Here is a 72,089-nt window from a genome sequence, read left to right on the forward strand (position 1 = left end):
AGGTTTTGGGAGGGTGAGGGAGTTTTTGAATAGAATGAGATGGCAACAGGTGTGTATGTCAGTCAGTCAAAGAAAGCTTTATTTCGACCATAGGCCATAAAAGCATAAGAGCAGTGCAAAACAATTTGACAAAATACAGTACAGTGTAATATTTCATTTCATCATAAAAAAACTATATACAATGTTTCTGCAGTTTAAAATTGCAACGTTTCAAATAGGCAAGCTTTGACTTCCTTCTAAAGTTAACGCCCCCGTGCCTACTCAAAATCCTTTAGCGGGAGATAGTGCAATGCTAAATAGAATATATCATTTCATCATTAAGCATAATACAAGGTTATTGCAGGATAAAGTGCAATGTGCAATATAAGAGAATTAAAAAAAAATATATAACTTCTACATTAAGTAAGGAAAGGGGGAACAGAGACAAGTATTATAGCGAATGGTCATTATAATCAAATATTAAAACACATATTTGTTACTAAGAAAACTTTGTAGATATAAAAAGTATTGTTAATAAGTTCTGGGTTTAAAATAAAAACAGCTAAAATGTTTACATTATAAGACACCTCATAGGAGAATTAATTGCAGTGGGGGTAAACATACAGTTCAGTGAGTGCATACCACTTAGCATCTGGTAGGTACATAAAGTGGCGTCAGTCTAATCATTGGTTGACTAAGAATTTCCTCTAAGAATTTTCTTGATGATAGCTCTACGAGTGCACCACATGGAGTATAGAAACCTCGAGATGGAAAACACAATAGGGATGACGGTTTCATACTTAAGGAGCCAGTCAGTCAGTCAATTAGTCTTTATTCGATTCACATCATAAAAGACATAATAAACATATTAAAAAGACAATTCATATATAAAAGAATACAAATTACAATACACAATAAAACTTCTAAAATCTTGGGGCATAAAAAATGTAAATTGATAAAAAAGGTAATCACAACATGGTAAAACATAATGTGAGACACGCCATTTGATATCATAATCCAGATAAAATACTTATTGGTAGCGGCAAGGTCTTAAGACACAAATCAAGATTTAAGTTTCCGTGCCCTAAGAACCCATGCCCAACTAATAAATTTGGCAACGCCTATTACTATGGGTTTTGATGTGTCGGTTTTCAGGATCCTTCCAGCGACCTGTGCAGAACGAGTGCTCATTAATCTGCAAACAGGTCGAAGCCAAACACGACGAGGGAGTAAGTAGGTTGGGCAACAAAAGAGAAAATGATCCAAGGATTCAGTCATATCTACACAAAAGGGGCACTTGTCACTACCAAGAGGACTCCAGCTTTTGGTGAGGCCTCGCAGTGGTAGGGCACCCACTCTAAACTGGTGATACAATTTGCGATCAAAGTGCTTCAAAATGGTATCCCAGTAGCTTTCATAGACAGACTCATCCTTTAGAAATAAAAATGAAGCAGTCATTGAAGACCCTATAAAGGAAACATATCTCTTATTCTTAATAATTCGATAAAGGCAAAACGGTCGCCCTGATACTCCTTGATTTATCAGCGGCGTTTGATACCGTGTCCCATAAACTGTTAATTCACATGCTTGCCGCAAAAGGAATACAAGGTAAAGCCCTAAATTGGCTGGAGTCCTTTCTATCAAACAGATCCCAGTACATCTGTTTAGGTAACTTTACCTCTACCCCTCGAAAGATTAAATATGGAGTGCCCCGAGGGGCAGCATTGAGTCCAACATTGTTCAATGTATACGTCTCCTCATTGGCGTCGATTGACAAGAAATGGGGCATTAATATCTGCTCCTACGCTGACGATACTCAGCTGATGGTAACCCTAAATGGGGAAAATGACGCCAAAAGTAGACTGCAAAACTGCCTGTCAGAGCTATCCAATTGGATGCATGGACATTATTTAAAACTAAATGCTGACAAGTCAGAAATTCTCCTCTTCGGTGGGACTAAACAGCTCTGGGATAACACCTGGTGGCCAATTTCCTTAGGTTCTCCACCCAATCCCACATCGTCCGCAAGAAACTTAGGAATTCAGATGGACACCACTCTATCGATGAAATGCCATGTCACCTCAATATGTGGCAAAGGATTTGCCATACTAAAAAGGTTGAAACGGGTCTTCCCCTGGATACCACTGGAATGCAGACAGATCCTAGTCCAGTCGCTACTAGTTAGCAGGCTGGACTATGGCAATTCTCTATTTGTGGGTATGTTGGACTACTTATTTAGAAAACTACAACTGGTCCAGAATGCTGCTGCTAAAGCTGTTTGCAATAAGAGAAAGTATGATTCAGCCACAAGCTGCCTGAGAGCCTTTACTGGCTGCCTATGAGGCAAAGAGCCACGTTCAAAATGCTATGCATCGCCCATAAAACAATATACAATACTGGCCCTTTCATTCTACGGAATAGAATTAAGTTCTATGCTCCAGCACGGAACTTACGTTCACAAGCCTCAGCCAAAGCAGCCACCACACGGATCAAGCTATCCAGGATGGGCGGACGTGCCTTTTCACACATTGCTGCTAAATGTTGGAATGATCTGCCCATCAACCTCCGACTCACGAACTCCTACCCCATCTTTAAGAAAAAACTAAAAACTGCATTATTCCCCATATCAGAATAATCAACAAGTCCCAGGAAACTGCCTTAGGTTTTACTGTTCAATATTGCAGCGCCGTGATATCCTGGTAGGATGAATGTTGCGCTTTACAAGTACACTTAACAATAACAATAACAATAATAAAATCCCAATAGGCTTCCTTTAGTGCATTTTTCGATGGAAATGCCGCAGTGTCCGGGTGGGTCCATAAGTCACCAAACCCAAGATCTATCAACAGGGATTTAATACCAGACAACCAAGGAATCCTATGCGAACCCACCAGCCCTTTAGCCTCCAAAAGGGCATTAGCATAGGTTGATAATTCAGGTGTGGTCCACAAGCGGCGCCAAAACGCCAGGGGTCTATACCCTGCCAAGTCCTCAATAGGCTGGATTCCCAGATCATATAGTAGGGGGATCCGCGGAGTGGATTGTGGAAGACCAATGGCTGACCGGAGAAATTTGTTCTGGGCTGTCGTCAGCCTAGATAGGTTACTGAAACCCCAAATCTCAGCGCCGTATAAGATGGCAGGCAGAATCTTAGAGCCATAGATCTTCATTAGGGGAGCCATGGGTTTGGTGAGTGAATGTTTCTGCTCTTTCAGCAGGGCTCCACCTAGTTGGGCATGTTTAAGGGCGAGAAGATCCAGCTGATGAGACCAGCTGCATGTCTCGCTAAAAGTAACCCCCAAATAAGAAAACACGGCCGTTTGATCCAGACTGACTCCATCCAGACACACCTGCGCCTTAATATGTCGAGATCCTCGGAAAACCATAAACTTGGTTTTCCCAACGTTAATTTCCAACTCATGTTCGCGACAAAAGATCTCAAAGCGAGACAGGGCTAACTGCAAGCCCTGTCTCGTCTTCGAGATCAGAAGAGTATCGTCAGCGAACATGAGAAGGGGGATCTTCACACCAGCCAAGGAAGGGGCATCAGTAGGGGTATTATCAAAATAATTTATAACCCTGTTAATGAATAAAGAAAACAATGTTGGAGCGAGCACGCACCCCTGGCGGACACCTTTAGACACTTTAAATTTGTCCGTCACCTCCCCTGGTTTGCCCCAGCGAACACGGGCATACGTATTTTCGTGAATAGTAACCAGGAGGGATACCAACTCTTTAGGCATGCCTATCCCCAAAAGCGCTTCCCATAACTTGTCCCTCGGCACAAGGTCAAACGCGGACCTTAGATCCACGAAGGCCGCATAAAGCTTACCTCCCCCCAAAACGACTTCCTTCCAATAGAGGAGTACAACCCTGAAAACTTGGTCCAGGGTCCCTATATGTGCACGAAACCCCGCCTGGAGGGGAGACAGTACATCAAAGTCAGACATCCAGGTTTGAATGCGACCCAGTACAAGGCGGGCTATAATTTTTTGTACTGCGTCAATAAGACTAATGGGTCTATAGTTGCCCGGGGCAGAGCGATCGCCTTTCTTATAGATCGGCAATATCTCTGCCCCGAGCCACGAGTCTGGGACAGCAGCACCACCCGCCAAAGCATTAGCCAACAGGGTTAGGTACGGGATCCAAACATCCTGCTCCTGAATAAATAGGTCAGCAGGGATACAATCTGGACCCGGGGCCTTACCATTCTTGATAGATCTTAACACTAACTTCACTTCACCAGGGGAAAATTCTAAAAGATTACCCTCTCCAGATGGACAGGAGAATTGGTTAGCCATCCTATCACCAACCTTAAATTGCTCCTCAAAGTACGCAACCCACTGTTGCGGCTCCACTTGGTTAGTGGGGCGAATACGCCTCTGTGCAGTGTCTAATCCCCATGTTCCTGCACAATTGTAGTAACCATCGCAACCTTATCTTTCCATAGGCAGGGCAAAAGAAAAGAACGTGCATTTCAGTTTCCTCAGCTCGGTCACAACCTGGACACTCTAATGTGTGGGAGCCCTGCCACTTGTTAGTGAATGATCGAAGCGGGAGCACCCTGTGTCTGAATTGAAGATGAAGTTTCTTTGCTAGGAGCGGTTGGATGTAGTCTAGGGGCGCTTCAAGCCTATATTGTTGCTTTAGTTCCAGGAACTTAAAGTTTAGACTGCCCTGCTTGGTCCCCTGCCATAACTGAACCAGTTTAAATTCTCTGTAAGACTCAAGTAGTGCCTTCCTAGATGTCATAGAGCATAGGTGTCTGGGCCGGTCACTCCTCCACGCACTGCGCACACTCCCCGTGGGTGTGCCCTAGCTGCGTCGTTCCCGCCGCTGCTCGCAGCTGTGCCCCTGACTACGAGGCGTGGTCTCAGCTTCTGGATCGCAGCGCCGCTTCCTGCTGCCTGTGTGACCTTTTGCTCGTTGCTCCTGCCTCTGCACTTTCGTCTGTCCCCCCTGTGTTGGGGCTGCTTTCCCCTGCTTTGCCCAGCCTTTCTATCTCTTTGTCAGTCTCTTGCCCAGTCCGCCGTTTTTCCCGCCGTTTTTCCCGCTGTGCCCCCGCCACCTCCCCGCTCCCCGCCCAGCTGCCCCTCCCTCGCTCCGCCCCCCCCCTCCTCTTATGGCAGAGTGGCGAACGCGCAGCGTGCTCGCGCAGCGGGTGCGCCGAATGAGCGCCGAAGGTGCGCCAAAGGTAAGCCCTTCTGTGCCCGTCCGCGCCTGGACCGCACCCAGTGCCAAGACCTCTGGCCCCCGCAGACCCCAGCCCACCCGCCGGAGGTACGACACCGCCACCCTCAACGCACTCAACACCGGCCGAATCCCGGGATGCTACCGAGCCACCCCGAGACGAACCCATGGACCCTTCAGCTGTCACGCCTGCAAGTTCTCCTGCATCCGGACCTGCCCCGCACCAGCACCCGCCAAGCCGACCACCAGCAGCAACCACCTCAAGTGCATCCTACTCAACACCCGCTCCGTCCACAGAGACACCATCGAACTCTGGAACCTCCTCGACACCACAGCTCCTGACGTCGCCTTCCTCACGGAAACCTGGATGAACGACTCCTCAGCGCCCGACATCGCCATCGCCATCCCAGACAGCTACAAGATCACCCGAAGAGACCGAGGCAACCAGACCGGAGGAGGCATCGCCATCATCTACAGGGACACCATCAACTTCACGACCAACACCGACGACACCCTGACAACCGCCGAACACCTGCACTTCCAGATCCACACGGACCCCAAAACCACCCTCAGAGGCACCCTCATCTACCGACCCCCGGGACCACGCACACAATTCAGCGAAGACATCGCCGACTTCATCAGCCCGCACGCCCTCCCCTCCGCGGACTACATCCTCCTGGGGGACATCAACTTCCACCTGGAGAACAACAACGACCGCAACACCGCCACCCTGCTTGACAACCTCGCCAACCTCGGACTCAAGCAGCTGGTGACCACCCCCACCCACCTCGCCGGACACACGCTCGACGCTGTCTTCTCATCCAGCAAGGACATCGTCTTCAGCCACGCCACCGGACTCCACTGGACGGACCACAGTTGCATCCACTTCACCTTCAGAAGATCCACGATCCACCACCACCAGCAACAGGTTGCTCGTAGAAACTGGAACAAGATCACAGCAGACCAGCTCGCCGCTTCCCTGAGCCAGCACCCTCCCGCCAGCTCAGCGAACCCCAGCCAGGCCGCCGACAACCTCACGAAGTGGATCAGCAACTGCGCAGATGACCCCGCCTAGCAGACCCGGCAGCAAGAAGGCTCCATGGTTCACCAACGAACTCAAGAGCTCCAAGAAGAACTGCCGAGCCCTCGAGAAAGCCTGGAGAAGGGAGCCAACACCGGACAACATGACCAACCTCAAGCTCGCCACCCGGAAGCACCATCAACTGATCCACGCCACCAAGAAAACAGCATTCAAGGACCGGCTGGACAACAACGCACACAACTGCAAGGAACTTTTCAACATCGTGAAAGAGCTCTCCAACCCCAACGCCGGAAACAACGACATCACCCCGTCGCAAGACCTCTGCAACTCCCTCGCCTCCTACTTCCACAACAAGATCGCGGACATACACAACAGCTTCAGCCCACAAACAACGCTCCCAACGACCGCACCAACGCCCCCCACCACCACCCTCAGCGCCTGGACCCAGATCAACACAGAAGACACCATCTGCACGATGAACTCTATCCACTCCGGATCTCCGACCGACCCCTGCCCCCACCACGTCTTCAACAAGGCCGACGCTGTCATCGCACCCCACCTGCGGGACATCATCAACACCTCCTTCGACACCGCCACCTTCCCTGAGAGCTGGAAACACGCCGAACTCAGCGCTCTACTAAAGAAACCAACAGCGGACCCCACCGAACTCAAGAATTACCGCCCCATCTCGCTCCTCCCGTTCCCAGCCAAAGTCATCGAGAAGACCGTCAACAAGCAGCTGGCCGCCTTCCTCGAGACGAATGGATCCCTCGACCCCTCACAGTCTGGCTTCCGAGCCAACCATAGCACCGAGACCGCCCTCATCGCTGCCACCGATGACATCCGAGCCCTGCTGGACAACGGTGAGACAGCGGCCCTCATCCTCCTAGACCTCTCCGCGGCGTTCGACACTGTTTGCCACCGCACCCTAGTGCAGCGCCTCAGCAACATCGGAATCCAGGAGAAGGCACTGGAATGGATCATCTCCTTCCTCGCTGGAAGGACACAGAGAGTTCGCCTACCACCGTTCAGATCTGCAGCCACGGAAGTCATCTGCGGCGTTCCCCAGGGCTCCTCGCTCAGCCCCACCCTCTTCAACGTCTACATGAGCCCCCTTGCGGCCATCGCACGCCAACACAACCTCAACATCATCTCCTACGCCGACGACACCCAGATGATCCTCTCCCTGACCAACGACCCAGCCGCCGCCAGAACCAACCTCCACGAAGGGATGAAAGACGTAGCCGAGTGGATGACGACCAGCCGCCTGAAACTGAACTCAGACAAGACGGAAGTCCTCATCTTGGGCTCCTCGCCCTCCGCCTGGGACGACTCATGGTGGCCCCCCGCCCTGGGCACCGCACCCAAACCGACAGACCACGCACGCAACCTGGGCTTCATCCTGGACTCCTCCCTCTCCATTACCAGACATGTCAACGCCGTCTCCGCGTTCTGCTTTAACATCCTGCGCATGCTACGGAAGATCTTCCGGTGTATCCCCACCGAGACTAGGAAGGCGGTCACCCAGGCCCTCGTCACCAGCCGACTGGACTACGGCAACGCCCTCTACGCCGGAACCACTGCCAAGCTCCAGAAGAGACTCCAGCGGATCCAGAACGCCTCAGCCAGACTCATCCTCGACATCCCCCGATGCAACCACATCTCCGGACATCTGAGAGACCTGCACTGGCTCCCCGTCAACAAGAGAATCACCTTCGGTCTCCTCACCCACGCACACAAAGCCCTACACGACCAAGGCCCGAGCTACCTCAACAACCGCCTCAACTTCTACGCTCCCAAAAGCCACCTTCGATCAACCAACCACGCCTTCGCCGCCGTCCCCCGCATCCGAAGAGCGACAACAGGAGGAAGGTCCTTCTCCTACCTGCCCGCCAAGACCTGGAACACCCTCCCGACCAACCTTCGCCTGACCCAAGACCACCTCTCCTTCAGGAAGAAACTCAAGAACTGGCTGTTCGAGCAGTAGCGGCACCTCACCCCCCCCCCCCCAAGCGCCTTGAGACCCTCCGGGTGAGTAGCGCGCTCTATAAATGCCTTGATTGATTGATTGATTGATCTCTTCTGGGGATGTCCACATGTTTGCCCTCCCTAGAGACTGGCAGATGTTTCTGATGTAAGCTAGCCAGGGGAGTTTTCCTGCACCATGGAGCCTCATAACGTCTTTTAACTCCTCCTTATATTCCGCTAATTCTGGAGTACTCCAGAGGCGTTGCCAATAAAGAAGGGGTCTAGAGAAAACTACATCTGATATAGGGCTAATCCCTAGGTCCATCCTAGGAGGTATTAGTGGAGCGCTAGTGGGAAGACCCAGCAATTGCCTGAGAAATGAGTTATCTGCCATTGAGAGAGAAGCAACTGGGAGGTGGCCCCATAGCTCTGCACCCTACAGAGCCGAGCCCCTAGCCTGACTCCTATAAATTTCTGCAACCCGTCCTATTACTTTGTGTGAGCAGTTCTTGAAAATTTTTGTATTGGACTGGGTTAGTTTTAGGTTAGCTTTCTTTATTTGTGTCCCCCATTGCATTTTTTCAGTGAGGGTGATTCCTAGATAGTCAAAAATGGACACCCTAGGGCCCTTCCATTTAATCGGGGATTTGGACAGTTCATAGTGTTAGCATTAAAAACCATATATTTAGTTTTTTGGAGATTGATCTCCAATCCCCGATTATTGCAGAAAGTGCTGAATACATCAAGCACCCTCTGCATGCCCATGGGAGATTTGGAGAGTAAAAGCGTATCATCCGCAAACATAAGAGCTGGAATTTTGCGGTTTGCTAGCCTGGGTGCGTCAATGTCTTTCCCCTCCAACAGAGAATCAATCAGGCCATTTATAAAAAGAGAGAAGAGTGTCAGTGCCAGGACACATCCCTGACGGACCCCTTTGTCCACAGGGAAGGGGGTGGAAAGTTCACAATTTTTTCCATATTTTATACGCGCATAGTTGTCTTGGTAAAGGCGTCTCAGCTGGTGGCAGAGATACTCTGGAGCTCCCAGGTCAAGAGGTATCCTCCACAGTTGATCCCGCTGAACTGAGTCAAAGGCGTATTTAAGATCCACAATTTGATTTTGGTTGCTTTGGTTGGGGAGGAAGTGGTGGATAGTTACTAAGGGGCAGATTCATGTTGCACTTGCGCCACTTTTGGGCCGCCGTTGCGTCACTTTTGTGACGCAGCAGCGGCGGCAATCCTGCGCCATGGTGCGGGGTATTTACAACGTGACGCATCTGGGAGATGCGTCACGTTGTAAAGCCCTGCGCCACATGTAGGCGTTCCTGCGCAGGTGGGGGCGTTCCGGCGCAGGAACACCTCCTAAAAGTGGCTGAGTGAAATCTACAAGATTTCACTCAGTCACTTTTGAGCCCATGCTGCGTCAAAACCCTGCGCCTGCTTGAAGCAGGCGTAAGGATTGACGCAGCATTGTGCAGATAGGGCCCCCCAGAACATTGCTGGAGCTGCGTCGCGCTTGCGACGCAACTCCAGCAATGCGCCACTTTTACGACACAGATGCGTCACGCATCTGTGCCGTTTTTGCCCCATGGTGCGCCGCATTATAAATGCGGCGCATCCATGGTGGCGCAGCTGTGGCGCATAATAATTGGCGCATCCCTGCTGATATGCAGGGATGCGCCAGTTAACATAAATCTGCCCCTAAATGTATTGTGAGGCCCATTTGATGCTCAATATGTATAGCATAGAGCCAGGTTTGGTATTTTAATTTGTGCACCTGTTTAATAAAAGTGGCCTTTTCCACACTATCTGTAGTTGATAGTCTAGGAGACACCATCCTGGGCGATGAGGGTTTTGGGGGGTGGACAGAATGCTCTACCCTCTGGGAATTTTCAATCGGATGGTAAGGTCTGGGGGCGAGGGGCACAGTAATTTACTTAAAGGGTGTGGTGGCGGGGTTAGGTAGGTTTTTAGGGCTAGGCATATTAGTAGTTAGCTGCCATTTTAGTTAGGTACATGTCGGTTGGCAAGGAGCAGTGTGAGTTTTTTCCCCACCCTCCCTCCTTAATATTAGCCTTGATGAGGTAGGTGCACAAAAGGAAGGGGGGGTAATTTTGGTTTTGTCGCTGATGATGAGCAGGTGTGTTGCGGTTCATACACAAGGTTACGAATTTACTTACGAAACATTGGTCATGATGAGACCCAGTGAGGTTTTGGGGGAGCTGAGGGGAGTTTATATTTGGAATGTGATGGCAGCGGGGTTGTATACACGACAGAGGGATGCAGGGAGTTTTTGAGTGATAAATTGTGATTGGGATTTTGGTTGGTTTTAGTTTGTGAAGGGTTGTTTAGGGGAAGGGGGGAGGTTGTTGGCTAGTTACTAGTGATGCTTAATATATATGGCATAGAGCCAGGTTTCGTATTTTAATTTGTACACCTGTTTCTTTAAAGTGGCCTTTTCCACACTATTATGTAGTCGTCGTTCTTGGGGGCACGATCCTGCCCGATATTGTACGAGATCCTCGGATTCAGCCAGATCAAAACAAAAGCCCATTTAATTTTCGATTTAGAAAGGTTAGACTGCATTATTAATGTATCTCATTCTACCGGCTCAGCTCTCTGACGGCCCAAATCTGTGCGGATGTGACGACGGAGTTATTTTAGAACATTCAGCTACAGTGGTCAGCTGTGGAGCACCGCCCCTGCCTGTAGAATTTAGTTTTAATTAGTGGGATACAAAAAGCCAGATGGCAAAGCAGGTGCCACAATACATTTTGCACAAACCTAACGGTCCTTGAAAGTCATATAAATGCATAGTAGCGGCTTTGATTATAAACCCAGGTCTTTTCCATAACACCACTTGTAATGCATTTACAAAAAATATCGTTACTTCACAAACACTAGACTGTGAATAGGATGGGGTGGTGGTGGTTATGGGAGAACTAATCAATACATGACTTTGTTTCCAAGTTTTTCTTCAATTCAGTTATACAGCTCCTGCTGTGGTTTATCATGCAAGGCCAACCAATCGAAAACCTATTGGCTTAAACTCTAATACCCGCCCCTTACACATGAGTCCAGTTTGGAAGCGACATTGTTAGCCATTACAACAGTAATGGCAGGTCTCAGTTGTTTACTGAAGCGAGCATGCAGATTTCTTGGAAAAGGCAACACAGTCGAAGCCAAAATAGCCCTTTCAGTCAACCCCTGATTTTGTATCCGGCGACACGTCCCGAGGTCCCATGAATCAGAGGCGCCGCTGAGCACCAAAATTCGACATTTTCGAAGGGAAACATAAAAGTGTTCAGTATGTTGGAATCTCAATTGCAGTTTTATAGCTTTCTGCGAAGGAAAAATAAATTTACCAGACGGCTAACACAATATTCTATTGTTTGTCTTTTATCATAAAGCAATTTTAGATGTCCCTCAACGCAACGGCTCTGGGCTATGGATTAGTGAACGTGCCGCACATAACAAAGCGGGGTGAGTCGTTTATGCAATGTTTTCATCACATTTCTGCCAAGGAGGAACTGAATTTCCAGTTCCTCATTTACACTAAAACACATTTCATGTAAACACAGGCTTTTTAGCTACCCCGAAATATGTGAGTGGCATTTTCATTAAAAATGTGTGATGCGTTTGGTATTTAATTTGCTGAGTCGGACTGAATATTCCTGCAGTATGAGTCAAACTCCAGTTTCACATTCAATGCAATTTATGAATGTGTTTATTATTCCGGAGTACTCCTATCAGCAGCTCTACTATTGTCTCAGTATCTTGTTTTGGGCACCTAAAAAGATTTAGGAGGAAGAGAGAGGTACGAGGAGGCAGATGCAAGGCAGGGAGAGATGGAGGCATGCAAGAGTGCAGGCTGCGTGTGATACGCTCATATACTGTTATTATTCTAATTTACTGTTCTACTCAGTGGGATGCATCTGGAGGTTCTGGAGTGTTTCCAGTGTAGCAATCAGTAGGATGTGACTCGGTATAATGGATATGTTTCTTGTCCTGGGTGCCTTTTATGAGAATTAACTTAGTTGTACTTAGATCTATGGAACCGTGTCTGGTTGCTTAGTAGACTAATGAAAATGAAATGAAATTTTGTACTTGTATAGCACACTGCTGCCCCAGCGATGGGGCGTCCTGGCACTTGTACTCATACCACTGTGGAACCCTTCCTGGCTTTCCCTGTGAAATGTCCACTCCTGGGGACCCCCAAAGTGAAGCCAGGCATCCCCAGCGCTGTTGGGGCTGTTGTGGAGATTAAGCAAGCTATTGCCCAGAGTTGCAGAGTGGGGCCCATGATTAGAGTAGGCACCGAGGCGAGAATTATCAGGTCCAAGGAAATTGAGCCCAAGACCCGCCGAGGCAGGAATTGAACCCTGGTCCCGGGCCAGATCTCTGCATCAGGGTCTGCCGCTCTAACCATTGAGCCACACTTCTCCACAATGTGCCCACTATAGGGGCCTGTGTTTGACCTCATGGTCACAAGTTCAAATCCTGGTGGGTCCATTCAGCCTTTCATTCTTATGAGGTCAAAAAAATGAGTACCATTGACTTGGATAACAATACACATCTGTTATTCAGCGACAAGATGCCCATGGGTGAACGTGCATATACAAATACACGTTATGAACTGGTCTTAGCGTTTCTTCTTCACACCACATTTTGGACCCTATTCAACATTTAAATCAATCGACTATTACGAGCTCAAGGAACTGCTTGTAACAAGAGATAAAGCCCTATTTTAACCTAAGAATGCTCTTAAACTGGTGCAGACACGAGTGAGTGTCAAATATTGATTTTCTACAAGGTTGTTGATGTTTCAAGGGAAAGGCACCTTCTGGCTGGGATCCACTTACCCTTGTTGGCTTGCGGGTACCTAATTTTTTCGCGTCCTACCTGCCTTCTCTTCCCAGGATACACGTAATTTAAGTCGCAAGTGAATTTATCAAACTCTTAAAAAATATATACATATTAATAATTCGATATTATAAACACATAGAGCAGTATTTAACCTATTGAGGATATTCAGCTTTGGTGGCAATATAATTTCTATTCTCTACTCAACTGTTATAACATCAACCAGACATGAAACTGAGAATTATAGGGAAAAAAGCATACATTCTAATCCAGTTTATTAATCATGGTTTCTGTTCAACATGTACTGTAACCTCTTCCCTTTTTACATCAGCCAGGCAACCCAGATACTAAATGGAGAGAATGGCTGCGTATATTAGAGAACTATTTAGTAGCTATTGATGCCACTTAGTATGATACTCCATGGAAAACGGCAATACCCTTCAGTCATCGTCAATGGTGTTTGATAACCTACCACTAGCTGAAGCACCACAAGCACAATTCTGCATGTGGGATGTTTATACAGAGTCCAAAGAAAGAATGAGAAAACAATTTTCAGATGAACTGAGCTGACTTTTAGAGACATTCTTTTTTCAGAAGAAAGCAGAGAAGTGATGAAAAGTGTTGAGGAATACATAGCTGTTTGCCCATAATAGCTTTTGCATGTATTTTTAAAAATCCGTAGATGTTTATATGAGGGATCAGTTTGTTTTCAATTGTTTCTAAAAAAGAAAACAAACACAAAGACATCTTCTCACATGCAGAAATCCACTCTGAATGAAACAATTGATATTGCAAAAAGTATTGAGATCAATGGTTTCAAAGCATTATCTCTCGGTGAAGGGTTGGCTCTAGTAAGTTGTGTTAGTGATGGAGGGGCTGTGTGTGTGTTGAATGATAAGCACAAAACACAAACATATGGAAGTAGAAAAGAGTAACCAATTGTTACAGATGTGGATCCAGTAGGTATCGTGAGAGCAGTTCCACATGCCCGGCTACGGGCAAGAAGTGTGATAATTGTGGTAAAACTGGTCATTTCAAGTCAGTATATAGACCTAACAAAAGCAACACAAAAAAAGCAAAGTAGAGATCGATGAGTGTAAGGACAGGTTGAACAGTGTTGTTTTAACTGTTGATCGTGGCTTAAATATCTAAGAATCTGTTAAAAAGATCAAATGACTCATATGTGATGCAAGTAATGAAAGAATAACACTTAAAGTTTTGGCTGATTCTGGTTCGCCAATAACCACTATAGCTGACAAAACATATTTTAGAGATCTGCTGAAAGGTCAAAAATTGCAATACACTGACATTAATACAAAAGCCATTGGAGACCATGACATTGCAATGCTTGGTTTCTTTATAAGTCCTGTTAAATGCCTAGGAAGAAAGATTGAGACAAGGTTTATGTACTAGTTAAAGGGTGTGAATATTGCCATTATTTCTCTAATGAATATAATTTATGTACCTGAATGTCCACAATAGTAATAAGTGGGCCTTTCTAGGAGTAGAGGACTAATGGCATTCTTACTCGTTTTTCATGTACACTAGTCATAGCCTTATGTATTCCAAGAGAAATAAGTGGCTCATTCAAGAATAAAATACATAAAACATATGAAAACATGTAAGGTAATTACAAAATTGTAAAACTATACTAAAATTAAACTTTCTCTTTTAACTACACTGCCCAACTTTCTTTATCCATTTCCTTCCACTTTTCATCTTTCTCTTCTCCCTTCCTCCATCTCTCAGACACCGTCTTTCTTTTTTTCTTTCCTATCATTGTTCCTGTCCTTTCTCTTTCTCTTTTTCTTCCTCCTCTTTCTATTACTCTTTCTATTTAACTTTAACTTCCTGTTCTCCATCCCACCTTGACTGCTTTTAATAAGTTCTGCTTCACTCATTTGCACCTGAGCTGCAATCACAGAGTCTGTATAGAGAAGCTCACATCCAGAACAATGAAACCACATGAAAGAGACTCTAGTGATGATCAGGATACACAGAACACCCTCATTATGCTAAAAGGGACATCTTATTCTAGGGAAACCATTGAACATAGAAAGCCTACAATGTACTAAGGAGGGCCTCTAATAGAAGGGCCACCATAACGCATAAAAAGATCGCAATATTCCAAAGAATTGCACTTTATGGCAGGATCACTGTAATGCCTAGAATGATTCCTAATATTCCAAGGAAGATGTAATATATCTGTGGGCCGTCACAATGGCCAGAAAGCCCAGAATATTCCTAAGAAATCCACAGTATGTTATGGTCAGCATCTATGGTGTCCTAGCAGACTCTGGGCTTCCATATGATAAACATTCATTGTGTCAGTGGGGGGATGAATTGCAAACAGATGCCTGCACCCCTCCCTCACTGCACCTCTGTCAACCTGCAAACATCTCACACCTATGTCTCTCTGCTTCACTCTGTGACTACACCTTTCTCAACCTCCACCACATTTGGCTCATTCCTCATCCAGACTGCCCCCTGCTTCCTCATACCTTTAATTAATTACACCTCCATCAGCTCCCACGTTACCCTTCCAAAAAATCTCCAAGCCTGTACCTCTCTCTCTGTGCTCACCTCTCCCTTTGTTACATCCTCCTGTCCATACATCCCCCTGTGCATAATTCTCCCTGCCTATACTGCTGCCTTCTCTTAGCTTTACCTGCCTGCACATGTGTGAACCAGCATGCACCACATCCCAGTTCCCCACACCTCTATGCCTGTACCTTTCTCAGCGCATGCATATTCTTGCCAGCACCACTCCCAGCCTGCACTCAATGCCACACCTATCTCTGTAGGCATCTGTCCCAGCCCACACTTTTCATCCCTGTACCTTTCACTGACCTCCGATTTCACTTCGCCTGTTCATGCATACACATTTCACTTCTACCTTCCCCTACTTCTTCCAGTGTGTTGTGGAGAGTAAACATCATAATTATAGTTAAGACCTAGGATCATGTTTCCATAGAAATGTCTTTTTTGTGTTGCTTATAACTGTGGCACATTTTTCACAAATCTCCACGAAACTTTCCAAAAAAGTGCTCCTTTTTGACCAATTTGGGCACAGAAATTTTCAGGGTGAACCATCAAGCGGAGGCCAAGAAAAAAGGCGGGTTCCAAATAGCGTTTTCCCAATTAATTTTTCCATAGGAACTTTATGGGCGATCTTACTGACCTTGTCAGCTAATTTCTACCTTTGCCGCACAGCTCTGCCTGGTAGCTGTTGCCCCCTGGCCATTCCAGGTCCTGTGTTCGAGGCCCTGATCTCTGGTGGTCCAGTGAGAAGCATGTGTGCTCTGCTGCTGCTCTCTGCCCTCTGTCTTTCTGCTTTCTGCCTTTTTGCTCCTTTCTCTTTTTTCCCACTTCCTTTTTATCTTTTTTTGCTTTTCTTATTTATTCATGCATTCCTTCACTTTATCTTATTTCTCGTCTTTTGTGCCTTTTTTCCCTTTCCATGCCCTTGCCCGTCCCCCGCAGCCCCGCCCCTCCAGCGCCATTTTCCCTCTTCCCGCCTCCCAGCTGTCTAGGCCGTCCCAAACACTACTTAATGGTGGCTGCGAGCAGCGGGTGCATTGTTGGCATGCAAAAAGGCAAGCCTGTCTGCGCCTGTCCGTGCCTGGAATGCTCTGGTACTCGGACCATCCACTGCTACGACCCCAGCACCCACCACACCCTACACACCGGACGTTCCATCGCCTGCTACCCGTGTCACTGGATAACACCCAAGGCCCATTCCCCTGCCACAACTGCAACTGTGCCAGCCTCTGCACACCAGACCTACTAACCGCATGACCCCCAAGAACATGACCCAACCCCCTTAGATGCATCCTACTCAACACCTGCTGCCTCAAAAGACACAGCACGGAGATCTGGGACCTGCTCAACTCCATCCCCCCGATGTGGCTTCAGAAATGTGGATGAACCCCACCTCAGCCCAGCCCCAGACATTGCAATTGCCATCCCTGACGGCTACGAAATCATTCACAAGGACTGTGTCAACCGACCAGGAGGAGGCATAGCCATTGTACATAAAAACAATGACCACTCACCCGACATGGAGCACTTCCAATTCGAGATCCAGACCAACCCGAATGCCACCTTCTGCAGATCCCTAATCTACAGACTTCTTGGACCCCCTCCTTCAGTGAAGCTATAGCTGACTTCTCCGCTCACCACACTCTCGCATCAACGGACTATATCATCCTCGGTGACCTCAATTTCCACATGGACAACCTGGACAAACAAAACACCTCCTCCCTCCTGGAGAACCTCGCCACCATTGAACTCAAACAATTGGCCACAACGCCAACCCACTAAGCAAGACACACGCTCGACCCCACCTTCTCCGCAAGCAACAACATTTCCATCAGTCACACCTCCGAGCCACACTGGACCAACCACTACTGCGTCCACTTCTACTTCACCAAACCCACCGTACGCTACCATGCCCACCACAATCCTCCTAGCAGCTGGAACATTGTCTCCGAAGACTAGCTCATTACCTCCCTCAGCAAAACCCCACCATCAACATCCACGGACACCAACACCTCAGCACCCAACCACCACCACTCGATTTTCAACTGTGTCAACACACTGGCTTCCTTCAGAAAACCCACAGGCAAGCAGCCCTCCAAGAAAGCCAGCTGGTTCTCCCCGCCCTCTAAGAGTCCAGGTTCACCTGCAGACAGCTAGAGAATAGATGGAGCAGCAGCAAAATCATGGCAGACCACGCAGCCTTCAAATCCGCCTTCACAGCACACCACCACCTCATCAGAACAACAAAGAAAGCAGCCATCCAGGAACGCATCAACACCAATGCACACAAAAGCAAAGAACTCTTTGCAATGGTCAAAGAATTCGCCAAACCCAGAGACAGCAGACATCCCCCCTCTCAAGACCTATGTGACAACCTCGCCACCTTCTTCCACTGCAAGATCAAGGAGATTTACGACAGCTTCGCAACCCAAGACCCACCCACCCCAACCACAACCACCACACCAAATGGTTCCAGACCCCAGCAGACCTTGCCCAATTTGACCACCCTCACCTCTGATGACACCCTCAAGATCATGAAGAGCATCCACACTGGAGCCCCCTTGGATCCCTGACCTCACCACATCTTCAATAGAGCCAGCACCTTCATCGCACCTGAGCTCTGCAGCACCATGTTCTGCTCCATCGAGTCTGCCACCTTACTGGAAGACTGCAAGCATGCAGAGATCAACCACCTTCTGAAGAAACCCTCAACCAACCTGACGGACCTCAAGAACTACAGACCCATCTCTCTGCTGCCCTTTCCAGACCAAAGTGATCGAGACAGCCCTCAACGCCAAACTCTCCAAGTTCATCAAAACAAACCACATCCTGGACCTCTCCCAATTGGGCATCAGAAGCAACCACAGCACAGAGACTGCTCTCCTCGCCGCAACAGACAACATCTGCACCCTCCTCAACCGGGACGAACTACTGCCCTCAACCTCCTGGACCTCTCAGCTGCCTTCGACATGTCTCCAACCACTCCCTCAGCGCAAGACTCCACAACACCGGCATCTGTGACAGAGCTCTAGAATGGATCCGCTCCTTTCTCACTAGCCAAACACATAGAGTCAGACTTCCACCGTTCAACTCAGAACCCACAGAGATCAGCTGCGGAGTGCCTCAGGGATCATCTGTGAGCCCCACCCTCTTCAACATCTACATGGCCCCGATTGTAGCCATCATCAGAAGCCATGGACTCAACATCCTCTCCTACGCCGATGACACCCAGCTGATTCTCTCCCTCAGAGACAAACCCACAGCCGCCAAGAGCAACTTCCACAATGGGATGAAGGCAGTCGCAACCTGGATGAAGGACAGCTGCCTCAAGCTTTACTCAGACAAGACCGAAGTCCTCCTCCTGGGCTCCACCCCCTCCATCTGGGATGACTCATGGTGCTCGGAACCCCGCCACACCCACAGACCATGCACGAAACCTCAGCATCATCCTGGACAACTTGCTATCAATGAACCACCAAATTAACGCTGTTTCATCCTCCTGCTTCCACAAGCTCTGCCTGCTTCATAAGATCTTCAAGTGGATCCTCATCGAGTCCAGAAAAATGGTCACCCAGGCGCTCGTCAGCAGCAGATTCGACTACGGCAATGTACTCTACACTGGCACCACCCAGAAACTCCAAAATTAACTGCAGAACAACCAGGATTCCTCCACCAGACTCATCCTATGCTACAGCCACATCACCAGCCACCTGAGAGACCTTCACCTGCTATCTATCAACAAAAGAATTACATTCAAACTCCTCATGCACACCTACAAAGCCCTCCACAATTCCGATCCTGCATACCTCAATCACCGCCTCTCCTTCTACACTCTCACCATACATCTCCGCTCTTCCCAATGGGCCCTGTCCACCATTCCACGGATCCGCAAAATCATGGCTGGAGGAAGATCCTTCTCCTACCTTGCTGAAAAGACCTGGAACTCCCTGCCTCTGCACCTCATGCAATCACCATCGCTGCCACAATTCAGGACGGACCTCAAGATCTAGCTCTTCGACTGAACCGCAGAGCCACCCCTCCTCCCCCACTCAGCACCTTGAGACCTTCACAGGTGAGTAGTCGTGCTTTATAAGAAATCTGATTGATTGATCAATTGATTTAACTTTAAGAACATCCCAAACCGCTGAACGGCTTTACACCAAATTTGCCAGAAAGCTAGATCTTGATCCACAAAGAGTGCTTTTTGTGACTTGGTGTAAATCCGTTCAGTAGTATCTGAGCAATTAATGCTCAAATGCGTTGTATATTTCACACCGCAGAGGCTCCGCAAACCAGAGTTCCCCTGCTGAGATGTGATTGGCTACCATCCCATCAACCAGGAAGTGGCGGCAGCCATCTTAAGACTCAAGACTCAGTACTGAATCCTAAACAAATGCAAAAAAAGATATAGGGGTAGGGTAGGGATACCCTGACCCCATAGGCCAGTGGTGGAGTCCCAGAGGCACCCCAACTGGAGCTAAAACCATAAAAAAAAATGTTTGCCACAAATTCATGGAGGATCCGTGAATAAGCACTAAAATGTAAAAAACGGTAGGCCCCCACATGGTTATAAAAAGACCCCCCAATATGGACAGGCTCCAAGGGGGAGGTGCATAAAAGATTTTAGGGAGTGGGACTCATGACCCACTTCTACAAGCATGTAAAGGCCCCAAAGATCCCATCCCTTGGGGCCGATATCTTTGTAACATGGATGGGGTGCGAGGGCCCCTCTCACCAAGCCTCTAAAAGGCCCCGGGGCCCCTTCCCCTGGAGCTGAAATGTGCTTAAATGGGGAGGGAGCCACATGCCACCACCCCATGCCTTTAAATGACCAGGGACCCCATGGCGCAGGGACAATTGTTTTAAAAACACAATAGTTTCCCTACTTGCACTGATGCGGACAGGGAAACATTTGTTTGCTCCCGCCAGGCTCCCAGCAGGCGGGAGCAGATATTAATTCTCTGCCTGCAGGAATGCAGAAGGCAAGTTTGCTCCCATCCAGCAGGAGATTTAAACATGCTGCTACCTGCTGGGAGCAGACTTTTGTTTCACATACTACTACCCGAAGGGAGCAAGCAAAGAGAGCTGCTTCCTCCAGGCCACAGGAATGCTGGCTCCTACACTATACAGGGAGCTGGCTGGGGCGGCAGAGGCCCCTAGGGCTTCCCCTTCAGCCTCCAACTTGAGGTTTGTATACATATACATTCACAAAAAAAACTAAAGGTTACAGGGACGTTATACTTAGGCTCAGATTTCACCTATACAAAACCATTAAAATTCAGCAGTTAAAGCTACCTGAGCTAACTATAACTTAAACCCCCACAATGCACTGCTTATGACCTCACATATTACATAATTCATGACATGGTCAACGCCATCACCGATGACATCTCAAATGACATCATCCAGTGACTGTGAGTGTTTTCTAAATGTTTATGAGTGCTAAACAAATATACTAAGGTACTATAGAAGGTACATTACCATACTATGGGCCTTATGTAGGTGGCCTGGCATTTACCACTTCATAAATACCGAATCATACCGATTCGGTATTTATGAAGTGGTAAATGCAATGTAGGTAATGAGTCGGTAAATATTACCGATTCGGAAAAATTCGGTAATTACTGAATCGGTATTTACCGATTCGGTAATGAGGCATACCTTCCCATTGATGGGAAGGTATGCCTCATTACCGAATCGGTAAATACCGATTCGGTAATGGGGGAGCACATGCAAGGGTGGCAGGGTGTCACATTGACACCCTGTTGCACCCCTGATTCGGCCATGTGTGCACATGTGGCGCACATACATGACCTAAGGGCATGTATGTCTGCCACATTGCACACTTAAACGTGCACAAAAATGCTTTTTTTCACCTATTCCTCATTTACCACCAACCTTTAGTTGGTGGTAAATAACGAATCCCCACACCCACCACACACTCCCCCTACATCTCATTTCATGATTCGGTATTTACCGAATCGGTAAAATTACCAAATCGGTAATATTACCGATTCGGTAAATTTACCGATTCGGTAAATACCGAATCATGAAATTCTCCCCCTACATCTCAAAAGCCAAAATACCGGTCGGTAACGGTATAATTACCGAAAATCGGCCGTTACCGACCGGTATTTGGCTTCCTACATGAGGCCCTATGTGTACTACTAATGAGTGATACTATTTCTAACATATAATATGTGAGTGGCTATGACTGCGTGTATCCATGTGTGACTGGATGTCTGAATGGCTGAATGGTTGTATGAGTAGGTGTGTGAGTGGCAGCATGGGTGAACACGTGGGTGTATCAGTACCTGTGTGGATGAATAAGTGGGTGTGTGAGTAAGTGTATGGATGTGGGAGTGACTGTGTGGCTGGTTGTATGGGTGGGTGAGTGGGTGTGTAAGTGGCTCTATGTATAGGTGTGTGGGTGTGTGAGTGTATTGATGAGTGAGTGGGTGTATACATGGCTGTATGAGTGAGTGAGTGGCTGTATGGGTCTGTGAATGGATATGTGAGAGGCTGTATCGGCAACTAAGCTGCTATGTGAGTGGCTGTATGGGTGAGTTACTGTTTGTGTAAGTGGCAGTATAGGTGACTGAGTGGCTGTTTGAGTGGGTGTCTGGTTAACTGATTGGTTGTCTGAGTTGCTGTAGTGGAGAGTTAATGTCTATGTGAGTGGCTTATTTGGCTGAGTGAGTGGCTATGTTGAGAGGCTGTATGGGTGAGTTACTGGGTGTGTCCGTGGGTGTATGGGAAGTGAGTGACTGCATGAGTAGTTGCACGAGTGAGTGGGTGTGTGAGTGGCTCTATGGATCAATGAGTGGGTGTGTGAGTGGTTGTATCGATGTGAGAGTGATCCTGTGGATGATGTTGTCAGTGATGTCACTGACCATGTCATGAGTGATGTAATATGTATAGTCATAAGCAGTGCATTGTGGGGGCGTAAGTTATAGTTAGATCAGGTAACAATTAGGTCTCAGGGAAGGAGGCCCAATAATATATATTTTTTTGCTCCAGGGGATGGGGTCCTCAGGGCCTAAAGTACAGCGGATGTATGACGTTACAACACATACTATTACAACACATACCTTTACAACGCATTTTTTACAACGCAAAATCCATTACAACGCGTTCCATTACATCGCAGGACACTACAACGCATTTTTAGAAACTACCTTTACAACGCATTCCATTACAACGCATACTACCTTTACAACGCATACCATTACAATGCATTATATTAAATTGCATTTAAGGTAAGTATTAGATAGTATAGGGGTAAACATTACTTTTCTAACTCCAGGGGGTGCAACAGTAGGGTAAGTGTTGGATAGTATAGGGGTAAAAATTACTATTCTAACTCCAGGGGGTGCAACAGTAGGGAAAGTGTTGGATAGTATAGGGGTAAAAATTACTATTCTAACTCCAGGGGGTGCAACAGTAGGGTAAGTGTTGGATAGTATAGGGGTAAAAATTACTATTCTAACTCCAGGGGGTGCAACAGTAGGGTAAGTGTTGGATAGTATAGTGGTAAAAATTACTATTCTAACTCCAGGGGGTGCAACAGTAGGGAAAGTGTTGGATAGTATAGGGGTAAAAATTACTATTCTAACTCCAGGGGGTGCAACAGTAGGGTAAGTGTTGGATAGTATAGGGGTAAAAATTACTATTCTAACTCCAGGGGGTGCAACAGTAGGGTAAGTGTTGGATAGTATAGGGGTAAAAATTACTATTCTAACTCCAGGGGGTGCAACAGTAGGGTAAGTGTTGGATAGTATAGGGGTAAAAATTACTATTCTAACTCCAGGGGGTGCAACAGTAGGGAAAGTGTTGGATAGTATAGGGGTAAAAATTACTATTCTAACTCCAGGGGGTGCAACAGTAGGGTAAGTGTTGGATAGTATAGGGGTAAAAATTACTATTCTAACTCCAGGGGGTGCAACAGTAGGGTAAGTGTTGGATAGTATAGGGGTAAAAATTACTATTCTAACTCCAGGGGGTGCAACAGTAGGGTAAGTGTTGGATAGTATAGGGGTAAAAATTACTATTCTAACTCCAGGGGGTGCAACAGTAGGGAAAGTGTTGGATAGTATAGGGGTAAAAATTACTATTCTAACTCCAGGGGGTGCAACAGTAGGGTAAGTGTTGGATAGTATAGGGGTAAAAATTACTATTCTAACTCCAGGGGGTGCAACAGTAGGGAAAGTGTTGGATAGTATAGGGGTAAAAATTACTATTCTAACTCCAGGGGGTGCAACAGTAGGGTAAGTGTTGGATAGTATAGGGGTAACAATTACTATTCTAACTCCAGGGGGTGCAACAGTAGGGTAAGTGTTGGATAGTATAGGGGTAAAAATTACTATTCTAACTCCAGGGGGTGCAACAGTAGGGTAAGTGTTGGATAGTATAGGGGTAAAAATTACTATTCTAACTCCAGGGGGTGCAACAGTAGGGTAAGTGTTGGATAGTATAGGGGTAAAAATTACTATTCTAACTCCAGGGGGTGCAACAGTAGAGTAAGTGTTGGATAGTATAGGGGTAAAAATTACTATTCTAACTCCAGGGGGTGCAACAGTAGGGTAAGTGTTGGATAGTGTAGTGTAATATTATGCGTTGTAATGGTATGCGTTGTAAAGGTAGTATGCGTTGTAATGGAATGCGTTGTAAAGGTAGTTTTTAAAAATGCGTTGTAGTGTCCTGCGATGTAATGGAATGCGTTGTAATGGATTTTGCGTTGTAAAAAATGCGTTGTAAGTGTAGTGCGTTGTAAAAGTTGCGTTGTAAAGGTTGTTCCCCGTGTGGTATTGGTATGCTGCTGGGGGTTTGGTCACAGGGTCTGATGGCAGGCCATGCCCTTTGTCGAACCCCACGCCACGTGCAACTAAAGACTGGGCACAGTGTGGAGTTGGCTGTCTGCGGAGGTTGGCAACCTTCGGGGGTGTTGGCTGCCTCTGGTTGGACTGGTTACGAGACCTGGCTGCAGGCCAGGCCCTGTTGCCAACACCCTGCTGTGGACGGCCAAAGGCCATGCACAGGGTGTGGTTGACTCTCTGTTGGGGAACTGGCTGCGGTCACGGTGGACCCCCTGTGGCTCCCAAAATGTTGGTTTGTGAATGCCCAATGGTTGCTGGTTCCTCAAGTGGGCACGGGGGTACCCACCTATATTTAAGCAGGCCCGAGGGATGGTGTTCCTGGGGGCTTAGAAGGCTCGGGATGGGGCCCCATGGCTCGGTAAGGGGAGGCCGCAAGGCCTTCCTCCCCCTTAAAATTCCATGCAGCCTTGGGTAATAGGGTCCCCAGGGCCCAATGAAGGTTAAGAGAGGGGTGAAGTGTGGCCCCCTCCCCTCCCCTTTTTAAGTGCATTGGGCGCTAGGGGATCGGGTCCCTGGGGCCAATTGCGGCACTGGGAGGAGAACTGCACACCCCCTTAGATTTTGTCACCAGGGATAGTGTCCCTCGGACCCAAACAGGCTTGGGGAAGGGGGTAGAATGCCCTCTCCCCTGTTTAATTGAATTTGGCCCCAAGGATGGAGTCCCTGGGGCCTTTAGGGCTTGTGGAGGTGAGGTTATGTGGCCTCCCTTCCCTTATTAAAGGAACTAGGGATGGGGGTCTGTAGGAGAGTAGGATCTGCACTTATGTTGCCCCCACTTTTTTTCTGATGTTAACACTGGTTTCTGGCTATAGTCTGGTTGGGTCCCTGCTAATCAGGGCCCCAGTCTCTCTGTTCTCTCTAAACAACTTGGAGCGCGTATTACATGCACTAGTGATTGGATACTGTGGTACCTTATGAGCCCCTAGTATATGGTACCTTAGGTACCAAGGGCATAGGTACTTCACAGGCCTACCAGGGGCTGAAGCATGTATTATGCCACCCCTGGGAAGCAGACTAAATCTGACATCACAGGCCTGCTACTGCACCCTGGGTGAGGTAGTGTTAGCACTCCTCACTGAGGTATAGGTTCCTATATCTCACCATACACACACATATAAACCTATCAGTCACCCCTAAGGCAGGCCCTATCAATCCTGAGGGCAGAGTTTACAATGTGAGGGGGTGCCTCTGCATGAGCAGGACCCCTCTGCAGCTGGCAGGGTCTATTCCCTGTGGCTGTTTGTGGATGCAGTTAAACCATATACTCTTAAGTGCATTATAACCTCCCGGTAAATGCTAACTTTGGATTGACTGCATCAAAACATGTTGTGTTTGGTGTCAAACAACTTGGAATCATACCCCCACACCAGTAACTGGTGTGGGAGTATGATCCCACCCTTCTAGAGGGGACGACATGTACCTACTGTGGTAACACGGTAGAAATCTGAAAGATCCCTGGCATCACAAAATGGATGCCACCAGCACAGACACTGGGCTGACCTCCTGCTGCTGACTGAAACTCGCAGTGGAGTAGGCCCAACAATAGGCATCCTGTCACAGGGAGGTGTCACCACCTTCCAGACAGGATTTAGTGTATTGGGGCTGGGTGGATGCACTCCTAGAGTGCTTTGAAGTCCTCCACTGGGGGAGCAGTAGGCTCCTCTGTGCATATGCCAGCTCAAACCAGTTCAGGGGCTACCTGTCCCTGCTCTGGAGCGAAACTGGACAAAGGGAAGTGGGTGTAACCACCCCCTACCCTACTCCCAGAGGAGTGGTCATAGAGCTAGTCCCTCCCTGTCTCTTAGTATAAGATAGGGAACCCTTGCCATTGCAAGTTAGATATCCCTGGATGATGCTTTACAAGAAGAATCCTGGTCCTTCAATGTTCCACTACCTTTGGAAGACGGAAGAATCTCCCTTGGAGTCAAGGAGTGGCAGGCACCAAAACTTTGAATCAACGGTCGCAAACTTTCCCGCTCCCACTGGAGCCCGAAGTCCCTGCAGCCCCAGAAGCAGATCTCCTGACTTCTTGACGGCCATTGTGAGTCCCCAGCAGAGCTGAGGCGATTGGACCCCACGAGTGACGATGAACAGCAATACCCGGGTACCGTACACTATTGTCGAGTGCAACCACTTCTCGACATTCTACGAACTTGTGCTTTGGATCATTTGTGGCCCAAGCCTCCAGCAGGCTGTGCACCAATAATCAGAGGCCTACCCCATCCCGAGTGACCGTGGGCTCCTGTGAAGCATTTCCTCACGAGGCGTCTTTGCGATCCCTTGCCCATTGGCTTGTGGGTCCCCTGAAGACTTTATTATCAAACCAAAGGACTCCCTGGTTTCTCCAGGCCTGTCCTCACTTACCTTCGCTGGGTGAGTCCCTCAGACCTTGCTGGTCTGCACCATTGTCTAAATTCATTTTCCACAAGACTTGCTGTTGCCAAGGCTTGTTAACTTCAATCTGGTTGCCGACACTGCGGTCAGCTGCAAACATTGTGGGCCACTCCGAATCCAGCTGCTGGTCATTGTCGATCCCTCCTGGTCCTCGTGAGCGAAGAGTCAAAACACCCTTGATGGCCTGAAATCACCCGACATCCATGGGTATCCATCTTCCTGGCCCCGGGTCACTGGCAAGTGACTGTGAACACTGTCCCTTCTGCTTTCAGGTCATCTTCATCTTGAATCCAGCCTTGGATTCCACCGGACACTTCTTCAGTCTTTGCAAGCAGCAAATCTTCTTTGACTTCCATAGAAAACAGCGACGCGACCCAACACCAAATGACACCTATGCACCCGGCTTCCCTGGGTGAGGTAACTTATGCACTCCAGTGCCCTGGTGTGTGTTGGCCCTCAAATTACTTACCTTGTAAGTGGCTTGCTTGTAGACTTCCTCGAAGTACCCTAAACCTTTAAAAATCCAACCACGACTTGCTCCATTGAAATCAATAGGGAACCCGTGGCTGTGTTCTCACACTGCACGCGCCTCCCGTGGGTCTGGTACTTACCTGATTTTGCTGCATTAGTGAATCCCCAGGGATTTTACAGGCCCTAGGCCTGGTCCCCTTGCAAGTCGACTTTCCTAAACTTCTTTTTTAGAATATGGTCTGGTACGCCCCTAGGGCCCCAGCCATATTTGTGCGTAACTTATTGTGAAACGTTGATATTTTAATGTGTTCCTGACTTCTAATCTCATAAAAAGATTAGTAGAGTGTGTCTATAAATAAATACATATATATTTGATATATATACCTGTGTGGTGTCCTTTCATTTGGTAATTCAAGAGATTATAAGGTAAAACAAGCTGCTTTACATTCCTCAGAGACTTAGCCTGAAGGCTGCTCTTCACAGCTACCACTAGGATAGCTTTCTTTAAAAGGTTGTCTTAAACCTATCTACCATAAGAGTCGAATTGGACTGGTGCAAGGTGGCCACTATAACTAGTGACCAGCATATGCCAGGCCAACTTCTCACAGGGTCCCTGGTGCCAATTAAGGTTTGGGGAGCAGGTTGCATGTTATCCTCCCATTAATATATATGTGTTGGCTCCGTGGGTTGGGGTTCTTGGGGCGTGAAGGGCAAACCAATGCTGCACATGCCAAAGGCCATGTGCGGAGTGGTGTTGGAATCCTGTTATTTGTCCACAGGGCCTGACGGCAGGCCAAGCCCCATTGCCAACTCCCCGCAGCACAATGATGCCATCAATATTATCATTTTATATATCATCAGTGATGACATAAATGATGCCATAGATCATGGGTACTCACAAACTTTGCGCAAAAATACCGGTAAAACACGGGGGTCAAAGGGAAAATTTAAAGACCTGCACGGAAAGAATCCCCTAGTATCTATATCTGAAAACAACAAGAAATCCGTGGGTCTACGAACGCCGTACTAATTGTCCAGAGCCACAAATCCAGATGCTATAAAAAAAAACAAAAGTCCTCATAAAGAGGACAGAGTCCCATCACCCACCGAAGTGGCATGCTTCATCATCTGGGGCCTCCTCTTAACCACAACCTGGTGTGGTTAAGGAGCTACAACTCCTGGATGAATAAGGAAGGAGGAGCTCGCGGATGTTTTCTGCATCTTAACAACCTGATGAGGCCTAGTAAAACAGAGACTAAAGCTGCCCTAAGTGTGGTGAAATAACGTGAAAAGTGCAGTGTATGTGAAAGATCAGTTAAAATTGGCTATCTAACGAAAAATATGTTTATTAAATGTCATTAGATGTCAAAGACTAAAAAAAGTGGTCGACATGTTTCAGCCATTAGCGATCAAGAATTATGATCATGGCTTTAAACAGGACCAAATGTTACTACTGCAACATTAACTTACAACAGGTAAAAACAAAATAAACCTGAATAGAAGCAACACGATACCTCCGGCAGGTATAACCACTCAACTGATGGTAAGTGGAACTGCAGGGGTTCTTTACGAAGTGCCTGTGCAAAACACAAAGGAAAAACACAAGAACAGCATATTAATATAGCAAGGGGGTAGGGGGTAGAACAATTAGTGACTATCAGCAGTTGGTGCCAACAGGTCTACCACTGATCAGCTTACCCGTCATAGATCGGGAATATACGTCTACACTCCTGGTGACAACTCAGGGGTGAGGCAGCGCTCTGTTAAAACAAGAATAAAAAACATCCTGGTATAGTAGTAGTAGATTAGCTTTATTCGATTTTTGTTACATAAAATCATAAAACGAACACTTCATATATATACATATCAATACAAATCATTACAATAAATAACATTTAATTAAAACAGTATTAAATCAATTCAGACGAGTTCGCTAATCTCCAAGTTCCGTTTTCTAAGAACACTTTTTAAAATACCGGACATAACCATAGTACAGGTAGCATTTCCCAATTGCTGCAGACTAAGGAACGCAGAACGGCATTGACGACAAGCACCTTGCTTCAAGTACTGTTTGATCCACCTATTACGCTCACTCCCATATAATTTACAAAACAATACTACATGGAAGGTGGATTGTGCAGAAATACTATCACAAGGGCAAGGAGCCAGGGCTCTAGACCAGTCATTTTTGGTTGGATATGTAACTAACCGATGAAATAGGTTAAACCTAAATCTTGCCAAAATGAATCGGTCGAAGCCCAGATTACACATGGTTAGATATGGCTGGATTGTGTAGGTGGTCAGTGACAATTGATGTTCACTCACTGTTTTCTTTGTTATTTCTCCTACACACCTGAGAAGTTCAAAATGGGCCATACATAACCTCTTTAATTCTGTTTTGGAAATATTCAAAATTGAAGCTGGGATGCTAAAAAACTCCGGCCTTTGGATATCAGTAAATATTTTCCTGATATACTCAAGCCAGGGTATACTCTTGGCGTTATCTAGGCCCATGACATCTTTTATTATTTCCTGATTTAAACCAAGGGCCACTGAGACCCATACTCTGCGCCAGAGTAGGACAGGTTGCAGTTTAATCAGGTCAGATATATAATCCATCCCCAATTCCTGGTGGCAATTAAAGACTGAGGTGCCTTTCGGTAGAGCTAATAAGTATCTGAAAAAATTATTTTCTTCAACTTGTATCGCCGATGTATCCTGGTACCCCCAGATCCCTGCCCCATATAGCGCAACACTTCTGCATTTAGATTTATAAATCTTTAGCATGATCTCAGGGGGTCTTTTGCCAAGCTTAGCGGCGAAGTTCTTTAATGCTCCTATGGTGCGTTTAAAGGATAGGGGCCTATTCTTGACCTCAGGCCCCCAGGAGCCGGAACCCTCAATTATAACCCCGAGGTATGGAAAAGTTTTAGTATGCTCTATTACAAGACCCGACGCTCTAAGATTTTTACAGCTTGGACGAGCCTTACCACACTGCATCACATTTGATTTTTTGGCATTTATCATAAGGCCCCTTTCTTCCATAAATTCAAAGATATTTTGTAAGGGCTTTCTTTGCTCCGACCTTCGTTCTCGCCATTAGTACCGCGTCGTCCGCGTACAGAAGCGATACAATTGTCTTGTTGCCGTACTTTGGGGAGTCCATTTTACAAGCGCCCAATTCCTCCTCAAGTTTATTCGTATAAAGGGTAAAAAGAAAGGGGGCCAATACACACCCTTGTCTTACCCCTTTTTCTATCCTGAAGGGGCCAGTGCACTCCCCTCTCAGCCCAAATCTAACTTTGGCCATTGCCCCTGAATAAAGTTGCCTTAGAAAGAGTATAATGGCAGGATCGACTTCCATTTCCTCAAGAATTTGCCACATCTTGGCATGTATCACGTAATCAAAGGCGGCAGAGAGGTCAACAAAAATGGCGTATAATTGTCCTTCCTTAGCCCGAGTGTATTTGGCTTGTAACAAAACAAAATTTAGGACCTGCTCTACGGTGCCCATCCCTTCACGAAAGCCATACTGTACAGGGCTCAAAATATCAAAATATCATGTTCCTCGGCCCACAGTTGCACCCTCCCCACCATTTTCATGAGGGAGTCTAATAAAGAAATAGGTCTATAATTAGATGGGCAGTCCCTGCCCCCCTTTTTGTATATCGGTATTATGACCATCCTGGTATAGAAACAGATATCATAGATGGTAAAGTGGTGGAGAAGTGTGGCTCAATGATTAGAGCAGCAGACCCTGATGCAGAGGTCTAGCCAGGGACCAGGGATCAATTCCCCGCCTTGGCAGGTCTTGGGCTCAAAAATTCCATGCACCTGATAATTCTTGCCTCGGTGCCATTCCAATCATGGAGTCCCACTCTGCAACTCTGGGCAATAGCTTGCTTAATCTCCACAACGGCCCCCACAACGCTAAGGATGCCTGGCCTCCACCTTGGGGGTGCCCAGGAGTGGACGCCACACAGGGAAAGCCAGGATGGGTTCCACAGCGGTATTCGTACAAGCGCCTTGAGACCCTTGCGGGTGAGTAGTGCGCTATACAAGTATCAATTTACATTTACATCTGTAGACCAATGTAACTCAAAATAGAGCTACTGTGTGTGTGCATCAAACAACCTTCAACACTAGTGATGCGCCTAGAGTGAAAAGGCCTGCAAAGGAGCTCGCAAACAACTCCAAATGTAACTCGCTCTAGAGAAATAATAAAACCAAGAGAGGAAATCCCTGTGCATGGGCTGTACACACTAGACCATCAAAAAATACGCAATGCATATGAAGCACGGAGAGCACCCGTCGTAATCATGCTAAACTGTGCGCTAAGCATATCGTGCTAAAGCGAACTCGAGACTATATGTAAACATAGATTCTCCTCATCGAGGCATATAGAGTGCGAATCAAGCCCCAAGAATAATATAATGAGGCTTGCTAAAGACTAGACATAGTAATCTCTGAAAGGGAGGGAGCTAAGCTTGGAGCGTGTTATGCCTAACAGGAACACGCAACAGTTTATGATGAACTCTGCTCCAAGTTTTCCAGCCAACATGCAATGTTCAAGGCGAATCAAACGCAAACGGTGCAAACGCCGGCAAGGTACAAGCTGGAAAATGAGCATTGCAAATTCTCACGAGAAAGACGCGCTGCATCTACTGTGTAGTTGGTACAAATGCACCCACATCTTAACTACACACAGGCAAAACCATAACTATACAACGGCTCGCTGTACGCACACTCGTCTCAAACAGTCTGATACAGTGAGAGCCTACCTGGCCGTCGCTACACCAGGCAGTCTTCCTGATTTGTGGAAATTTAGCTTGCAAACTGAACATTATCTGCGCCATCTTGCCTCTCCCCAGCGCCACGTTCAGCGAATGCACGGCTGCCATTTTAAGCACCCCACTCTCTCCCCGCTCATTCTCGATCGCCAGCGCTTTCCCCTGGCGCTGCGAGCATCCCCCGTGCGCCGGCCGCCCCCGCTCTCTCATACACGGGCCATAAACCCTCGCATTCTGCGCGACCCTGCCATGGAACCACATCCCACACCTGACCGACATCCCATACATGGTCATGCCTCTCTTTGATAAACCCCCCCTTCCTCTGTGCCCCATTGTCCGAACCGATCCCAGGCCATCACCTAGCCCTGCGGATGCAGTTTATTGCTCCTACTGTAAGGGAAACACCCCACATCAAAGGGATTACGGTGGATCAAAAGCCCCTACCCCCTGAGACCCGGCCGGTTGCACACACCCCCGGGAATTGGCGGAATATCCAGCTGCGTGATAGCCATCTCCTACTGTGGGTGGGGTGGGGACTTCTACTGTAGATATGTGTGGGAACGAGCTTGAAGTGGGGGTTCCAAGGAATGTCTTCCCGTACATCAAAGCCTCAACAAGAATGTACCATATGTAATAAAGCAATAAACCTGTGTATAAGAGACCAGGTCTCAGAGATGCAGTTAGAGCACCTCGTGACGATACCTTGCTGTCTGATCTGATGTGTTCTGCTCCGACGGAATAAAAACTTTGTTTCCTGCCTTCCAGTCTCCGGCGCCTGCCTCTTTCATTGGTAAATTATCGAGTGGTATGAGAGGCGATTACCGCCGGGCAATACTTGAGAGGTTATCGACTGAAACTGCCGCTACCATTTAACAATTGGCGTCCCAAACGTGGGGCCCATCAGCGACACGTGGATCCAGTGGGAGAGGTCCCGACGACAGAGTGAACGACTGCAACGATCGGGAGAGCTCCTGCCCAATAGACCCTCGTCTGGCAGCCGATCATCCGAACTTCACTGGTTCCGAGCAGACCTCTCTCGAGTGATCTACGGTCCTGACTGGGAACCATCAGGAGTGCCGCGGCAAATACGGAGAGTAGAGGACAATCGGGCGCTGGAGGCGGAAGACGAGAAACTGTCCACGCGGTCCGGGTAAGGTCGTGATACACGACAAATTGCGAAATAATTGATTGATTGTTTGAAGCTTTGGAATACTAGTATTGCTCATTGATTGTGCTCATTGATTGTTCTCTTTGAGATATTCGCTGTCTACAAATGGGGAGGAGTAGAAATACTCTCTCTCTCCCTTTGCAGATAGTGAAGGGTAGGTAACGCAGACTTTTGTCCCCGTTGAAACCCGTCGTGCCTATCTTTATCTCCCCACTGATTGATTGTCCGAACATTGATTGTTTTGAAGAATAGTGCTCTTTGAGATATTCTCTGTTTGCAAATAACGTAGAATAGAAATATTCTGTCTAGTCTTTGCAAATAGTGAAGGGTAGGTAACGCAGAATTTTGTCCCCGTTGTAACCCGTCGTGCCTATCTTTATCTCCCCATTCATTGATTGATTGATTGTCCGAACACTAGTTGTTCGATATTGGTTCTTTGGAGGTATTCTCTGCTTACAAATAACGAGGAATAGAGATATTCTGTCTAGTCTTTGCAAACAGTGAAAAGATAGGTAGTGCTGACTTTTGTCCCCATTGAAACCCGTCATGCCTATCTTCTCCCCACTGATTGGTAGTTGGTTCTGCCCGGACCGCTTATTAGAGGTGGACCATCCGGCCCCACTGGAAGGCACCCCTAATAAGGACATGTTCACTAAATATGGACTAGTCGCCGTAGCTTATACCAAGCTATGGCATAAATATACAAAGAAGGACCCCGAGAGTCAGTGGCCACTGATGGGATCCTTCGACGACCATAAGATAGAAGTGCTAGAAATAGCTCTGCGTAGCAATAAGACGACACCTACTATGCTTGACAGTATCGGCATGTGGCACAAAGAAGCAACGCAACGGAAAAAGAGGGAAGAAGTAAAAGCAGAAAAGGAATTACGAAAAGCAGCTCACCTTGCCGCTAGAAAGTTAGAAGAAGAAATAAAGGAGAGAAGGGAAACTAAACTAAGACAGGAGCCCGAAACATCAGGCCAGTACGCTGTTAGGACCCCTTCTTTGCTCTACCCTGAGTTATCCTCTAAACAGCGAACGAATGATGAATTACTATTAGGTCCCCCGATCATTTACATGCCCCCTCCATACGCACCCTCCCAATCAATAGTGCAACACCCACAACCCCCAAACACGAACGAAAGCAGTACAGGGGCCTCGGTCCTCACGGCCTCCGCGCCGGCCGAGCCTCCTGTACTGAACACAACGTCGGCAATAACGTTGGATGACCCTGAGATGAGAAAGAAAGATTCCACCAGAATGAATCGACTAACGAAGGATGAACGAGCAGGAATCGACAAAATAGTAAAGACTCTAGTGGAGCGTAAGGAAAGTGAGGAGTATATAACAGACGTATATAACTCGTATGCAGACAGCCGCAGACGACACTTTGTCGTACGACTTTGTTATCATGCCCTAAATGCATATGAGGATAGGTACCGCGATAAAGGTCCCGAAGGCTTAACGACCCTATATAGGAAGGTAGACATTGGGGAAGAAGGAGAGGGCGATGTAACGAACCTCTTCACTCGTACACTCGAGGTCTATCGACACCTTAGAGAACACAGGCAGACCACCAAAGCAGAAACCCCCATAGCGACTAAACCCCAAGAAGGAAGGGCTGATACCATGATGCCCATCAAAGAGGCTGCCCCCTACTGGGTCCCCCCACGAGGTCAGGGAACACATGACGACATCAACCACCAAGATGCGAAGGGAAGGGTTGTATATAATTGGGTCTACCAGCCATGGGACCGACAAGATATTTTGACCTTTAGAAAAACTCTACCCGACTTGAGAAAGAACCCGACTGCCTTCTACACTGAACTGGGTACAGCCTTAGGTTCTACGATAATGACTTTAGCAGATATCGACTTGTTCTTTGGGCTATGTCTGCCGGCTGATGTGTGGAAACAAATCCGGAAAGTTGACCACGCTGAGCCGTTCGGATATACCTGGGTACAACTCGATACCATAGATAAACAGCGAGAACCGGGACAGAAACCCCCGAAAGCCATATTAGAGCTCCCAGACAAGATTGTACTTAAGTTGAAGACTCTAATCCCGGAAAGAAAGGTAGATTGGTCAATAGTGACGGCTTGTCGCCAGAAACCCCAGGAGGATGTGTCTGAATATTTCTCTCGGTTCGAGACTGTGTTTTCCGATTATAGTGGCCAGGACATGACCACTGCAACCGGACATCACCTCTTTGTCCAGAATTATGTGAAGGGTCTGTCACAAGAAGTTTCCCAGAAGCTACAGACCAGCGAGAGTAGTTGGGCAGCCTCCAAACCCGCAGCAATTCTCCAGATGGCCCAGTATTACGAAAACCAGAAGAACGAGAACGATAGGGCGTCAGAGAGGAAGAAAAAGGAACTGAAGGAGAGGGTAATGATAGCACAGTTGCAAGGGGTGACCATAGGAAGGGAACCCCCGAAAGGGAATTACCAACCAACCACCCCTAGAAAGCTACCCCCTAGAGACCATACACCTGCACCCTACAACGGACGGAGAGACTTAGATGGGAACCAATGTGCGTTCTGTAGAGGGTTCGGACACTGGAAATCCCAGTGCCCGGTCCTTCTGGAACTGAACAAAAATAGGGATCCCAAAGACACAGCATATGACCCCAGAAATAGAGGACAGGGACGAGGGCACACGAACGACGCTATCAACGACAGGCCAGGCAGACCAAACACCTTTGATCGCCCCCGACAGAACCAGTGTCAGCAGTCCGACTACGAAAGCACCCATGACTTCGCATAGGACCGCCAGGGGCAAGGGAGGGATCCAGTCGAACTCCGTGTTGACCAGCAAGGTCCTTACGTCACTGCTAAGGTCTTGGGCACAAAATCTCCATTCCTGGTAGACACTGGGGCAACACATAGTGCGTTATCCAAACGACTGATCCCTAGGGCACCCTTGTCTGGCTCACATGTAACCTCAATAGGCTTCGATAGAACGCCCTCCACTAACCCCTTATCAGCACCAATCTCCTTTGACTTAGAAGATAACACCACTGACACAACCTTTTTGCTCTCCTCCAACACCCCCGATGCTATTATGGGACTTGATTTGCTAAAACATTTTCGAGCTACCATCAGATGCTCCCCAGACGGAGTTCGAGTCATCCTACACGATAACCCAGATCTGTCCAGACCCTGTCACACACGGCGTATGCTCTCTATAACCGATGCTGACATGTCCCCACTCGACACATTACCTTCACATCTATGGGCTAAAACCGACTCAGATGTAGGGCGCATGGTGATCGACCCGGTACACATAACCGTCCGACCGGACGCAGTGCTCCCAAAGCTTCCACAGTATCGGATATCACCCGAAGGCGAGAAGGCATTGGTGGAAATCATCGAGTCCCTAGTCGAGGCAGGAGTGGTAGAAGAAGTAGTCAGTAATGTTTGCAAACGCCCTATCCTACCCATTGTAAAGAAGCAAGGCGAGGGAGATGAGAAAGCCTACCGTTTCATTGTTGATTTGCGAGAGGTTAACAAAGTAGTCATACCCCAGTACCCCGTGGTCTCAGACATCACCACCATCCTCACCCTGATTCCATCCACTGCCACCACCTTTACTGTTATTGATCTCAAAAACGCATTCTTTTCCATCCCCATCCACCCAGACAGCCGCTACCTGTTCGGCTTCACTTTAAAAGCCCGTTCGTACAGATTCTGCAGGGCACCCCAAGGCTACGCTGAGAGTCCCAGTATTTATAGCCAGGCCCTCAAGAGGCAGCTAGATGCAGTCCAACTACCCGATGGAGTGGTGTTGATACAGTACGTCGATGACATTCTTTTGGCGGCCAACACCACTCCACTTGCCGTCACAGCCACCATTCACCTCCTCCGCTTCCTTGCGGAGAACGGTCACAAGGTCTCCAGAAAGAAATTGCAATTCTGCCAGCCCCAAGTAACGTATCTAGGCCACCTACTATCCAAAGACGGGAGGAAGCTTACCCCTGACCGAATTCAGACCATCCTAGAAACCCCTGTTCCCAAAACTCAGAAGCAAGTGCGGTCCCTAGTAGGCCTCACCTCCTTTTGTCGACAATGGTTGCCAAACTTCAGTCTTATCGTAAAACCTCTGCTTTCCCTGCTGGCTAAAGATGTCCCCTTCCCCCTCCCCTGGACACCCGAATGTCAATCCTCCTTCAAAGAATTACGAGACGCCCTCTGTTCGGCCCCAGTCCTAGGAACCCCAGACTACACTAAACCTTTCTCCCTCTACACCCACGAAAGGGAGGGATGTGCGTTGTCTGTCCTAACCCAGTCCATAGGCCCTAAACAACGCCCTTGTGCCTACTTCTCTGCCACTCTTGACCCTGTAGCCAGAGCTTTGCCCGCATGCCTTCGAGCAGTAGCCGCCGCGGCTATCTCTATCCGGCAAAGCGAGGGGATCGTACTCTCAAACCCCCTCACAGTACTGGTACCCCATGCGGTTGACACCCTCCTGAACCAAACCAAGACTCAACACCTGACTAGCGCACGACTGACCGGTTACGAACTGACTCTGCTTGCACCCCACATCACATTGAAACGATGCACCACTCTGAATCCAGCTACTCTACTACCTCTCCCTGACACTGATCCCAATGCGTCCCCTATACACGACTGTGTGACCCTCACCGACGAACAGACCAAGAGTAGGGTCGACCTCCGAGATACTGCCTTCCCGGACCCTGACGGAGAACTGTGGGTGGATGGCTCATGCATCAAGCTCCCCGATGGCACCACCTCAGCTGCCTATGCAGTCACCACAGCCCGAACAGTTGTTGAGACAGCCCGTATCACACAGCGATCCGCACAGGCGGCGGAACTAATTGCTCTCACACGAGCCTGCATCCTGGCAGCAGGGACAACCGCAAACATCTACACAGACAGTCAGTACGCCTTCGGGGTAGTTCACCACTTTGGGCTCTTATGGAAAAGAGAGGGGATTCTTGACTTCTCATGGCACACCCATCCTGCATGGAGATCTAGTCTCTGCCCTGACCGAAGCGGTCTTCCTCCCCACACGGCTGGCTGTGATCAAATGCCAAGCACACAAGAAGGTGACAGACATTATAGGACAGGGAAATGCACTAGCTGACATTACTGCCCGAACCACAGCCGAGAATAGGTCCACGACCCGTATGTACGTGACCAGGTCACAAGCTGAGAAATGGAAGGATGCTAGGGAAACGATTAGGGACATCCAATTAGCCAGTACACCACACGAGTTAACTGAATGGGCACGGGTGGGATTGAAGGACGATGATGGTTGCTGGCGGACTAAAGACTCGAACAAATGGTTGCTACCAGACTCATACTTGATCCCCATGCTGACCATGGCACACTCCCCCGCACACATAGGGTCTGCCCCCATGATCGAACTCATCTCCAAAGTCTGGCACAACGACAAGATCCCAGACTCAGCCAAACGTCTGGTCCAACAATGCCTAGTATGCCTCCAACACAACCCTGGGAAAGGAACTGCTGTACCCCGGGGAGGGTTCGGGGTCCCCAATCACCCTTTTGAAGTCCTACAAATGGACTATGTCCAGTTAGAAAGGTGCCAAGGTTTGAAGTACGTACTTGTCATTGTGTGTGCCTTCAGCAAGTGGGTGGAAGCCTATCCAACACACGACAACACCGCCATGACTACCGCAAAAGTACTACTGAAGGAATTCTTCCCCCGATACGGCCTTTGTCGAATTTTGTGGAGCGACAACGGCCCTCACTTCGTAGCCGAAGTTATCCAACTCATCTTAAAGGGGTTGGGTGTAAAACACAAATTCCATGCGGTCTTCCATCCCCAATCTGCAGGCTTGGTTGAGCGACACAACGCCACCTTGAAGCTTAAGATAGCAAAAATAGTCGCCACCACAGGACTGAGATGGCCAGACGCTCTCCCGCTAGCATTGCTCTCAATGCGTTCCACCCCCACTAAACACCACTTAACCCCCTACGAGGTCGTTTTCGGGCGGCCCATGAACCTTTGGGCTGCTCCAAAGCCAACATCCATCCACGACGTCCCGGACGTCCTCATGTCTGACTATTTGTATAACCTAACTAAAACGTTGTCTGTCATCCATCAGCAGGTGCTGCACGCCATTCCCGATGTTTCCAGGGGCCCCGGACACGACATCCAACCCGGTGACTTCGTCTTAGTGCGTAACTTCCAGCGCACCAAGAGTCTGGAGCCCCGGTGGACGGGCCCCCTGCAAGTCCTGATCACCACCCGAACAGCTCTTCGAGTGGAGGGGAAACGCAATTGGCTGCATGCACACCACTGCAAGAAGGTATCACCGACCCTGACAACCACGGACAACATCGCCGCCCAAGAAGAACTTCTGGACAAAGACCGACCATCCCTGAGCCGCTGCCCAGATACAGAGACACTCGAGTTAGTGAGATATCCTGATCCCACCGTGCCATCCAAGGAAGGGTATAACTTGCGACGAAAGGAGAGAACTTCGGCTAAGCAGACCACAGGCTAAGTGGAAATCTCAGAGCGGTAGCCTAGTCACCTCAAAGGCCACCAGGAGAGAAACTAAACGAAGTCTGTGGTTCTGCCCGCTACCGAGTCTCTTGAAGGTGATGGAAGCGCCCGACATGAAGATGATGGAAGCAACCGGACGTCCGAAGATCCACTATAAAAACCCAAAGACTGACCGAATGCACAGCTTAAAGACTATTGCACTTTTCATTACCCTTCTCTTTTGCCTTCTCCTCGTGGTCACCTTCTGGATCATGGAGGAGGGCACACCCGCTCATAAGATATTGCTGACCACCGTTCAACCTACCACCACGAAAGAACACCATCTGATCTCACTTTCACCCCAACTCCGAGAAAGGCGTAAGGAGTTCTGGAATAACTCTTTTGTGCAGTTGCTCCACCAACACAATCTTGCTGCCAACGCCACTAATTGCTGGATCTGTGGATTGCTACCACATGCCACTGGACACTCTATCCCTTTCATCCCTTCACCTTTTTCTGTCCATGGTTCCTGCCTCGCCTGGCTAATCCTCCTGCAAGAAAGCTACAAGGACAATGCCACTTCCGGCAGAACCATGTCGCACTTCTACCATGGGTTCTGGCTGAACAAAACTGGAAGAACTTCTGCCCTCTTCTGCCCTCTGAGATCGAACACTTCCTTTCACATGGACATCCCTGCCAAAGAACGAGTTGAAATGCAAGTGTTCAACAACCCAGCCAGACCCACCTTCTCTTACCTCCGGAAACGGACGGCCGCCACCCTAACAGTGGCCCTGTCCGTCATCAACATCACTGGATTTGTGTGCCTCGAAGGCCTGGGGGCGCAGCTGGTGGGCCACAGCTCTTGCCTCATCACCCGAACATTGGACTCAGTTGACCCACCCTCCTTTGTTGCCTCCCCGAATATGTACTTCGTCTGTGGTACTAAGGCATACACCTGGCTTCCGAAAGGTTGGGGAGGCACCTGCTACATCGCCTTTGTCCTTCCTCCGACATATGTGGCTCCAGCAAACCATCACCGACAGAAGCGGGCCAAAGACATTGTGCAAGCCGACTCCGCCGGAGCACAGTTCATGGACGCAGTGAAAGGCCTTGTTCCACTCTGGGGTCCAATGGCAAACAGCCGTGCCATCCGCCACTTAACCCAGGCAGTCGAAACGGCGATGAACATTACGGCTGGCGCCCTCGCCAACAACACCGCCGAGCTCCAGGCCGTCCGCTTAGTGGCCCTTCAGAACCGCCTCGTTCTAGATGTGGTTCTAGCTGATCGTGGAGGAGCATGCCGCATCATTGGGTCCAGCTGTTGTACCTACGTACCGGATAACTCACCCTCAGTCTACAAAGCAATTGAACACCTCCACAGACTGTCCGCAGAGGTCCATCAAGAGCAAGGAGAATGGTCACTGGGGAGTTGGTTTTGGGACACTATTAAAAGTTGGGGATGGAGGCTGTTTTCATTTATCCTCATACCAATTGTGATACTATGTGGATGTTGCTTGGGGATTCAGTGTCTGCCACCTTTATGTTTGCTTTTTATGAACTGCATCTGCCCTAAGACTTTGGACTTTGAAACAGAGCGAATGAAAGCTCTGTATGAGGTGGAAGTTCGGAGTATTATGGGGATAGATCCGAACTAGGCAAACTGGCGAGATATGTTAAAAGGGGGGACTGTGGAAATTTAGCTTGCAAACTGAACATTATCTGCGCCATCTTGCCTCTCCCCAGCGCCACGCTCAGCGAATGCACGGCCGCCATTTTAAGCACCCCACTCTCTCCCCGCTCATTCTCGATCGCCAGCGCTTTCCCCTGGCGCTGCGAGCATCCCCCGCGCGCCGGCCGCCCCCGCTCTCTCATACACGGGCCATAAACCCTCGCATTCTGCGCGACCCTGCCATGGAACCACATCCCACACCTGACCGACATCCCATACATGGTCATGCCTCTCTTTGATAAACCCCCCCTTCCTCTGCGCCCCATTGTCCGAACCGATCCCAGGCCATCACCTAGCCCTGCGGATGCAGTTTATTGCTCCTACTGTAAGGGAAACACCCCACATCAAAGGGATTACGGTGGATCAAAAGCCCCTACCCCCTGAGACCCGGCCGGTTGCACACACCCCCGGGAATTGGCGGAATATCCAGCTGCGTGATAGCCATCTCCTACTGTGGGTGGGGTGGGGACTTCTACTGTAGATATGTGTGGGAACGAGCTTGAAGTGGGGGTTCCAAGGAATGTCTTCCCGTACATCAAAGCCTCAACAAGAATGTACCATATGTAATAAAGCAATAAACCTGTGTATAAGAGACCAGGTCTCAGAGATGCAGTTAGAGCACCTCGTGACGATACCTTGCTGTCTGATCTGATGTGTTCTGCTCCGACGGAATAAAAACTTTGTTTCCTGCCTTCCAGTCTCCGGCGCCTGCCTCTTTCATTGGTAAATTATCGAGTGGTATGAGAGGCGATTACCGCCGGGCAATACTTGAGAGGTTATCGACTGAAACTGCCGCTACCATTTAACAGATTGTACCTAGCGGTACCGAAGCCGCTAAAAAAAGCCGGTATTCACCCGGAAGTGATCATGGAGGGTGGGACCAGAGACAAAAAACTATCACATGATAGACTTGCGAGACTCTACTCCAAAGACTGGCCTTATGGGAGATGTAGTCAGGAAGTGCTTGCATGAATAAAACACTCGAAATAATCTGCACCGCAGCTGGTAATGCGTGGCATACAGGAACACCCAAATCAAAAAAATGTATTGTAGGCGACCAGAAAACCATATTCTGGACACAAGTATTGAGCAACTCCCGTGGAGCAGCTGCAGCATGTCACTGAACGCGGGAGTCATAGTAAACAAAACCAGAACGCGCCCAATAAGCGAGCGCGAGTGGACATGATGCACTGGCATAAGCATAGGCGGGGGAAACACTCACCGCGCAAAACATAAGTCCGACCAACCTAGGAATTGCCCAGAAATATACAAAACATGACGCATCTCAATCGGGGCATGTTACTGGGCGCACAAGTTGCCAAATAACGTCCAAAACACATGGACAGTGGAATCAAGCAGAGCACCAGAGACACTAGGGTGCCGATTATGATCCAGTAAAAACCGGGTACGAACCGTCGGTCGGAGAGTTTTCTCCGTCCGACTCGTACCCGGTCGGAAAACTTTACAAACATGGAATTACGATTCGCACGGAAACACCATTTCCGTACGAATCGTAAAAAACACCGACCGACGAAAATATACATACCAATGTGATCCGGGGATGCTGCGACGCGACGTCAGGACGCTTTCAGGCAGCGTTTCACGACCCAGGAAGTACGATTCGAACCGACAGCAGTCCGGACGGCGATATTTTCACAGCACCCAAAAAGTGCCGGAAAAGCGAAGTACGGCGCGAAACGACCAGAGTAGGTGGCCCGGTACACGCCGTCCCCCCCAGCCCCCGTATGTACGTGCCAACCCCCCCCAGCCCTGTATGTATGCGCCGACCCCCCCCAGCCCCCGTATGTACGCGACGACCCCCCCAGCCCCCGTAGGTACGCGCTGACCCCCCCAGCCCCTGTATGTACGCGCCGAACCCCCCCAGCCCCCGTATGTACGTGCCGACCCCCCCCAGCCCCCGTATGTATGCGCCGACCCCCCCCAGCCCCCGTATGTACGCGCCAACCCCCCCCAGCCCCCGTATGTACGCGCCGCCCCCCCAGCCCCCGTATGTACGCGCCGACCCCCCCCAGCCCCTGTACGTTCGAGTCGTACCCCCACCCGTGTATGTACACCCATGTACGTGTCGTACCCCCGTGTATGTACACCCGTGTACGTGTCGTACCCCCCGTGTATGTATACCCGTGTACGTGTCGTACCCCCCGTGTATGTACACCGGTGTACGTTCGAGTCATACCCCCACCCGTCTATGTGCGGTGCGTACCCCCAGCGCTACGCGCTGGGGTACGCACCGTACATACACGGGTGGGGGTACGACTCGAACGTACACCGGTGTACATACATGGGGGGTACGACACGTACACGGGTGTACATACACGGGTGGGGGTACGACTTGAACGTACACGGGTGTACATACACGGGGGTACGACACGTACACGGGTGTACATACACGGGTGGGGGTACGACTCGAACGTACAGGGGCTGGGGGGGTCGGCGCGTACATACGGGGGTGGGGGGGGTCGGCGCGTACATACGGGGGCTGAGGGGGGGTCGGCGTGTACATACGGGGGCTGGGGGGGTCGGCGCATACATACGTGGGCTGGGGGGGGTCGGCGCGTACGGACGGGGGCTGGGGGGGGTCGGCGCGTATGCGGGCACATGTCTCCATGGTTGCTATGGGAGTTCGGTGCGGACGGTGTTTTTTCCATACGGTTGTAACATCGGACGCACGGGATGGATCGTAATTCCGCGGTCGGACTTCACTTTTCACATTTGTACAGTGAATCGTCCGTGGACGTGTCGGACACATTTTCCGACCCGAGGACGTGTGGGGAATAATTCCCAATGCGATTCGTATGGACTTTTTCCCATGCGAATCGTAATTGGCAGTTTGTACGGCACTTGTACGATTCGTACGGTAAAAAGACCGGATACGAGTCGTATGGGGAATTTTTTTACCGGATCGTAATCGGCACCTAGATGTAGACTAGAGCATCGGAAAGGCAAACCTGGCCCATATAGTTAGAGATTCCATGAAAAACAAAGGACGAGAAAGAGACTGGGATAAATGCACGAATCAGACATTAAGTGATGACAACACCCCCATAAGGAATGTCAAAGTACAATGTACACTCTGATTCGGATAAGAGCACCACCTGAGAGCTTACTATGAACAACATTAGTGGAATGAAGTCCAAGGGATGGCTTCATTCAAACCCAACGTGTCACTCTTTATTCTGAAAACCCACCGCTGTTCTCGTTTGAAAAGGAACGATGACACATCCGTGATATGCAGAGGAATAAAGGGTTGTTCGAGAATTGTCCAGTTAATATCATCAGGTTGATGCCTGGATTCCAAAAAATGGTTGGTCAGGTGGGTCGATTGCTTTTTGCACCTAATAGCGCTTTTATGCTCCATTATTCTGAGCTTGACCTTCCTGGTCGTCATCCCTACGTATCTCTTCTTGCAGGGGCATGTAATAAGGTAAATCACCTTATCGCTGTTGCAATTGGTATGCTTAATTTGTCTCCATGGTTTACCCATGCCCAGGTCGATCTCAACAGTGTGTGAGGTCTGTGGACACACCACACAGCCACCACAACTATAGTGTTGAGGAAATATGAATTTTGTGATCAGTTATGTCCCCTATCGTAGACCCCAACGGCTCCATGTACATGCTATAAGTACGTGTATGTTCCCTCCTGCTCCAGTTTTGAAGACGCAAATATATGTGCGTCCGCCGTCAATATGTCCTCTCTCAGATCCGCCATGAATGGGTCAGATATTCCATTCCTAAGTATGAAAGGCCACCGACTTTATGTGGTTCACTTTCCACATTTTACAGATTCAGGCGAGTAGGCCCGAATTCTGTCATCAAGCCTTTTCCTGCCTTCTGCCTCTGAAAGCTCCAGTCTGAGCCTGCATCTGTGACCATGAACTTTGTCCTACTCCCTGCGCGGCTAACGGTGCCTGATCCAGCCAGTCGCCTGCCAAAAACTGTATTTCACCTTCAAGATTATCTCCTCCGCTCCTCATCCGATGCATTCCTGTCTAGTAGTTTAGGTAAACATTCCTCTAGCTACCGCGCAAAGGGCCAGGCCTCGCTGTCCTCATGCAAGTAATTCATAGCCCTGTTACCATGGAATATTCCTACCCCCTCGCATCTAGTGTAGACACTTAGACGCTTGTACACGCACTAACAGTCAGTATAGTCAGTATAGAATAGATTCTATCCTAAGAGACCTCTCTTTTTGGATAACACAGTTCTTTAAACATAGGATATTAGATATGATTTGGGATTAGGTTGACATAACCCCAGACTTCTGTCTCCACATGTAGAGCTAAATGTCAAGTCCCCTTCACCCTCTAGTTGCACGTCAATCACACGTCATGCGGCTGCGCGCGCATCTCTGCCAAATATTTCTGCTGACATTGCAGGATTCTCTTATGGATCCACCCACTTGTGACATCATGTATGATGACGTTTATTAAATTACGCCCATGTATACGCCTCTATTAGCTACGTATGCACAGTTTATCTGTATTATCAGCTGTTACGCCTCTTGCATCTGTTTCACTGTAATGTATTTTCTATAAAACTGCCTATCTGTCAATAATATATGCCCTTCCTTCCTGAACTTTCGTGGTGATGGAATAGAATGCCTACAATTCGAATTGTATTCCTTTGTATAGGAATAAAGCCTTTTAAAACCTCTAATACCACGGATTCTGCCTCTTATATTTACTGAGTTATTCTTAATAGACTTTACCGCATAAAAAATAGTACCGGTAATGAAATATTTACCACAGTGTCCCTGACCTGGAGGCAAATTCCAGAGTGTATTGGTTAAAGCTGTCATAATGGTTCTGGGGCGTGTATGGACGAGGGTATCTCGTAGATTGGCACTTCTCTTGAAAGAGAACAATGGGAGAGGAAGATGATCGTTGCCCACGTTTAATATACGCCAGTGTTTTCGTATACTTTTTTGAATAGAACTGGACTGGGTGCTGAAGGTATTAACGCACGTCATTCTGTCCAGTGTAGGTTTAGGGACACTCGGTTCGAGCAACGCCTCGCGGTTGTTATTCGAGGCCCGTTTGCAGGATTGGCGGACCAGGCGAGGAGGATAATTCCGTGCTCTGAGGTTTTTGGACAAGGAATCCGCATGTTTCCTAAAGTTCTCAGTGTTGGAACAATTGCGTCTTAGTCTCAAAAACTGCCCGAAAGGTAAACCTTCTCGGGTAGATTTAGGATGGAAACTGTCATATCTTAGAATGGAGTTTCTGGCCATTGGTTTGATGTACAGTTCACTCCCCAAACCACTGTTACATGGAAAGATCCAAAGATCTAAGAAGGGGAGACCAATCTTTTTTTGATGGTCTAGTGTGTACAGCCCATGCACAGGGATTTCCTCGCTTGGTTTTATTATTTCTCTAGAGCGAGTTACATTTGGAGTTGTTTGCGAGCTCCTTTGCAGGCCTTTTCACTCTAGGCGCATCACTAGTGTTGAAGGTTGTTTGATGCACACGCACAGTAGTTCTATTTTGAGTTACATTGGTCTACAGATCACTTTACCATCTATGATATCTTTTTCTATACCAGGATGTTTTTTATTCTTGTTTTAACAGAGCGCTGCCTCACGCCCTGAGTTGTCACCAGGAGCGTAGACGTATATTCCCGATCTATGACGGGTAAGCTGATCAGTGGTAGACCTGTTGGCACCAATTGCTGATAGTCACTAATTGTTCTACCCCCTACCTCCTTGCTATATTAATATGCTGTTCTTGTGTTTTTCCTTTGTGTTTTGCACAGGCACTTCGTAAAGAACCCCTGCAGTTCCACTTACCATCAGTTGAGTGGTTATACCTGCCGGAGGTATCGTGTTGCTTCTATTCAGGTTTATTTTGTTTTTACCTCTTGTAAGTTAATGTTGCAGTAGTAACATTTGGTCCTGATGAAAGCCATGATCATAATTCTTGATCGCTAATGGCTGAAACATGTCGACCACTTTTTTTAGTCTTTGACATCTAATGATATTTAATAAACATATTTTTCGTTAGATAGCCAATTTTAACTGATCTTTCACATACACTACACTTTTCACTTTATTTCACCACACTTAGGGCAGCTTTAGTCTCTGTTTTACTAGGCCTCATCAGGTTGTTAAGACCCAGAAAACATCCGCGAGCTCCTCCTTCCTTATTCATCCAGTAGTTGTAGCTCCTTAACCACACCAGGTTGTGGTTAAGAGGAGGCCCCAGATGATGAAGCATGCCACTTCGGTGGGTGATGGGACTCCGTCCTCTTTATGAGGACTTTTTTTTTTTTTATAGCATCTGGACAATTAGTACGGCGTTCGTAGACCCACGGATTTCTTGTTTTACTCACAAACTTTCTCTTGGGGCAAAATTCAGAGTGTGGTTTATGGCCATGGGCTGCACCTGTGGGGGTGGGGTCAGTGGGGGGCGGGGCTAGAGTAAAAAAAAACTGTGACCATAAGGTTGAACACAGGCCCATGCAGTGGATGCATTAGTCCACTGAGCCACCAGACACAACATACACACACATGTCTGTCTGTCTGTCTGTCTGTGTTTGTGTGTGTCTGCCTCCGTCTGTGTATCTCTGTCTCTCTCTGTCTGTGTGTCTCTGCATGTGTGTCTGTCTGTGTGTCTCTATATGTCTATGCCTGTGTGTGTGTCTCTGTCTGTGTGTCTCTGTCTCTGTGTGTCTGTCTCTATGTGTACGTCTCTGTTTCTGTGTGTGTGTCTCTGTCTCTGTGTCTGCGTCTGTCTCTGTGCGTCTGTCTCTGTGTGTGTTTTTCTGTCTCTGTATGTCTGTCCCTGTGTGTGCATCTCTGTCTGTGTGTGTGTGTCTCTGTCTCTGTGTGTGTCTCTGTCTCGGTGTGTGCATCTGTCTCTGTGTGTCTGTCTATCTCTGTGTGTGCATCTGTCTCTGTGTGTGCGTCTGTCTGTGTGTGCATCTCTGTCTGTGTGTGTGTGTGTCTGTGTGTGTGTCTGTCTCTGTGTGTGTATCTGTGTTTGTCTCTGTCCGTGTGTCTGTCTCTGTGTGTCTGTCTCTGTATGTCTTTGTCTCTGTATCTCTGTCTGTGTCTCTGTGTGTGTGTCTCTGTGTGTGTGTTTCTGTGTGTGTGTCTCTGTGTGTGAGTCTGTCTCTGTCTGTGTGTCTCTGTGTGTGACTCTGTGTGTGTCTCTCTCTCTCTGTCTATGTGTTTCTCTCTGGTCTCTGTGTGTCTCTCTGTCTCTGTGTCTCTCTGTCTCAGTCTCTGTCTTTCTGTGTGTCTCTGTCTGTGTGTGTGTGTCTCTGTCTGTGTATGTGTCTCTCTGTCTCTGTGTGTGTGTCTGTCTCTGTGTGCCTCTGTGTGTTTGTGTCTCTGTGTCTATGTGTGTGTCACTCTGTCTGTGTGTGTGTCTCTGTGTGTCTGTCTCTGTGGGTGGAGTAAAGGCTGCGGGAGAAGAAGACCTAGAAGAGGACTTCAAGGGCAACACGAAACAAGAAGCTTCCTTAAATGCCCTTTAAAAGTCAGCTGTGAAAACGCGTACAGCTGACTTTTAAAGGGCCTTTCAGGAAGCTTTCCGATTGTGCCATGTGTGAGGTCGCAGAGGCCAGATGCCGGCAGTAAGCTCAGAAGATGGTTTCAGGAGCATCCGTAGTGAATACGTATTTAATCCGTATTCACTACGTATGCTGCTGCGGTCATCTTCTGTGTTTACTGTCGGCCTTACTGGCAATGTAAAAATGGCATGGCAAGGTCCGCAGGCCACCAATCAAGAAACTCATCATGAATATCATAACACTTCTATATAGCTTTGAATTCACAAATGTAAACATTTTGTCCTTATTTTTACACATTTTTTATAATTTGTATTTTTCTTTAGAGATGATTTTGTGTATCACTCAGTCTCATTTGGCAGATTTTTCCATTTATATCTTATTATAATACATTGAAAACCTCTGATACCTGTATGTCACTTGCATTTCTATAGATCTGGCATTTAAAAGGCAATGTCCATGCATATAATGATTATGTGTACTAAATTGTATGTGAAAGGGAACAGCTGTCTTGTCCAAGTGGACAATATAGGTGGGTTATATACCTATGAAGGCATCCCTGTATCCAAGTAGACTTTCCTTTATGGACAGTGAATGTCAATCGTATCTCATTGTTTTGAATAATTGGAATTCAATGATTGTATCAATGTATTAAACGTGTGTCAGTAGTCAAAACAATTCCTAAATGACACCCCAATTTATTCTGATTATGTGATGTGTGCTCCTTTGATCAGTCATTCACGCAGCATATGACTATATGTATCCAATTTCATTCATCCGCTGCCTACTCCTCTCAGCATAAGTCACCAACTGTTCTGTCAGAGCGCCAGGATACCCGTAGGGTGATAGTGCGCTATACAAGCTCATATACAATACAATACAATACAATACATCCTGATAAATATATTCCCCTTTGTTTTTTACCTAATATACACAAAGTTACATGCACTGACTTTTTCTGCTCAAACTAGGCAAGTTACATCATAGTCCTGTTTGTATCCCAGTTTCAAATTAAGAGGGCACTTAACTCCTTTTACCCAAGTTTACTAAATGGCGAATAAAAATAAAAATGTTAGTCTGGGCGAGGGATTTATTTTACCATGATTGTTTAAAAAATAATTGGTGCTGTTCATAAAGGTAACTGACACTTGTGAGAGATTTACATATTATTCACTCTTACGCCTTTACTACTTTTGGCTATTCACAAAATCAGATTGTAAAGTACCTAAAAGTGTAGAGTTACACATATTCACCCCCTGAAAAAAGGGAGTGGAGCCACAAATATGAATGTAAGTTATTACTGCCAAAAAAGAAACAGTAATAAGTCCAGTATCACACCTGGCCAACCACTGATACTGCAGTAACCTTCCATAGCAGAAAAATGGAGGTAAGGATTCAAAATAAAACCCATTTGTAAATAATGTTAAATTAAATACATTAAACTATTTAAGATATAAATTAATATGGTTTAATGTTAAAATATAAAATAAAAATATGTATAATTTAATTCTGAAATATTTTAACAACCTAATCAATGTAAAATTAAATTTTATGAAAATATAATTAAATTATACATTATTTTTAATAATTATAAATATGCAATAAACAAAAGTTATGTTGCAGGGATTCTGCACATACACAGAACTATGCGCAGGAAACCAGGACCTCGGTGTGTAGTTCTGAGTATAGGCAGAATCCCTGCAACATGGTGCCCACGTTGGGCACCATGTTGCAGGGATTCTGCACATACACAGAACTATGCACAGGAAACCAGGACCTCGGTGTGTAGTGGTGTACCGAAAAACCCACCTCGGTGCCCAGAATCCCAATCGGGCTAGCTATAGTGTCTCATTCGTTCACCGTACTACAGCGAAGCTACGAATGATTAGACATCCTAGAACATGTCACTTTGACCCTCATGAATCGCGGGAATAAGAACACTCTTTCGATCAAACACTCATACTTGTCCACAATGTGAGTTAACAGAGACATGGTATAGTTTAAAATGTTTATTTTAACTAACATGCTCTATAATACAGTACACAAGCCAATACTAGCAGTAAAATGCATAAGAACTATATAATGAACATTTTTACAATTCCATAAAGAACAAAAGGGGAAACCATATTATAATGACAGTGGAAACAGGACTACAGAGCCTTACCACCCTCCCCGTGCTATGAGCTAGTTTATTATAGTTAAAGAAGAACTCTAGGCTTTGTCAGGGGGACCCCATACCTCCAAGTTAGATGCAAGCATTTTACATCTCCGGACTAGCATAGTTCTTCTTAGTTGGAATGATTTTCTCCAAGTGCTTTTTCATGCATGTAATGCCATATTAAAAGCACCCGAGTTTCAGTAGTGCAGCTGTGTTCCATGTTATGTCTATGGGCGTGGGACTGACCAAAGTGAATCAACAGCATACATTGTTTTTCGACCTTGAACACGCTGTGCAGATGAGGAGCACATTATACAGCTAGAGGTGTGAAAGGCAGACAGTTCTCATGTGAAAGAGCGCAAAGCAGTGTATTTACTAGAACAGAGACATGCAGGAACACGTGCAAAAAGCAGCAAAATGGCAACCAAGCATATAATAATTTAAGCTAACGTAGCAATGTCCGCAGTTAATCCCATGTCCTCACTATAGTTAATTTTTTTGCGTTAGGTGGAATCTATTTTTAAACTTCAGAAAAATAATAATAATTTAATGTAATAACTTACTTTTCTTCTTCCTTGTATCTGCCCATCTCTCTTTTGTTCGTCTTTACTTTTTTCCTCTTCTTCCATTCATTATACCCGTCTTTCTCTATTTATGCTTTGTCTCCCCTTTCTTGCTTTTACTCTTTATTCCTATGCCTCTTTGTTTCCACTTGTTTCTTTATCAACTTCTTTCCTCCTTCCTCTCTTTTGTATTGTCTCTTTTCTCTGTGTCATTCCCTTCTGTTTTCTTTCTTCTCTACCTTCTTTTTTCTTTCATTTTTCTTTTTCTCTCTTCTTCGCTTTCCTTGTTTAATACTTTATTCTCCCTTTCATTTCTTGCGGTTCACTGACAGAATGTCATATCCCCATACCACAATATCGAGTTATAAATATCGATCTAAAAAATATCAACATCCTATATTTATAATGGTAAGTACAAAAGTATTTAAAAAGAAATATCGATGTCATAAATATAGTTGTACAAAATATCGTTTATATATATACTTACAGACCTATGGCAGGATATGAGCATCATAATCAAGCAGTCCGACAAGGGTGGAAATATTGTAGTGATGGACCGTACGAAATATCTCCAGGAAGTCAGGAGACAGTTGGGGGACCTCATCAACTATTTGAGACTAAAAAGCAATCCCATCAGTGAGATCATGTCAATTTACCATACCAAATTACATCAATGGCATGAGGAGTATCTAATCGATGATGATGATGAACTACAGTATCTACAGGTGAAACATCCTATTATCCCGACCCTCTATGTAATGCCCAAAGTACAAAAAGATCTGGAGAATCCCCCTGGCCGTCCAATTGTCAGCTTGTGTGGTTCCCTTCTAGAGAATACTTCCAGATTCATTGATATCTCTCTTTTTCCTTACTTTGCAGATTTACCATCCTATATACGAGACTCTATGGACTTTCTCAACCGAATCAACAACACTCCTTGGAAACCCAGATACATCATGGGCACGGTAGATGTGGTCTCTCTCTACATCTCAATTATCCATGAGGATGGCTTGAAAGCATGCGAATATTTTATGAAATCACAATCTCTTAACCTATGGAGCCATACCTAAATGCTCTTAGAAATTATGTTCTTTTGCCTCACTAATAATATTTTCATCTTTGATGGCAAATTTTATAGGCAGAACCAAGGAACTGCCTTGGGCACTTCATTCGCTCCAACATACACAAATTTAACTATGGTGATTTGGGAGGCAGAATGCCTGTGGTCAGAAAATAATAACATCAATTTGGAGAAGGTGGTGCTATAGGTCCGTTATATTGACGATCTCTTCCTCATATGGGAAGGAGAGGAGAGTGATCTGAAAGATTTTCTGACATCATTGAACAACAACTCCCTCAACCTACAATTTACCCATACATACAGTAGAAGCTCAATCAACTATCTCGATATATGGGTCTACATTGGGGAAGAGAGAATGTGCACAATTCTTTTTCGGAAAACCACAGCATGCAATAGTATTTTATCAGCAAGTAGGGGCCACCCCAAAGCCCTAAAATAGAGCATTCCATACAGAGAGTTCCTGCGGGCTCGCAGGAATTGCTCTGAGGAAAAGGAATATGAAAGACAGGTTGACGTGATGCATGACAGATTTTTGAGAAGAGGCTATCCGGTCACTGTCTTGGAACATGCACGCACAAGAGTCACTAAACAAAAGAGAGACAATCTACTGTTGCCTAAAGGAACTGTGACAGCAACAGAACAAACTGCAAAATTAACTAGACTTATCACGGACTTCAATAGTTCTAACATTAGAGTCAAACAAGTAATAATCAAGCATTGGAATATTTTAAAGAAAGAGCAAGAACTCAAACATTTTATTCCAGAACATGCAAATATTACATACAGGAAGGTACCCTCTTTGGGAAACTTGCTCACCCAGTTAAAAAACCCATTAAGGAGAGGATCACCTGTGAAACCACTCATGTAGTGTACCTCCTAGAATATGGATGCGGTAAACAATATGTTGGTAGCACTGTGATCAAATTGAAACTATGCATTCTTGAGCATCTGTGGGCTGTGCCTAACAAGGATTTCGCATAAGTGATGGCCAAACATATTTGGAAAGATCACAATGGTATCTTACATAACAATTTCTTTTACTCTGGCATTGAGCATATCCTGGTTAAAATCAGAGGAAGGGATAGAGAACTAGCCCTGAGGCGTGCAGAATCAAGATGAATTGTCACTCTGGGCACAGAAAATCCATGAGGCCTCAATGCAGATGCCGAACTCTATACCTTTCTGTAGTGTCTTTTGTTTGTGTTTCCTTTTTCTTATGCCTCTCGTACAATTGGACTAGTGGATAGGCTACTAATATATCCAATCTATGTCTGTGATATTCCAATACCAAGGTTTGATTATTAATCTATAGTAGCAATTGGACTTTGAACACACTTTTTTCTATCAGCTGTTTTCTATCAGCTGCATCGCCAACTCGGCGATGCAGCGCGTGTAAGGTAAATTGTTTTATTTATTTAATTACTTACCTTACGCCTGTCTGTCGTATGTAGGACTACACTACCCCCCACCCTGCCCCTCCCCCGCCCCACCCCGCAGCACTCCCATGGCGAGCCGCCACTGCCTGGCATGCCTCATTCGGTCCGACGACCGAATTCAGTGATGGAGGTGGCCAGACTCAAAGAAGGACTAAATCGCGTTGTACGAGGATGACGTCTTGCTCTTCCTCGCGGAACTGGCTCAGTCTGGCCCCCACTGCATCCAGGTGTTGTGCTCCTTTGGTCAGGTCTCCGGCCTACGACTGAATCCAAGCAAGTCTGTCCTGGTCCTTCTACACATATCGAGAGATTGATTCGACTGGCAATCCACAATACCTATCAGGCGGCAATATTTTAAATACCTGAGAATCTGGGTTGCATTGCTCCCTGACCTCGCCTGGTCACTCAACGTTACCCCATTAGTTAAGAGCCAGAGACGACCTTCGTAAATGGCAGGTGCTGCCGCTTAACCCCCTAGGGAGAGTTGCCCTTTTCAAAATGATGATCCTCCCCAGATTTCTCTACATGATCCAAAACACCCCATTCCACTTTCCACTGACCTGGTTCAAAGAACTGGACAGTCTAGCCACTAAGTTCCTTTGGGGTGGGCGGAGACCTCGTATGGCCTCATCCCAATGCTGAATCCCATCCTTTGATTGAGGCATGGGCATGACCAATCCATGTCTGTACTACCTGGCAACTCGCCTACTCACACTGCATGACTGGTTTAATGGGCACTGGTCTAACCCAGCATACAGAATCAAACTGAGCAACCTGGGCCTGCCCAGGATCCAGGCAATGATGTACGGGGGTCTATGCCCAGAACTCTGCCTGTGGTGACACAAGCAGTTCTTCTGGCCTGGCGTACTTCCTTGTGCCATACCCAGTGGACGAACACATTGACCCAATGCACACAGCTCTGGCAGGGTACCTGGCTCAGGGAGGTTAGCAAATTGGAGGGGTTCCGGGCGTGGGACCTCATTGGTATCTCTCAGTTGGGGCATGTGTGAGCCGGCGACCATATGCGCACCTTCCATGATCTGCAGGCCCAACACTCCCTACACTCATCACAACTCTACAGATATTTGCAACTACACCACACCCTCCATACACACATACCAAATGGCACAACACTGCCGGAATACAGCCCTCCAGAGGCACAAACCATGATGGGAAATCTGGGGAAGGGAGGAATCTCACATATTTATTATTCCCTAACTAACAATACTCCAACTGCACTGGACCGGCTCAAGAGTCAATGGGAGGACTGGGTGGGACCCCTTGAGGAAGAAGATTGGAGGCACGTACTGATGGTGCCCAAAACAGTCACCACCTCAGCCAGGCTCCGTCTGGTCCAACTGTACTACTTGTATGCTGCCTACTTAACCCCAAAACACCTTCATAGTGCCGGCCTGAAGCCGACTGCATCCTGCACTCGCTGCAAGCAAGACCAGGCAGACTTCTTTCACATGGCGTGGACCTGCCCCCTCCTTGCGCAATATTAGGAGCCCATAGAAAGGGAACTCACAGAAGTCCTGGGTTGGGAAGTCCCACACAAACCATTGAACACGCTCCTGGGGATCACAGAGGGGCTGGATGGGTCCAGGGCTGATAGGCTATTCCTCAACACAGCCATGGTGGTAGCTAAAAGAGTCATCACTGCCAACTGGTAAAACCCTATCCCTCCTAGTATAACAAAGTGGCACAGAGGGGTGGATTGGTGTGCGGCACAGGAGGAACCTCTCAACGAAGCCAGAGGATGCCCAGCTAAACATTGCAAGGTTTGGGGCAAATGGTTGGGTCAGATGGAATAATATGCTCCATTCCACTGACTATATATATTGTATGTGACCTCATAGGATCATAGACTGCAAAGTATATAACATCCAAAGACATAATGTGGTGACGACCTATCTTTACTGTAATGTGCTGTATTTGATTTTCACTGGTGTTTCTTTGTTCAAAAAAACAATAAAATTGATTAGCAAAAAAATGATAATAATACTAATTTACCAAACAAATAAATATTTTTATTTAGAAATTATGTATTAACAAAAACATTAATTATTACATACATTTAGTTTATTTACTTCCTACCCTACAACACCACACAACCCACAACTAAAATAAAAATAAAAATATTTGCATAATTAACATACTTAATTATCAATGAAACAAATATTATTATTTAACATTTTTTAAAACATATAAAAATTAAGTAATTTCCTAATTTTTACCCCTATAATCCTGTAGAACTCACACCTAAAATTAAACTGTAAAAAATGAATCACACAATTAAAATGTATTTTCAATTAAATAACTAATAGTATTGAACAACTAATTATAAAGTAAGTGAGTGCGAGGGGAAAGAGATCCTCATCCCTTACTCATAATATAATAAGCGTGAAGTTTTCAAGTACTGGTTCTGGCCCAGAGACAGGGGGAGATGCCCCTTTCCCCCTAAATTGAAACTAGTTTTGAAATGGTGTGTCCGGCCTAGAGTTTTAGTTTCCGTTGTTGGGGATAAAATCCAATTAAGACATGCAGATCCGGGTGAGATAAGTATTTTTTATTCTTTTTGGGTAGCTGCAAACGAAAGAAGGATGGCACAGCCAACACGTGTTTCGCCCCCTAGTCGGCCATCAGGCCTGGGGCTTCCTCAGGGCTGTATATAGACAATGTTAAACCAAGGTAGGAAAAGGGCATGGTTTCATAAGGCATGTGTATATTATATACATAGTGAGGGTGATTTTGGGAAGAATTATAAAGTTGTAGGGAGACGCAGCATTGAAAAGCAAGATGTAAGTGAGGGAACAAAGAAAGAAAGTGAGGTGAGGAAGGGGTCAAGGTATACGTGCGGCAGGTATGGATAAATTGAAAGAAACAAGGTGTGTTGTCAGTGAGGGAGACAGAAAAATAGATAAGAATATGGTACAGAGTGTTATCGATTTGGAGGGAGAGAATAAGTAGTTGTGATTGAGTAGTAAGAATTTAGAACACGAAGGTGGGTATAATTAGTGGAGAGTATTACACAAGTTTCAAATGGAAGCACATTTTGCAATTATAGACAAAACCCGGTATATATATAAGCAGGAGAGAGCAAATTGTGAGTTACATTGAAATCAACAACCGTTCATATGTAGAAAGAATATAAGGAGAAATGTGGATCACATATGATGTGCAATTAAAATCAGCATATAGACATTAGCATGGCATTGCGAAATTATATAAGATTGAAGTTACGCGATTTCGTTGTTAACAATTTTAAAGACAGTAATGCATAACCACAGTCAGTGTTTTGTGAATTATTGTTTAAGAAAATAGTGTTATCGAAGATTTGAATGAATTTATAGTTACAGTTGCGATTTATGAGGAGGCCGCATCCGGAAACCGGGTCAAGCACGAAGAAGAAGGAGGAAGGGTTCGCATTAGTCTAGGAACGAATGGGGGATTTTGTGCCAAGAGTGACTAAGTGACTTCATATGTTTATAAAGTGCTGGTGCTTCCTAGGTCACATGGTCTAATTCATTGTTATTATTTTTTATTTTTTAATATCGGAATTGTGGCAAGGCATATGACTAGTATGTTGTGTCAATATTGTGAATCAGTAGCCTCGTGAGGTGTGAGGTACTGCTGTGTCATGCCATATAAGAAAAAAGTAGGCATTTTAACGGGTGGGAAAAGGAGGCATTTAATTTCACAAGTGAAAGTTCGGACGGTGCAGGTAGCGGTTTGTTGATAGTGCAATTTGTATAAAAATGAGTAGGAACTAGTTATTAAGGGTGCAATAATTGCCGAGTGCGAGTAGTGCTTTTAGGTGTTTATATGCTTGTAAAAGTTTGAAGCCGCACGCGGAGGTTAATCTATACGGAATCCAAGATCGTGTAGATAATGGAGTGAGGCATACGCATGCTCTAGGCGATCAAGTGAGCAAGTGTAAATGAGAAAAAAGGATATGCTTAGGGTTTCCTTACCAGGTGGTCAGGTAATTCGGTATTTAGTAAGAAGGGTTTAAATACCCGAAGATTTCTAAAGAGCGGAGAAAACACAAGGGGGAAGGGAATGAAACAGGAAAATGTAAGCGGAAGGCATTATTGAATGCTGGGTGACAGGGAGGGGGAGCGTGGGAAGGGGTCCCTTACCTCTGGTCTCGGCTAATGCCTGGTGTTGCAGTTTTCAAAGTCGCGGTAGAAATGACAGCTCGTGGTAGCGAGCAAATGTAGAGGAGTCATGTGAGAACTTCCGGTTCAAAACCCGGAAGTGAACGGGTGTTTTTGCTAAGCGCCATTTTGGGTTGGGGTTACATCGGGATTGGCGAAATTAAAAAGTGACGGTCAGTAGTAATAATGGGAGCTGAGTGAAGTGCAAGGAGATAGCAAAAGGTTTTAGAGATCAATAGTAAGAGAGAGTAAATGAATATTCCTGACATTATATTTACTTAAAGCAATATGCTAGAACATTAATATAGAATTAATTAACAGTTACATAAATACATACACTCTGGTTCTATAGACTGGAAGGTGGGCAGAGTAGTGTTAATTAACACAGAAGCGTCCATTAGTCACAATGTATGCTAGCAGGTATCCGTATATATTAGTGTATAAATAACGATCAATTGTTATTATAAGAACTGAGTAAGGGTGAAAAAATGGCGAGGAAAGAGTAGAAGAACAATATCAAGAAAGAGTAAATGTGTCAGGTATTATAATCATTTAAAAACGATTTGCTGCAAAGTTGGTGTTACAATTAATAGTAGCACATATATCTCCAGGCTCTGATAAGCTAAATTAATAGACAGGGCGATGGGCAGAGTCGTGTTAGGTCACACTAAGGCGCCCTTAAAGCACAAAGTATGCTATCACATATTGATGAACAAAGTCGTGTTGAGTCACACTGAAGCGACTTTGTAGCACAAAGTATGCTATCACATATTCCGACATATTGTTGTATCATCTGCAAAAATGGCAAATATCAGGAGGGTATGCTGTATGTTTCTTGATGGTATTTGGGGAAACTTATTTGGAGTTATTGTAAACAACAGACACGTTGTGTAACAGCAAATTCTGTGTTTATGTGATTATCTGTCCCTGCAATCTTCCATACATCGGAAGTACAATCAGACCACTACGGACCAGGATTCAGGAACATTACCGGAACATCCACAAACATCATTCAGGCCATCCACTTACTGAACACTTTGAAGACCATCATCCCCACAAAAAAGACTTCCGCTTCTTTGGTTTGGAGATTGTACACCAAGCTAAAAGAGGGGGGGACCGCGAACTCAAACTCTGAAGACGCGAAAGTGAACTAATAATGAACTACAAAACCACCAATCTGGGGCTCAATAAGGATGCGGAAATGCATATATGGTTGGGAGACGACTAGATGCCCCAACACACTGCTACAACCGCACCACCTATTACCCAAGGATTAACACAACGTGTCTGTTGTTTACAATAACTCCAAATAAGTTTCCCCAAATACCATCAAGAAACATACAGCATACCCTCCTGATATTTGCCATTTTTGCAGATGATACAACAATATGTAGGAATATGTGATAGCATACTTTGTGCTACAAAGTGGCTTCAGTGTGACTCAACACGACTTTGTTCATCAATATGTGATAGCATACTTTGTGCTTTAAGGGCGCCTTAGTGTGACCTAACACGACTCTGCCCATCGCCCTGTCTATTAATTTAGCTTATCAGAGCCTGGAGATATATGTGCTACTATTAATTGTAACACCAACTTTGCAGCAAATCGTTTTTAAATGATTATAATACCTGACACATTTACTCTTTCTTGATATTGTTCTTCTACTCTTTCCTCGCGATTTTTTTAACCTTACTCAGTTCTTATAATAACAATTGATCGTTATTTATACACTAATATATACGGATACCTGCTAGCATACATTGTGACTAATGGACGCTTCTGTGTTAATTAACACTACTCTGCCCACCTTCCAGTCTATAGAACCAGAGTGTATGTATTTATGTAACTGTTAATTAATTCTATATTAATGTTCTAGCATATTGCTTTAAGTAAATATAATGTCAGGAATATTCATTTACTCTCTCTTACTATTGATCTCTAAAACCTTTTGCTATCTCCTTGCACTTCACTCAGCTCCCATTATTACTACTGACCGTCACTTTTTAATTTCGCCAATCCCGATGTACCCCCAACCCAAAATGGCGCTTAGCAAAAACACCCGTTCACTTCCGGGTTTTGAACCGGAAGTTCTCACATGACTCCTCTACATTTGCTCGCTACCACGAGCTGTCATTTCTACCGCGACTTTGAAAACTGCAACACCAGGCATTAGCCGAGACCAGAGGTAAGGGACCCCTTCCCACGCTCCCCCTCCCTGTCACCCAGCATTCAATAATGCCTTCCGCTTACATTTTCCTGTTTCATTCCCTTCCCCCTTGTGTTTTCTCCGCTCTTTAGAAATCTTCGGGTATTTAAACCCTTCTTACTAAATACCGAATTACCTGACCACCTGGTAAGGAAACCCTAAGCATATCCTTTTTTCTCATTTACACTTGCTCACTTGATCGCCTAGAGCATGCGTATGCCTCACTCCATTATCTACACGATCTTGGATTCCGTATAGATTAACCTCCGCGTGCGGCTTCGAACTTTTACAAGCATATAAACACCTAAAAGCACTACTCGCACTCGGCAATTATTGCACCCTTAATAACTAGTTCCTACTCATTTTTATACAAATTGCACTATCAACAAACCGCTACCTGCACCGTCCGAACTTTCACTTGTGAAATTAAATGCCTCCTTTTCCCACCCGTTAAAATGCCTACTTTTTTCTTATATGGCATGACACAGCAGTACCTCACACCTCACGAGGCTACTGATTCACAATATTGACACAACATACTAGTCATATGCCTTGCCACAATTCCGATATTAAAAAATAAAAAATAATAACAATGAATCAGACCATGTGACCTAGGAAGCACCAGCACTTTATAAACATATGAAGTCACTTAGTCACTCTTGGCACAAAATCCCCATTCGTTCCTAGACTAATGCGAACCCTTCCTCCTTCTTCTTCGTGCTTGACCCGGTTTCCGGATGCGGCCTCCTCATAAATCGCAACTGTAACTATAAATTCATTCAAATCTTCGATAACACTATTTTCTTAAACAATAATTCACAAAACACTGACTGTGGTTATGCATTACTGTCTTTAAAATTGTTAACAACGAAATCGCGTAACTTCAATCTTATATAATTTCGCAATGCCATGCTAATGTCTATATGCTGATTTTAATTGCACATCATATGTGATCCACATTTCTCCTTATATTCTTTCTACATATGAACGGTTGTTGATTTCAATGTAACTCACAATTTGCTCTCTCCTGCTTATATATATACCGGGTTTTGTCTATAATTGCAAAATGTGCTTCCATTTGAAACTTGTGTAATACTCTCCACTAATTATACCCACCTTCGTGTTCTAAATTCTTACTACTCAATCACAACTACTTATTCTCTCCCTCCAAATCGATAACACTCTGTACCATATTCTTATCTATTTTTCTGTCTCCCTCACTGACAACACACCTTGTTTCTTTCAATTTATCCATACCTGCCGCACGTATACCTTGACCCCTTCCTCACCTCACTTTCTTTCTTTGTTCCCTCACTTACATCTTGCTTTTCAATGCTGCGTCTCCCTACAACTTTATAATTCTTCCCAAAATCACCCTCACTATGTATATAATATACACATGCCTTATGAAACCATGCCCTTTTCCTACCTTGGTTTAACATTGTCTATATACAGCCCTGAGGAAGCCCCAGGCCTGATGGCCGACTAGGGGGCGAAACACGTGTTGGCTGTGCCATCCTTCTTTCGTTTGCAGCTACCCAAAAAGAATAAAAAATACTTATCTCACCCGGATCTGCATGTCTTAATTGGATTTTATCACCAACAACGGAAACTAAAACTCTAGGCCGGACACACCATTTCAAAACTAATTATAAAGTAAGTAAAATTAATTTACTCCCCACCCTTTACCCCTATAAACCCAAACCCCACACACAAAAAAATTAAACAATTACCCTAATTAATTAATTAATTAATTAATATTCATTATCAACTAATTATTAACTAATTTCAAATGAATTGCTTTCCACCCTTTACCCCTAAAAATCCCACAACACGCAACTAAAATTAATTACACAATTTCTATATTTAATTGTGAATTAATGAATTAATATTAATCAACAATTAATTTTTTATTATTTCAAAATAAATAACTTCCCACCTTTCACCTGTATAAACCCCAAACCCACCCTCCAAAAATATAATGAAATAATTAACAAAATTATCAATTAATTATTATTCATTATCAACTAAATATTACTTAATGAAAAATAAATTACTTCCCACCCTTTACCCTATAAACCCCACAACCCTGACTAAAATTAACTACACTATTAGCATATTAAATGATCAATTAATTAATATTAATTAACAACTGATTAATAATTAATTACAAATAAATTCCTTACCACCTTATATCCTTATAAACCTGACTACCCACATATAGAATTTACTTCAGACAATTAAAAACACAATTAAAATATCAATTAAGTAAATATAAATAAATAACAAATATTCCTTAATTTATAATATTTAAATTACTTCCCACCCTATTCCCCTATAAACCCACATCCAGCTAGGGAACTAAAAAATGCAAATTGTAAGTAAAATAAAATTAATAACTACTAAAAATGTTACCCTTATATAAAAAAACATAAACAATACTTATACAAAAAAATCACATACATTTAAAATGTTTACTAAAGTACATAACACTAATTAAAAAATCGATATTTTAAACAACTATATTTTTGCAAATAATATGAATGACTTCTATATTATTGAAATCGATTTTTCTTACCTTAAATTCGATGTTCTTCAACACAATATTATTGCTGTCGATAATTCTGTGTCAAGATATTTAACACTCGATATTTGTGGAAGTCGACATGTTCAACTCAATATTTTGACTGAATACCCTTTCTTGCCACTTTTATCTCTTTTCTCCGGCTTCTCTCTTTCATTCTCTTTTTCTTTCTTTCTTTCTTTCTTTCTTTCTTTCTTTCTTTCTTTCTTTCTTTCTTTCTTTCTCTTAATTTATTCACTAATTTCTTTGTTTCTTTCTCTTGCTTTCCCCTTTCCTTTTTCATTTCTTTCACTCTTTCTTTTTCCATCTCATTTATTTTGCTCCTTTGAATGAGATGTACGATTGGAGAGTGATGAGATGAAGGATTATGGTTTAACATGTTATTTCCTGGTATGATCAGGACCATGGCAGTAAAGATGGAGGAGCGCAAGAAAGCCTCTCCTTCACTCTTTCTAACCCACATGTCAGCTCAGTCTCATAACTCGTAAATGTTCACTCTAGGTACACAACCTAACACTAACTAGCTGGAACCATAGAAGAAAGTAGTTCACTCACCCAGAGCTGTTATGTCCAACGCCCATCAATCAATAAATCAGTATTTGTATAGTGCAACACTATCCCCCCCAGGGATATCTGGGCACTGCAGATACTGTGTTTGCGTTGAAGAGCCAGGTCATGAGTCTTTTTCTAAAGTCTGCTAGGGATGGTACCATTCAGAGGTTGAGGGCGAGGTTTTTCCAGGTTTGGCGGCGATATAGGAAAAGGATTGGCCCCCGCTGCAGATGTGCAGGATGCGGGGGGGTGTGAGAAGGTGAGTGAGGCAAAGGGCAGGCTTCTTGCGGGCAGGTGGAAGTCCATGTGGTGGTTGATGAAGGATGGGCCATGGTTGTATAAGGCTTTGTATCCGAGCATGAGGATTTGAACTGATATCTGTTCTGTATGGGTAGCCAATGGAGGTCGCTGAGGAGAGGGGTGATGTGGGTCCATTTGGGGAGGTCCAGAATGAGTTTGACTGTGGTGTTCTGTATACTCTAAAGTCTCTTGATGAGCTTGGTGGGAATTCTGGTGTACAGAGCTTTGCCATAGTCAAGGTGGCTGGTGACGAGAGTTGGTGTATAGTTTTTCAAGCGTTGGTTGAGATCCACCTGAAGATTCTGCGGAGCATGCGTAGGGAGTGGAAGCATGATGAGATGACTGTATTTGTCATTTCATGGTTAGCTGGCTGTCGAAGATGATGCTTAGAAGCGTTCATGGTCTGTCAGTGTGGGGGTTGGTACAAGTTCTGCTGGCCCCCAGCTGTGTTCCCAAGCAGATGTGTCTTTTTCGAAGATCAGTACTTCTGCTTTGTCAGAGTTGAGTTTGAGAGAGCTGTCTCTCATGCAGTCAGTCATGGCATTGTGGAAGGTGGTTCTGGCATTGGAGGGATCCTCTGTGAGCGAAAGGATGAGCTGGATGTCGTCGGTGTATAACATGACGTTGAGTCTGTGGGATCTGACGATGTCTGAGAGGGCGGTCATGTAGATGTTGAACAGGGTGGGGTTGAGGGATAATCATTGGGGATTGCTGCATATGATGTCAGAGGTGAAGGGTGGTAGTCGGATGCTCTGTATGCATCCTATGAGGAAAGAGTTGATCCACTTGAGGGCATGTTGCTTAATTCCAATGTTGTGGAGTCGGTTGATGAGGATGTGGTGGGAGACAATGTTGAATTCTGCGGAGAAGGATCAGGGCTACTGTGTCTCCATGGTCGAGGAGGATCCTGATGTCATTTGTGGCGTCGATCAGTACAGTCTCAGTGCTATGGTTGGCCCAGAATCCTGATTGTGAGGCGTTGAGTAGTTAGTTTTACTCCAGGTATTTGGTGAACTATTGCTTGATCGTTTTCTTGAGTACTTTACCTGAGTATGGGAGTAGGGATATCGGCAGGTAGTTTTTGAGGTTGTTGGGGTCGGCAGAAGGTTTCTTTAGGAGGTGTCTGACCTCGGCATGTTTCCATCCATTTGGGAAGGTAGCCTTGGAGATAGAGACATTGAGGATGATGGTGAGTTCTGTGCCAATTATTATTTATTCTGAGGTTGAGGAGATGGTAGGGCCAGGGGTCGATGGCTGCCCTAGAGGGGATGGAGGACATGATGATAGTGGTGGTCTGGATGTCGAGTGGAGACCAGGTTGTTATACCAGGTTGTTATGGCTGGGCCAGTGGTCGCTCGATGCATAGGGTTGTCGAGAGTGAGTGTAGTGGGTGGGGGTTTGAAGTTGTCGCAGGTTGTGCCAATCTTGCTCCGGAAGTAGTCTGAGAGGGTGTTGCAGAGTTGTTGGGAAGGGTGGACAGTTTTTTCTGTGGCTGCTGGGTTGGAGAATTTGTTGATGATTTTGAAGAGTTTGGAAGTGTGGTTTGATGGGCGTTGATGCTGTCAGTGGTGGCTGCTTTTTTGGCCTCCTAGATGCCCTAGTGGCAGTCGCTTAGAGCTGTCTTTTACGTGGCTCTGTGAGAAGGGTCCTTGGTGATGCACCACCGCTTCTCCATTCGGTAGTGGTTACGCTTGATGGTTTTGAGCCCTGAGGTTGTGTGACTCCAGAGTTGACCTCATCTCATGCAGTATGAGCTAAGAAATGGATAATGGACAAAGTGGTAAATGTTATTTCTGAAAAAGTGTAAAACATAAATAGACCTCTGTGGCTGTCTGCATCACATGCAGGGGACAATTTAGGTAAGCAGAAGCTCAACACAACATTGCCCTGCTATACTACACCCATTTCTCCTTGTGCTTTATCCCCCTGACATGGGACATTTGGGGACTGCTCACATCCAGTGAGAAAGGCAAATCCCTTTCAGTTAAATCACTTCTGGGGCAGCGAGGAGGTCCTCTTTTATATTCATAAACATTCCCATGGTCATCTATCACAGGCATCTCTCTATGTTCATGGGAAATACAATCCCTATTTTCTTTATTACAGTGTAGTAGCACACCGCTATTGACAGCGATCTACATAGGGTCGTAAGTTGGAGTGCACCACTTGGCATAGCATTGATAAGTAAGCATGAGAACGGAGAGACAGGTAGAACATCATATGGCGCTCCTGTCATCAGCTGAGAAAGTCTCACAATACAGTCTTCCTCCACTGCAGTTTAAGCTAAATAAGAATAAGGCCATCTTGGGAACCAATATCAGACTGTATAGAGAAGGGCAATCCGTTTTGTACAAATGATCTGTGCTGGAGGTGCAGACAAGTCCCAGCCACTACCTTTTCATAAACTGTGTTCCACCATGCAATATTAATTGTGCACCTTTGTAAACAGCATTAACATTCTAGTTAAACTAGGTGCAACAAAAAGAGTGCTCAGGAAATGAAACAACAAGAAATAAATGCAGGTGAAATAACAATACAGGTAATTGTGGGCACCTTAGTGGCTGCATAATTCACCCCTGAGGGTTAAAAATGATTTAAAGGACATTTGTGTAAAAAGTAACCAAAAGAAAGAGCTCAAAGAGGGCTTAGTACCAATACCCCAAGAGTCCTTAGAGACCCCGGGATGAGAGTGATGGCGCCCCATTATTCCCACAGGCATTTGTAAACCTGACCAATTGGGATTTTGCCTGGTAATGCTCTACCTCTGCATGTGAATTAATTTTACTGTACTGTGCGGTCTAGATGTGGTGTGAACCCCACAGTTTTAGAGCCATAGGCTGTGTTTCACTGGAGCTTGTTGGCTTCTGGGGCAATCAGCCAGCTTAGGTCCTATCATCTCTGGCTGCCCATGGATCGGTCATAAGTTAACCTATTACCTTACCAAATAACCTGTAACATAATTTTCTCCAAACCTAACTGATGCTATTTCTGTCATTTACTTGTGTACTTTATCTTGCATGCATTTATTCAGTATATTCAGTGGGTGGGTGCCTAGCTGTGAGATATCTTCACTGTGCTTAAAGTGTACCCAATCGATAGTGCTGCTCTGTGTATCTCATGCATTTGCCTGAGTCAATGTCTGAATGCAACTCCGCCTATTTAGATATCTGTATGGTGTGATACATCCAGTCAATGGGCCCCATTAGGTGCCGCACTGCAAATTAGGATGCGACCACCACCGTGGAGGTCGCAGTCCGTATCTTTGACATTGCAGCGGGTGCTGTTGTAAGCAGCACCGCCGCAATGCCAAAGAGGCACATCGTGCATTGCCATGCACAATGTGGCAAGCACTGTGTGGTGCCTGCCACCTTGAGCATGGCAATGTGGGGGGTATCATTAGTACCCCCAAGCCCGCAACGGACCCCCAAAGCAATTCCTGCCAGCCTTTCCAAAGGCCTTCGCATTTTCCCACGCTAATATGGATTGCGGTGCTTGGTATGCACCGCCACCATATAAGCGCCCCATTCTGCCCAGCGGGCAATCGTAATGATTGCCGACTGGCGGAAATGTGGCGGACGCACTGTGCGGGGGGTTTCACTCCTTACGATGTCGTGACGGTCTGCCATGAGACCTATGCATATACATGCAATCATGGTTGTGTGTTATTGATTGCAGAGTAGATTTATTCTACACAGAATACCTAATGCACCACTTGTAGTGTTGTTTAATGTATAATATGTCCCTGACTCACTAAGCTTTCACTTGGAATAAGTGTTATTTATTCAGTTATTTATTTATGCATACGATATGACACATAAATTAAACTGTATCTGGGTACTACACATCAGTCCAGAACAATTCAAAATAAGAGGAGAGAGCAGTCATGTAGCTGAAGCCTAAGCAACAGAGCAATATATTCATAACTTTGTGAAAAGCTAAGAGTGATTGTTGATTGTGAATATGACCTGGATCACGAGATATAAAGTATAATGTAATTACGTGGAAAGTAGTACTGATTTATAAGCATGGTTTACAGATGCCCTAGTGCACTGTTAACGTGCTGTACACAATGTACACAACTCATTCTCTCCCTCATGGACAAGATACCTAGTACCCGCATCAAGTTCAATGCCTGTTAGACCTGGCATCCTTGGAGTGGTTTCCCCTGCCTTTTTGGCCTCTGCCTCCTGTATTTTTGCTGTGTGCTGGATTTTGTTTTTGCTGGTCTAGATGCTTTTGGCACTTTGCAACTGCTGATCAATGCCAAAGTGCAAGTGCTACCAATATAAATTGTGTCTATGGATTGGTGTTTCCATGCTTGGCTTATTTGGTTTACTACTAAGTCCCTAGTACAGTGCACTGTGTGTGCCCAGGGCCTGTAAATCAAAGGCTGCTAGTGGGCCTGCAGCACTGGTTGTGCCACTCACAGAAGCAGCTCTTCAAAGGGTTTTCAGACCTGCCATTGCAGTGTCTGTGCACAGTTTTTACTGCAATGTTGGCCAGTCAAGTGCACCCACTTGCCAGGCCCTAACCTTCCCTTTTCTTACATGTAAGACCCTTCAGGTAGACCCAACGTACCCCTGTGGGCAGGGTGCAGTGTGTGTGAAAGGTAAGGGCATGTACTGGTGTGTTGTAAATGTCCTGATAGTGAAATACTGTGCATTTTGTTTTTCACTATTGAAAAGCTATCTGTCCTATATGGTAACATAGGAGTTTATTTTTAACATCTTACAAGTATAACTTTCCATTGGGACAAGAAAGAGAAATGGAGTTTAAGCTCTCTAAACTCAGAATTTAATAACACATCTTTTAGTAAAGATGGTTTTTAAATTGTGTGTTTGAAAATGCCTATTTTAGTAAGTGTATAGCAGGAAGGGGTTTGGCCCTAATCGGCAGGACAGAGCCTTAATATTAGACTAGAAGAAGAATTTGTCCTAACCGTCGTATCGTGTGCTGATAAAGCAATTGACCAGACTTGAGCCCATAAACTTAATTGATATGGACTTTATGCATTTATTTGCAAAGTCATTCTTTTGTTTAAACAAATTCGATCCAATTTTTAACATAAGTCAGACAAGCATGGATACGCATCAATTAGTGCACATTGAAACAAACCATACAAATATGATACAACACCAGTCACAGTTCATAGAACAAAAGCATCAAGTGGACAATCTTTTTGCATTCATATTGTCTTACAACTATATTGTGCTGCTATACACGGGGGAAAGAAATCATTGTGCCTAGTTGTTAGGAATTTATATAACACATCTACTAGAGCAGACTTAATTCCATTAAATAGGTCCCCGCGCAGTAAAGTGCCGACAAGCATGGATACACATCAATTAGTGCACATTGAAACAAACCATATATGAAAAACTGAAAGAGCACTAAAATCAACTTTGGGCCAAAACCGTTGTATCAAACAAACAAACAATTAGGGAATATGATACAACACCAGTCACAGTTCATAGAACAAAAGCAGCAAGTGGACAATCTTTTTGCATTTAAGTTGTCTTCCAACTATTCAGTGCTGCTATACATGGGGAAAGGAAAACATTGTGCCTAGGAGTTAGGAATGTATACAACATATCTACTAGAGCAGACTTAATACCATTAAATAGGTCCCCGCGCTGTAAAGTGCAGACACATTTCGATTCCTAGTATTTTTTTATGGGACTCTCTTCAGGGATTGGACTGGTTTCTGAACGACAGAGATGTGTTTTCTGTGCAGGCTCGGTGGGGCCGGAAGAAAGACAGAAAAAGTTTTCGAATCCTTGTTAAATGAGCCTTTTCATGTGCTCGGGTTGTCTCGTAACAGGGCAGTTTTAAAAGTAAATTTGTTTTAAGACGGTGCGGCTCCTCTGCCTGTGTTCTGATCTCCATTTTTTCATGAAACTGCCCTGTTACGAGACAATTCGAGCACATGAAAAGGCTCATTTAACAGGGATTCGAAACCTAGCAAGCCAGTTGACAGTAAAGAAGTTGTAATTATAAGCAGACTTCCCAGCCCTTTGTGAATAGCGTCTTCTGTCTATCTTCAGGCTCCCGAGCCTGCACAGAATTCAGAAAACCAGATCCAGCAGTCGAGTACTCTTCTACATTGCTACTAAAGTGTGGAACGACCTCCCACTACACATAAGCCTCCTCCTCACTTCTTGAATTCCGCAAGAAGCTAAAGACCTGGCTTTATCAAGTAGTCCCACTAGGCCCTAGGTGTGGGTAGATTCACATCTGCTCAGCAACAGGATACCCTCCCGGGTGATAACAAGGTCCACAAATCTGCATAACATAATGTAACATAATCCAAAATGGTCGCACACTGCTGACCTACCTGCGTGTTACCCCAAAGAACTGTGGTCCCTGTAGTCAGCGTCGGCGAGTACACCTATGCTCGTGTCATGAGTGCAAGTGTGAATAGCGTGTGCCATCCCTGGACACGTGTTTCGAGGTTGTTGCCTCTCGTCAGCAGGGAGTAGGAAAGAGTGCAGGTTTGCTGTGTAGGCTGCTAAAATCATTATCAGGTATGTACCTCTCGTAGCAACGCAGGTGCGTAACCTAGAGCCCGTCGGCTCTCCCGGCTCAAGGAGCCACTAAATAACTAAATCCAAAATGGTCGCACACTGCTGACCTACCTGCGTGTTACCCCAAAGAACTGTGGTCCCTGTAGTCAGCGTCGGCGAGTACACCTATGCTCGTGTCGTGAGTGCAAGTGTGAATAGCGAGTGCCATCCCTGGACACGTGTTTCGAGGTTGTTGCCTCTCGTCAGCAGGGAGTAGGAAAGAGTGCAGGGTTGCTGTGTAGGCTGCTAAAATCATTATCAGGTATGTACCTCTCGTAGCAACGCAGGTGCGTAACCTAGAGCCCGTCGGCTCTCCCGGCTCAAGGAGCCACTAAATAACTAAATCCAAAATGGTCGCACACTGCTGACCTACCTGCGTGTTACCCCAAAGAACTGTGGTCCCTGTAGTCAGCGTCGGCGAGTACACCTATGCTCGTGTCATGAGTGCAAGTGTGAATAGCGTGTGCCATCCCTGGACACGTGTTTCGAGGTTGTTGCCTCTCGTCAGCAGGGAGTAGGAAAGAGTGCAGGGTTGCTGTGTAGGCTGCTAAAATCATTATCAGGTATGTACCTCTCGTAGCAACGCAGGTGCGTAACCTAGAGCCCGTCGGCTCTCCCGGCTCAAGGAGCCACTAAATAACTAAATCCAAAATGGTCGCACACTGCTGACCTACCTGCGTGTTACCCCAAAGAACTGTGGTCCCTGTAGTCAGCGTCGGCGAGTACACCTATGCTCGTGTCGTGAGTGCAAGTGTGAATAGCGTGTGCCATCCCTTGACACGTGTTTCGAGGTTGTTGCCTCTCGTCAGCAGGGAGTAGGAAAGAGTGCAGGGTTGCTGTGTAGGCTGCTAAAATCATTATCAGGTATGTACCTCTCGTAGCAACGCAGGTGCGTAACCTAGAGCCCGTCGGCTCTCCCGGCTCAAGGAGCCACTAAATAACTAAATCCAAAATGGTCGCACACTGCTGACCTACCTGCGTGTTACCCCAAAGAACTGTGGTCCCTGTAGTCAGCGTCGGCGAGTACACCTATGCTCGTGTCGTGAGTGCAAGTGTGAATAGCGTGTGCCATCCCTGGACACGTGTTTCGAGGTTGTTGCCTCTCGTCAGCAGGGAGTAGGAAAGAGTGCAGGGTTGCTGTGTAGGCTGCTAAAATCATTATCAGGTATGTACCTCTCGTAGCAACGCAGGTGCGTAACCTAGAGCCCGTCGGCTCTCACGGCTCAAGGAGCCACTAAATAACTAAATCCAAAATGGTCGCACACTGCTGACCTACCTGCGTGTTACCCCAAAGAACTGTGGTCCCTGTAGTCAGCGTCGGCGAGTACACCTATGCTCGTGTCATGAGTGCAAGCGTGAATAGCGTGTGCCATCCCTGGACACGTGTTTCGAGGTTGTTGCCTCTCGTCAGCAGGGAGTAGGATAGAGTGCAGGGTTGCTGTGTAGGCTGCTAAAATCATTATCAG

The 72,089-nt window shown here is 46.1% G+C and overlaps 1 long non-coding RNA gene across 1 annotated transcript; it reads left to right on the top strand.

Annotated features, from left to right (window-relative positions):
• Positions 1–11,347: 11,347 nt before the first annotated feature.
• Positions 11,348–52,689, top strand: LOC146816763 (uncharacterized). Its single transcript, XR_014962488.1, has 3 exons — positions 11,348–11,485; positions 11,589–11,661; positions 52,620–52,689. It is a non-coding gene; the product is annotated as an uncharacterized LOC146816763 (long non-coding RNA).
• The last annotated feature ends 19,400 nt before the right edge of the window (positions 52,690–72,089 follow it).

The sequence above is a fragment of the Triturus cristatus genome, chromosome 6 (genome assembly GCF_964204655.1).
Source record: "Triturus cristatus chromosome 6, aTriCri1.1, whole genome shotgun sequence".
In the NCBI taxonomy this organism is placed as follows: Eukaryota; Metazoa; Chordata; class Amphibia; order Caudata; family Salamandridae; genus Triturus; species Triturus cristatus.